Below are 72089 nucleotides of genomic sequence, written 5' to 3'. Positions count from 1 at the left end.
GACATTCTTCTGGGTTTTCCTTTGGCTTATCATTTTGACTTGCCTGGTTCAGATTCACTATTTGGCACATTTCAAGATCCTCCGATGTGTGCACATGCATATTTTAGCCAAGGTAGAGTCCACCAAAGAGGCCTGTGGGTAGAGTATCAGCACCACTCCCCTTTGACTTCCAAGGAGCCTTTCTGCACATGTGTAATTGGAGATCTCCTGACTTTGAATCTGAGAAATAGGTGGGCAGGGCCCAGCTTCCTCCTTCTATTGTTCCACTATTTTTGTCTTGGAGTGTCAGTCTACAGATAACAACCTCCAACTGTTAGCCCCTGAGGTCCCTCTATCTTCTGCCTCAACATCAGTACTGTTACAGATAATTGTTGTTGTTCAGTCACTCAGTCGTGTTTGACTCTATGTGACCCAATGCACTGCAGCACACCAGACCTCCCTGTCCTCCACTATCTCCCAGAGTTTGCTCAAACTCATGTCCATTGAGTCAGTGATGCCATCCAACCATCTCATCCTCTGTTGCCCCCTTCTTCTGCCCTCAGTCTTTCCTTGCATTAAGGTCTTTTTCAATGAGTTGGCTCTTCACATCATGTGGCCAAAGTATTGGAGCTTCAGCTTCAGCAACAGTCCATCCAATGAATATTCAGAGTTGATTTCCTTTAGGATTGACTAGTTTTTTTGATCTCCTTGCAGTCCAAGGGACTCTCAAGAGTCTTCTCCAGCATTAGAGTCCAAAAGCATCAGTTCTTCAGTGTTCACTGTATTAATGAAATGCAGTTTATTTTTGGAAAACCTGTAGTTCAATTTGAGCTATTTTGTTATCTCTTTTCACACTGCCTTAGTACTGCCATTTTTTATCACCAGAAGGGAAGTATCAAATGTGTGCGTGATTTTGAAGAAAGTAGAGAATTTAGTTCTGTTCTTTTGTTGGTAGTTTTAGCAAAAGTTATAGCTCGAAAAGATGAAGAAATAAACAACAAAAATAAATTGAGGAGATGTTAGGTGTATTCTTATGAAATTGGGTATTAACTATACCATCAAAAGAAGGGAGAGTGTTTGATAATTATAAACTATCATTTTTCGTCTGCTTTTTCTAAAAATAAAACTTCGCTGTAGTCAGTTATTCATCCATCTGCCTGGGAACACATTTGTGTAGAGATGAGATGTGTTAGAAGTCACTGAGAAAACAAATGCACAATAGGATTATGCATCAAGGCAGTAGCTTCATAAACCAGGCTATTGCCTTGAAAGAGGATTTTCCAAATGCCTTCTTCTCTTTGATTTAGCATATCAAAAGTTGAGTACTGAGCTCTTGGAAATTTTTTGTACAGAAAAGGTTCTCTTTAGGCTCCAGACAGCAAACCAGGAGGCTTACTGTTGCTGGGCAGAGGTCTACGGCTTAGGATAACTTGAAGAACTTGTGTACCTTGGAGGAAATGGGAAGCAGAGGGAGAAGGAAAAGAGAGTCAGATGGTCATGAATTTAGGGTTTTTTCACAGAGGAGAAAGACTAACTAAGGCAGGATCAACTCAATGGCAAGACATGTACCAAGAAGGCAATCTTGAAGAAATCCCAGCTTATTCAGTCTTATGGAAAGAAGATATTGCTGCCATTATTTTGTTTATGTCAATAGTATTGTACCATAGATTGTACAGGGATATGTTCATGGACTTTAGTACTTAATATAATACCAAGTATATGGTAGATACTGAAAAAGAAATGTTTGATGAACTAAGGGATAATTAGGGCTTCCCTGGTGACTCAGTGGTAAAGAATCTGCCTGCCAGTTCAGGAGACACAGGTTTGATCCCTGATCTGGGAAGATCCCACAAGCCTCGGATCAACTAAGCCTGTACACGACAACTATTAAGCCTGTGCTCTAGAACCTAGGAAGCACAACTATTGAGACCGTACGCTGCAGATAGTGAAGCCTTCATGCCCTAGAGCCGGTGCTCCGCAACAAGGGAGCTGCAGCAACGAGAAGCCTGTGGACTGCAACAGAGTAACCCCGCTCGCCGCATCCCCCACTGGCCTCAACTAGAGAAGAGTCCACACATCAACAGCGACCTAGCACAACCAATAAATAAATAGATAAAATTGTATATATAAAAAAGGAATGATTAGATAGTCTCACATCGGGACATGACTTTCCTTATATATTACCTTTCCTAAATTACCTAAGAGAAAAAATTAATATATCCTTCCATTATGTTGACCTGGTAGTATTCTTGGAACAAAAAAGTTTATACTATAAACAGTATTTACAGATCAGTTCTGAAAAATAAATGTGTTGAAAATACAAGTTTTAAAAATAAATATTCTGAAGGGAATTTTGAAAATTATTTTTTGGGGAAAGGAAGAATTCTTTTCAAAGACAGAAAGTATCTAAAGAGAAAGTCAATGTCAAACATTTTGTTACTGTTCTCAAGTGATGCCAGTTTCCAAGCTCAGGCATTCATATCATTGCCCAAGGTTGCGAGCATGGAGAATTCTGTGACCACAATGAGCCATGGTACAGCTGTCTCATGAGCCTTAATGACAACCAGCTTCCCAAAGTGCAGGAAGAGAACAGACCAGAGCAGAATTATAATGCAATTTAGGGGTGCCATGTACTATACTAATTTTTAAAAATCAAAGCAAAAATACCATCACAGAGGTTTCCAGGGGATTCACTTAACTATAATCTACGAGACAGTACTGACAGCAAGAGTACCTTTTGCCTACAAGTTTACTTTCTTTTCTTTCTTCTGTCCCCTCCCTCCTTTCATTCTTGTTCTGATGCAACAGGACACAGGCAGCAAGTGACACAGGGGACTGCACTGCAAAGTGAAGTCAGGCTAGAATGGAATGAAGTGTTAAAGGTTTCTCTTTAAAATTCATCAGACATTCACACCCAACTTTAGAAATCAATGATCAGTGCATGTAGTACTTCAATCATGGAAGCGAGGAAATGCATTAATGGGTGTCAGAAAACAGATTAAGAGGGCATCACCCCGGGGCCAGTGGTCCTGGGAAATGGAAGAATTCAACTGTGAAAGAGTGCTTGGAGAGTCAGGATGTCTGCTTCTAAACATTTTTCACTGCAAACTACCATATAAAATATTTGGCCTTTATTACTGATCCCTTGATGCCTGATATGTTATTATTATTGTTATTATTTTATCATTCCTTGTGACAGACCTAAATATCAGTTATAGAGATAAAGGAAAATTTGGAGTTTGATTGTTTTGAAGTTCAAGGCTTCACTAGTAATTGAAAGGAATAAATCATGTTGGAATAAATAGAATAGATTTAAGACAAGGTGTGTTAAATTTAAATCTGGTATAGGTTTTCATACAGAAGAAAGAGGAGTTGGGGGTGGGGAGAGCTATGGGAAAAATAAGGCACCAGGTAAAATCCAGAGGCCATACATGAATTGCGTGGTTTGATCCCGATCCACTTCTCAGTCTTTATCTCCTCCTCACAGGCCAGCTTCATGGGCTTGTGACACATAGGAACTTATGCTTGATTTAATGCTTTGTTGTTGCCATTCTGAAATTCTTATTTATTTACTTATTTTGGCCTTGTGGAGCCTTAGTTCCCTGACCAGGGACCAAACCTGAGGCCCCTGCAATGGAAGCATGGAGTCTTAACCACTGGACCAACAGGGAAGCCCACCATTCTGAAATTCTTCATTTTGAATTTGTGTTTTTTAAGTGAAATCTGATGAGATAACGGAGCATGCCCACAAACAGAAGGAATGAGTGTCATGTGTGGGCCCACTCTTCCTTGATGTCCAATTTTGTTATGCTCTGTCAGCACTAAATTCCACTGGACTCACGAACATGTCAAAGCAAATATAAGGTAAGTGCGCTGTGTCTACAACTGAGCAAAGGCTTGTGCTGACAGCCCCTAGAGGCTATCTTTTCCTTGTAAACCAGATCTTGAGTCCAGTCTAGAAAGAAGGCAATAGCATCATAAGAAACACAAAGGATCAAGGAATCCTGTTTTGTCCTTTCCTAATTTTCAAATTTTATTTATTTATGTGTTTTCATAGGCTAAGGAAATTCTAAAAAGATTTGAGTCTTTGAATCAAGTGTGTGTATGATAATGGCATAGTGTTGTAGTGTGTTTATTTGTTGTAGTCTATTTCAGTTATGAACCCAGTTAGGGATCTGATAAAAGCTGTAAGTTATTTCCTCCAGAAAAATGCATATGGTTATATGGATGCATATATATATATATGCATATGGTTATATATATATATATACATATATATGTACATATATATATGCATATCCAGTACTCTTGCCTGGAAAATCCCATGGATGGAGGAGCCTGGTGGGCTGCAGTCCATGCGGTCGCTAAGAGTCGGACACGACTGAGCAACTTCACTTTGACTTTTCACTTTCATGCATTGGAGAAGGAAATGGCAACCAACTCGAGTATTCTTGCCTAGAGAATCCCAGGGATGGGGGAGCTTGGTGGGCTGCCGTCTATGGGGTCGCACAGAGTCAGACACGACTGAAGCGACTTAGCAGCAGCAGCAGCATATATATAAATACATATATATGTACACATATATACACATATACATATATATTTATATATACACACACATATAAAAATGCATATGATTATAGACTTTCATGGGAGAAGGTTTATAAACTCTCTGAAGCCCATCCTTCCTGCTCTCACAGTTCCACATCTAACTGATCTTCAAATCTCCTAAATATACTCAGGTCTATGCCCCTGTTCCTGTTTCCATGGCCCCTTAGTTCAAGCCATCATTTGTCATTAGGATTATATGGTTGCTTCTTAACTTTAGTCTTCCTCCTTTAGTCTTTATCCCCTTTAATTCATTTTCAGATAGCCTCTAAACTAGAGCATTCTCCCTAAAATATGTTTCATTATGCCTCTCACCTATTTAATATCATTGCATTACCTATGAAAAATTCTTTATAATGGTATAGTAAATTTTGCCTACTTTGGTGATGTTAAAAATGGACTAAAGAAGAGAGTTGAGGTGATACAAACAAAATTTATTTAACTTCTTTTGGAAAACTGCAAAATGAGGTGAAAGGCAAAGAATAAAGGTCAAGGAAGAGGCAAATAGAAAAACACCTGATTGTCTGGGGGTACCTTGTCTACCTTATTTGGAAATAAGGTATAGACCCCAGAGTTGTCTTGACATTTGGGGATTGGCTAATTGGATATCCTGTGTTTCTAGTCAACTGAAATTTATACGGTTCTGAAAGTTATCTAAGTTTTGATTTACTGACCTGTACCTAGGACAAGAACAGCTCCATCTTGGTCCTAGTAAGCGCTTCCTCTTCCATGTTGTTAGTTCTGAATTATTTGCAGTTTCTCAGTTCTACTCAGTTGTTTATAACTCTAAATGGGATACTTACCATTCCCTAGGCCTAGAATGTACTCTCACCCCATCATCTGTGTAGAGAAGAAAAAGTTTCACTTGGCGTTCATAGGGTCTAGTCATGTCTGACTCTTTGCAACACTATGGACTATAGCCCACCAGACTCCTCTGTCCATGGGATTCTCCAGGCAAGAGCAGATAGCCACTGCCATCTCCAGGGTACCCTCCTGACCCAGGGATTCAACCTGCATCTCTGATATCTCCTGCATTGGTAGGTGGGTTCTTTACCACTAGCGCCACATGGGAAACCCTCATGGAATCCATGGCTGGGTCTGAAAATCAGACTGATAAAGACATATTCACAGAAGAAAGGCATAAATTTTACATTTTTGTTTGTTGTTTTAGTCACTAAGTCATTTCTGACTGTGACCCCATGGACCATAGCCCTCTAGGCTCCTCTGTTCATGGGATTTCCCAGGCAAGAATACTAGAGTGGCTAGCCATTTTCTTCTCCAGGGGATCTTCCTGACCCTGGGATCAAACTGATGTCTCCTGCATTGGCGGGTGGTTCTTTATTGCTGAGCCACCTTTGTGACATGGAAGATTTCATAAGGAACTAAAGACCTGGATAGTTAACACAGAGTATTGTCATGCTAGGTTTGATGATGAATGAGCAATCTTGTAGAAATTTTATAGGTTAAAGAGTATGAAGTGAAGATGGTAAATTCAATTCAGTCACTCAGTCGTGTCTGACTCTTTGTGACTCCATGGATTGCAGCAAGCGAGGCTTCCCTGTTCATCACCAACTCCCAGAGCTTGTTCAAACTCATGTCCATCAGGTCAGTGATGCCATCCAACTGTCTCATCCTCTGTTGTCCCCTTCTCCTCCTGTCTTTAATCTTTCCAAGCATCAGGGTCTTTTCCAATGAGTCAGGTATATTCAACCTCTCTCCTGATGCCTTTTAAGGTAAAAATGGTTGGCAGTGGTGACATCCCATCAAAACTTTATTATTCAACTTGAGATGGGTTTAATGAGTCATGTATTTTGACCAATATTAAACCCCAAGTTGACTATTATTAGATAAATATTTCCCATAGAAATTATGTTTGATTTATTGCAAACTTATGAATTGATTTTTCTTTGACAAATGTATCTATAGATCTTACAGTGACTTTCTTGAGAGTTCCATTTTCTCCTCATCTTTTAATTAAGAAAAAACATTATTAATAAATGGAAGGGATAAAGGAAACTTTGGGTCTATAAAGAATATGACCAAGTATTTCTCAGAAAAGATAAAAAAAAAAGCCAGTTTCTTCCACGAGACCTACCAGAAGGAATTCTCTTTCCATTGGAAATGAGCAAGAAGAGGGAGGATGTAGTCACTCTTGAGAAATCCCACCCCATCACCCACCTGTCTTTAAACTCTTTTTTTATTTAAGCAATTTGAAATGAGTTTTTATCAATGGAAGCTGAGTCCTGACTAATAGAGAGTCTGTGATATAAAGATAAGCTGTGATTTGTTGTCCTCAAGGAGTTTATAGTATAATAATGGAGAAAGATACTGGAATAGAGGACTTTTCTTTTTCACCATTACACAGCCAAATCTGTAGTCTAATGAATAGAGGTAACATTTGAGCCATACCTGCAATAAATGAGAAATAATGAGAGTTTATGGATAAAAAGCATCCTTGATGTGGAAATAGCATGAGCAAAGGGCCTGAAGTAGATCATGCCTGGCATGTTCCAATTACAGCAAGAAGATCAGTGTGAATGGAGTAAGCAAAAAGTAGAATATTAGTTGCTTGAAGTGAAGATAATTACAGGGGACCAAGAGAGAGAAGGCAATGGCACCCCACTCCAGTACTCTTGCCTGGAGAATCCCATGGACGGAGGAGCCTGGAAGGCTGCAGTCCATGGGGTCGCTGAGGGTCGGACACGACTGAGCGACTTCACTTTGACTTTTCGCTTTCATGCATTGGAGAAGGAAATGGCAACCCACTCCAGTGTTCTTGCCTGGAGAATCCCAGGGACGGGGGAGCCTGGTGGGCTGCCGTCTATGGGGTCGCACAGAGTTGGACACGACTGAAGCGACTTAGCAGCAAATGATCTCCTCACTTGTAATGCATTGTTAGTATTCCAGATTTTACTCTGAGGGACACCAAAAGGCACTGGGGGCTTTTGAGCAATGAGTAACATGATCTAATTTGTGTTTTGCAAAGTTATTCTGGAAGTAACTTGGAAAATGTTTGTAGAAGCAAGAATGGAAATAGTGAGACCAGTTCAGAAGCTAGGAGGTAAGAAAAACAGAGTTTTCCTTGAGTTGTAGAAAAATGGAGGTGCCATTTATGGAGATGGAAAGTCAGTAAACAGGTACTTTGGGGAGCCTGGAAATGAAGAACTTGAATTTGGATGTATTGCATTTGAGATGCCTATTACAAAACCCATCAGAGATGAAAGTAGGCAGTTGGGGAAAAGTCTGGAGTTGAAGAAAAGTCTGGGCTGCCGAAATACGTCTGGGATATGTGAGTTTATAGATGGGATTAAAAGACCTGAGGCATATGAGGTCACCAAGAGACAGAGTGTAGACAGAGAAGAAAAGAGTTCTGAGGATAGAGCACCCATGACATTCAGGGCTGGAAAGATGAGTGGGAATCAGAAAATGAAGCAGAAGGAGCAGCCAGATAGGGAGGAGAGCTAGGAAAGAGTGGTATTCAGCTAGCCAAGGACAGGAAGGGTTTCACAAAGTTACCTTAGCATTTGTGCCAAATACTGTCAAATAAGTTGAGGACTGAACATTGGCTGTTGGTTTTAGCATGTGGGGTCCTTGCAGTTGAGTGCAAGAGGAAACAAAAACTTAAAGTGGGTTCATGCCCCAGTGGGCAAGCTGGAGGGGGATGTGAGTTTTGGAGCCTTTCTAAATTTTGATCATCATTGTTTGGAATTATTTTTGATGACAACTAATAAGAAATTGTTACAATTATTAAACTTTTATTTTGCTAATAAAAAACAATATGCTTGGGAAAAATAAGAGACAACTAGAGAATGAGATCCTTCATTGGGGGAAGGGGTTGGTATTTAGTATAGATGAGGTAGAGTTAGCCTTGACCATGGGGAAAAAAAAAAAAAGTGCAAGTGTTAGTCATTCAGTCATGACTGACTCTTTGGGACTCCATGGACTGTAGCCCACCAGGCTCCTCTGTCCATGGAATTCTCCAGGCAGGAATACTAAAGTGGGTTGCCATTCCCTTCTCCAGGGAATATTCCCAACCCAGGGATCCAACCTATGTCTCCTGCATTGTGTGTGGATTCTTTACCATTTGCGTCACCAGGGAAGCCCCTTAGACCATGACGATTTTATTTATTATGACATATTTAGAATAGGAGAACATACAGAATATATGGGCGTAGCTATAGGTAGGTCTGTTAATTTGGTAATGGGAGTAGAATTCCCTGTGCAGCCAGAAAAGAAGCAAATCAAATAGGTGGTGGTGGTTTAGTCACTAAGTCAACACAGGATATGGTGTTAAAATGCAACAGAACTGAGAATTTGGTGAAAACAGCAACTTACAACAAAGAGAGAACATGAATTCCCCCAAGGATTCCATAGAAATCTTGAGGAAGCCTTTGGATTTCCTAAGCTGAAATCTGGATTGTCTTAAACACATGGACACATGAATTCATACACACACACACACACACACACACACACACACACACACACACACACACCCTACTTGTTATGTACAAATAAACATTTGATCTAAAGTCAGATGATTGGATACCAGTGTTGGTTGGTGGAAATTTGTGGAAAATTGAATCTTCTTTCTGAGTCTCCATTTCATCTGCAAACTAGAAGTAGTATTTCATTTATATATCACTTGTGAATACAGATCTACCTATCCAAATCCATTGTAGATATCACCATGTGATTTTTCATAGATATTTCAGATATCCAAAACCAAAATCATTCCTTCTCTAATATATTTATCATATCACCCCTTTTTAATGAATGGACACTATCATGGACCAAGTTACCCAATTCTCCCACCTCCAGTATTTAACCTAGACCTCTATTCTACTTTCCCACCATCTCAAGTTTAATTGATAAACAAGTCCTGAAAATTTTACACCCTAAATATGTCACCTTAATTTATGTTTCTAATAGCTAAATATATTAGAAATAGATCTATGTATGCTAAGTCACTTCAATCGTGTCTGACTCTGTGCGACCCCACAAACAGCAGCCCACCAGGCTCCACCGTCCCTGGGATTCTCCAGGCAAGAACACTGGAGTGGGTTGCCATTTCCTTCTCCAATGCATGAAAGTGAAAAGTCAAAGTGAAGTTGCTCAGTCATGTCCGACTCTTAGCGACCTCATGGACTGCAGCCTACCAGGCTATTCCATCCATGGGATTCTCTAGGCAAGAGTACTGGAGTGGGGTGCCATTGCCTTCTCCGAGATCTATGTATAGATATTTGTAAATAACATAGCATGAGTCTTCACACTTTTCTTTGGATTTCATTTAACTTAATTCTTATTGTTTCCTAAATTGTATTTGTGTTGTCATTGTTATGTTCTAATTTTTTTTTCCTTCCACGAGGTTTTGGTCTTATTTCCTTAGAGTTAAAAAATGAATTCCTTAACCACTTGAGCATTTTGGTTCATTTTTTTTGTCTAGAGTTTCAAACATTTTTCATGTAATGTTTATCTACTGAATATTTACTAATATATACTAAATGTATATTAAATAGCTGACATCTGAGATTTTATCTGAGTTGTCAAGTATTGACCTTCAACTTTAAAAGCATTTCTACATCTGGATTTCCTGCTTGCTCCTGCATTTGAATAATGAGTCAAATAGCCTTATGAGTAATTGGATCTTTTGTGCAATTAGAACTTTCCCCTGCATTATAATTTATAGTATGGTTGAATTGAGCAACATGTAATGAGTCATTTTACTGAGGCTTTTAAGGAAGTTATTTCTGAAGGTCTGCCTAAGAGGCTAAAATATGTCTGAATTAAAAAGAATGGCAGGCTGCAATCAAGACTATAAAATAAAGGTGCTCAGTAAGCAGCCCTATTACAATCAGAAAGTGAAGGAAACGGATCTCTGTCTTGTGTGCAGAGACAGAGGAAATGATGAATACCTTAGGTAACTCATTCTGTGCAAAATCAATCTTTCACTGTCAATTTTAAATGAACTAATTTGTTCACAAATCTGCTCAGTCAGTTTGGAAGCATACTCTGTTCCTTCATATTAGCAAATCCTTTAATCTTGACTAGTCCACTGAGTAAGAAATCTAGAAATGTGTTAATATGATTGGACATATGTAGTAGGATAAGAATTGATTCTTTTAATTAGTGTCTGCTCAAGTTAGAGTCCCTTTCTTGGCTGAACTATTGACCTACTAATATATCAAGAGATTATGTTATGACTAACATATATCTAAAGTTCAGTTTAACTCTTTCATTGTCAATTAATATTGCAGTAAACTTTTTAGTGACTAGATCCTTTTTATCTTTTTAAAGGAAAGTTTAGGTGTTATAATATGGAAAATATAAATACATGAATATCTGAACAATAATTCCTTGCACTGTAGCCTATATACAAATTGTACATTGTAACAGCTCTCACTATTTATGGAGTACAAATTCTTCATAAATTTAATTGTCACCTATTAAAATGAAAAGATGCCTATTATCATTTCCTGCATAAACTTCACTTTTAAATCAGTGGAATTACATGAAAATTTCCTCCATGGCATTGTAGAATAATGTGAGAAAGAAATCTAAGTACTTTGTGAATATAAGATTTTGTTGAGAGGTATGGAAATAAGATATTGTAAATATGTGATTCTCTGTTATTTTATATATATCAGTAGTTACTGAATAGGCACGTAAAATTTGACTTAGAAAGGAAACAATATGGAAATTTTGTGTAAGATAGATGCTATAAAACCTAAAGATACATTTCAAAACAATTTAGATTTTTGCTTAAATTCATTTAAAAATGTATTGTTAAATGAATTCCATCTGGCTTTGTTAAAAGAAAATCTATTGATATAAATGTTTAAAACCACTGTATGCATTTATATACACATCCTATTTTTGCTTCCCTCATAGCTCAGTTGGTAAAGAACCCGCATGCAATGCAGGAGGCTCAGGTTTGATTCCTCGGTCTGGAAAATCCCTGGAGAAGAAAATGAAAACCTACTCCAGTGTTCCTGCCTGGAAAATCCCATGGACAGAAGCCTGGCAGGCTACAATCCATGGGGTCACAAGAGTCAGACACGACTTAGCAACTAAACCACCATAGTTCATTTCAGTTCAGTCGCTCAGTCGTGTCTGACTCTTTGTGACCCCATGAATCGCAGCACGCCAGGCCTCCCTGTCCATCACCATCTCCTGGAGTTCACTCAAACTCATGTCCATCGAGTCAGTGATGCCATCCAGCCATCTCATCCTCTGTCATCCCCTTCTCCTCCTGCCCCCAATCCCTCCCAGCATCAGAGTCTTTTCCAATGAGTCAACTCTTCGCATGAAGTGCCCAAAGTACTGGAGTTTCAGCTTTAGCATCATTCCTTCCAAAGAACACCCGGGACTGATCTCCTTTAGAATGGACTGGTTGGATCTCCTTGCAGTCCAAGGGACTCTCAAGCGTCTTCTCCAACACCACAGTTCAAAAGCATCAGTTCTTCAGTGCTCAGCTTTCTTCACAGTCCAACTCTCACTTCCATACGTGACCACTGGGAAAACCATAGCCTTGACTAGACGGACCTTTGTTAACAAAGTAATGTCTCTGCTTTCCAATATGCTATCTAGGTTGGGCATAAATTTCCTTCCAAGGAGTAAGCGTCTTTTACTTTCATGGCTGCAATCGCCATCTGCAGTGATTTTGGAGCCCCAAAAAATAAAGTCTGACACTGTTTCCACTGTTTCCCCATCTATTTCCCATGAAGTGATGGGACCAGATGCCATGATCTTCGTTTTCTGAATGTTGAGCTTTAAGCCAACTTTTTCACTCTCCTCTTTCACTTTCATCAAGAGGCTTTTTAGCTCCTCTTCACTTTGTGTCATAAGGGTGGTGTCATCTGCATATCTGAGGTTATTGATATTTCTCCTGGCAATCTTGATTCCAGCTTGTGCTTCTTCCAGCCCAGCGTTTCTCATGATGTACTCTGCATAGAAGTTAAATAAGCAGGGTGACAATATATAGCCTTGACGTACTCCCTTTCCTATTTGGAACCAGTCTGTTGTTCCATGTCCAGTTCTAACTGTTGCTTCCTGACCTGCATATAGGTTTCTCAAGAGGCAGGTCAGGTGGTCTGGTATTCCCATCTCTTTTAGAATTTTCCACAGTTTATTGTGCTCCACACAGTCAAAGGCTTTGGCATAGTCAATAAAGCAGAAATAGATGTGTTTCTGGAACTCTCTTGCTTTTTCAGTGATGCAGCAGATGTTGCCAATTTGATTTCTGGTTCCTCTGCCTTTTCTAAAACCAGCTTGAACATCTGGAAGTTCATGGTTCACATATTGCTGAAGCCTGGCTTGGAGAATTTTGAGCATTACTTTACTAGCGTGTGAGATGAGTGCAATTGTGTGGAATTTGGAGCATTCTTTGGCATTGCCTTTCTTTGGGTCAAAGAGTTCAAAATGCAGTACTTAGATGCAATCTAAAAAATGACAGAATGATCTCTGTTCGTTTCCAAGGCAAACCATTCAATATCACAGTAATCCAAGTCTATGCCCCAACCAGTAACACTGAAGAAGCTAAACTTGAATGGTTCTATAAAGGCCTAGAAGACCTTTTAGAACTAACACCCAAAAAAGATGTTCATTTCTTTATAGGGGACTGGAATGCAGAAGTAGGGAGTCAAGAAACATCTGGAGTAACAGGCAAATTTGGCCTTGGAATATGGAATGAAGCAGGGCAAAGGCTAATAGAATTTTGCCAAGGGAACACACTGGTCATAGCAAACACTCTCTTTGAACAACACAAGAGAAGACTCTATACATGGACATCACCAGATGGTCAACACTGAAATCAGATTGATTATGTTCTTTGCAGCCAAAGATGGAGAAGCTCTATACAGTCAGTGAAAACAAGACCTGGAGCTGACTGTGGCTCAGATCATGAGCTCCTTATTGCCAGATTCAGACTCAAATTGAAGAAAATAGAGAAAACCACTAAACCATTCAGGTATGACCTAAACCACCATAGTATTCTTAAAAGTCCAATGTAAAGAGATTATAAGTATTATCAATTTGCCTATTTTGTTATTGTTGTACAGTCACTATGTTGTATCTGACTCTTTTGCAACCCCATGGACTATAAGCCCTCTGCTTCTGTCTATGGGATTTCCCAGGCAAGAATTGCCATTTCCTTCTCCAGGGGATCTTCCCAACACAGGGATCGACCCCACATCTCCTACATTGCAGGCAGATTCTTCTACCACTAAGCCACCAGGGAAGCTATTTTACTAGTTTCTAAAAAGATTTCTATCACTTAAAGTAGAGCATAAACACAATACTTAACAAAGAATTTGAGAGCGACTATGTTCATATATTTCACACACCATGGTGAGAAATTTGGTAATACTGGGTTCATTTAGTTCATTCAACAAATATTCATTTTACATCTTCTGTGTATAATGTCCTATACTAGGAATTTTGTAGGATTCCAAAAGCTTCATAGTCCTTGATTTAAAGGAAACTTTAACATGAACTTTAATCTCAAAGGCTATTCATTATTTCAACATGAAGGTCAGTTTCACACTTTGCCCAAAACTGATATCCTTGGCCCTCAAAACTGTTCTACCAGTGGGTAGCCTTTCCTATCTCATTTGTGGCAATTCCATTCTTCTAGTTGAACAAACAAAAACCTTTGGGATCATATTTAATTCTTCTCACTCTTTCTTGTTCCACACCTATATATGTGTGTGTTATTCACTCAGTCATGTTTGATTCTTTGCGACTCATGGACTGTAGCCCGCCAGGCCCCAGACTCCTTTGTCCATGGATTTCTCCATGCAAGAATACTGGAGTGAGTTGCCATTTCCTTCACGTTCCACACCAACTTGGGTAGAAAATATTGTTGCCTGTGTTTTAAACTATCCAAAATCAAAGTGTTTCACCTCCTCCATAGCTTCCTCCCTGGTACCAGCTACCACTGTCTCTCTCTTGGATATAATACAGCCTTTTCATAGTTCTCCTTGCTTCCATCTTTGCCCCTCTCCTTCCCTCCATTCTGTTAACACATTTCAGAGTGAGTTTTTAGACTTAACTCAGATGTTACTATCCCTCTATTCAAAACCTTTTAGTATCTCTCTTTTGTACTCACCACTGATGGTTAAGTAGTTACAGTGGTTTACAAAATCCTTAAATAACCTGCCTTCTCTTAGGTCTATAACCTCTTCTTCTCCTCCTTTCCTTAATCTGTAACAGTCACATTGGCTTTGTAGCTATTACTTAAGCTTACCAATCATATTGCACAGCAATGCACTCCCTCTGCCTGCAAGCTTCCTCACCCAGGCAGCCACGTGGATAATTTCCTTCAAGTCTGCTTAGATGTCTTACTCTCAATGAGGCCTACCATGACAACCATTTTTAAAATCTCAAACTTCAGCTCGGCAATGCAAACACCCCTTGCCTTACTCTGTCTTGTTCTTAGCACTTATCAGTATCTAGCATGCTACACAGTTGACTCCTTATGAAAATGAAATCAAAAAGTCGCTCAGTCGTGTCTGACTCTTTGCGACCCCATGGACTTAGTCCACGCAACGCTCCAGGCCAGAATACTGGAGTGGGTAGCCTTTGCCTTCTCCAGGGGAATCTTTCCAGCCTAAGGATTGAACCCAGGTCTCCCACCTTGCAGGCGAATTCTTTACCAGCTGAGCCACAAGGGAAGCTCAAGAATACTGGGGTGGGTAGCCTATCCCTTCTCCAAGGGATCTTCCCAACCAAGGAATCGAACCGGGGTCTCCTGCATCGCAGGCCAAGTCTTTACCAACTGAACTATGAGGAAACTTGACTCCTTATGACCAGGTTTATTGCCTGTCTCTCCAGTTGTAGCTGCAGGCCATAAGAAGCAAAGACTCACAGATGCTGGGGCAAAATGCACAGAAATAGAAAGAAGAGAAACAGTGAAGGGTCACAGGTTGTGTCTGCTGTGTTCAGCAATCCCACGTTTAACGGTATGTTCCAAAGATATTCTGGCAAAAATGCACAGTGATAATTGCACAAGGCTATTCATAATGGTAGTATTTTTAATAGCAAAGAATGGAATTAACCCAGATATCAATTAATAGGAGGCTATGGATACATCCACACACTGGAGAAACTTACAAAATGAAGGAAAATATAGAATTTAGATATTGAATGATATAAATTTTTATCCAAATGCTATTGTTAAATGAAAAAAGCAAGTATGGTAACTTTTATCTAAGAAGGTTGTGGAAACATGAATATTTATGTGTATTACCTGCTTATATTTTCAAAAATATATGATGGAAAAAACTCCAAAATTAATAACAATGGTTTCTCTTAAGGGGCACAAAGAAACAGAATGAATGGCACGGGTATAGAAGCAAGATTTCTGTGGTGTATCTTGTTATGGAGCTCTGCAACTGCTTACCACAGTTGAAACACCAATAAAATGTGAAAACTTCCCCTAAATTGAAAAACAGTTGAAACAAATGAACATTCTTTTTATCAATTTAGAGGAATGACCACTTAGAGAAGAGAATTATTTCAGGTGACTTTGAAATACAATACTTTAAGTGGATATCCTTGGTGTATCATATTCAAAGAATTAAAAAAAAATCTTAAACTTTATTCAGTATTCTTAATTTTAATAGTAATATTCATCTTTAAATTTGAAATTATTACAAGTATGTGCTCAGTTGCTTCAGTTGTGTCTGATTCTTTGTGACCCTATGGAGTGTCCTCCATGGAATTCTTCAGGCAAAAAGATTGGAGTAGGTTGTCATGCCCTCCTCCAGAGGATCTTCTTGACCCAGAGATCTAACCCGTATCTCCTTCGACTCTTGCATTGCAAGCAGATTCTTTATCACTGAACCACCAGGGAAACCCAGCAAAGCACTAAAACATGGTAATACTGTATAGGTATATTTAAGAATAAAAAAATTTATTGGAATCATTCATTTCTGAGGTAAAGAACAAAGATAAAATTGTAATATCCTAGAAGTTAAGTAAATGTATGTAATCTTAAATTTAAAATATCAGTATTAATCAAATTCATATATATTATTTATTTATTTCCTGACTTGGTCCACTGAAGAACAAACCATGAAAGCTATGTGGCAATGCACACCCCTAGCACACAGGTTTTGGTCTCTAAATATCATTATCCACTGAAAGAAACCAGAGTTCAGTGTTCCCTGAAGAATGACTTATTTTTACGTGAATATAAGAACTAAAACTATAAAACCTTTAGAATAAAATGCAGGAGTAATTATGCATGATCTCAGATTAGGTAATAATATCTGAGATTTAACACCAAAACAAGCAAACAAACAAGCATGAGTAATAAAAGGAACATCAATAAACTGGACTTCATCAAAATAAAAATTTTTGTGCTTCAAGTGATATCATTAAGTGAAAAGACAACCCACAGAGGAGAAAACACAGGACAATCATACATCTGATAAAGGACTTGTAACCAGAATATATGGGTTTCCCAGGTGGCTCAGTGGTAAAGAATCCACCTACCAATGCAGGAGACTTGGGTTCAATCTTTGAGTCAGGAAGATCCCTTGGAGAAGGAAATGACAACTTACTCCAGTATTCTTGCCTGGGGAATCCCATGCACAGAGTCTGATGGACTACAGTCCATTGGGTCATAAAATAGCTGGACATGACTTAGCAAGTAAACAACCACCAGAATATATAAAGAACTCTTACAACTCAATAAAAAATTATAACAGTGAGCCAAAGATTTTAATAGATGTTTCTGTAAAGAAGATATATGAATAATTAATAACCACAAAAAGTCCCTCAACATCATTAATCATTTGGGAAACGCAAAACATAATCACAGAGATATCACTCACAAGGAAAATGACTTTAATAATAATGGCAGACAATAGCCACTACAATCATCCCTTAGTATTTGTGGGAAATTGGTTCCGGAACTTTCCATGGAAGCAAAATCCATGAATGCTCAAGTCTCATAATTGGCCCTCTATATTCTTGGGTTCTGCATCTGCAGATTCAACCAACCATGAACTGTAAACGTTAACACATGATCTGCAGTTGATTGAGTCCCTGAATCCAGAATCTGTGGATACAGAGGGACAACTGTAGCTTTATTGAAAAAACTCCACTTACAAGTAGACCTGAGCAGTTCAAACCCATGTTGTTCAAGTTTCAACTGTATTGGCAAGGATGTGAAGAAACTGGAAAATTGGAGCCTAATTCATTGGTGTTGGAGAAGACTCTTGAGGGTCCCTTGGACTGCAAGGAGATCCAACCAGTCCATTCTGAAGGAGATCAACCCTGGGATTTCTTTGGAAGGAATGATGCTAAAGCTGAAGCTCCAGTACTTTGGCCACCTCATGCGAAGAGTTGACTCATTGGAAAAGACTCTGATGCTGGGAGGGATTAGGGGCAAGAGGAGAAGGGGACGACCGAGGATGAGATGGCTGGATGGCATCACGGACTCGATGGACGTGAGTCTGAGTGAACTCCAGGAGATGGTGATGGACAGGGAGGCCTGGCGTGCTGCGATTCATGGGGTCACAAAGAGTCAGACATGACTGAGCAATTGAACTAAACTGAATTCATTGCTAACTGGGGATGAAAAATGGGAAGCCACTTTAGCAAACAGTTTGGCATTTCCTCAAAATGTTGAACGTAGAGTTATCATATGACTCAGGAATTTCACAACTAGTTATGCAATCAAGATAAATGAAATGATAAATCAACACAGTAACTTATACATGGATTTCATAGCAGCATTATTCATAAGAGCTGAAAAGCAGAAATAATTCAAGCAACTATCAATACATAAATGAATAAACAAAATGTGGTATATCCATAAAATGGAACATTATTCAGAATAAAAAGGAATGAAACATACTTTGAAAATATATCTGTGAGCTCATAATGACACCTAAAACACATACGCAAACATGGATAACTAATTACCATTGGTGGTTGGTTAGGAATCATCTGTGCTCAGTCACTAAGTTGTGTCTAGCTCTTTGCCACCCCTTGACTGTAGCCCGCCAGGCTCTTCCATGGGATTCTCCAGGCAAGAATTTTGGAGTGAGTTGCCATCCCCTTCTTCAGGGGATCTTCCCGACCCAGGGATCAAACCCAGGTCTCCTGCATTGCAGGTAGATTCTCTAATGACTGAGCCGCCAGGGTAGCCCAAGCTATCATCATACTATTTTGAAAATTAATATAATAAAATGATAAAAATTTACTTTTTGCAAATTTTCAAAAATTTAGCCTAAGTAATATTTCTTATAATGCTGCTTCAATGAGATACAACTTCAAGATATTTTGTACCAAACCTAATATATTAAAAAGTTGTAGGTTGTATATTTAAGTGTTTCTCAGTGCATACAACTAAAGATCAAGTCAACAAAGTTTGCTTTATACATGATACAGATTCTAATATGGTAAATGATATTTACTTTTTTCCTTCATAAGTTTATTTTTTTCCTTCTCTGAACTTCTGCTTTGGTTTTATTGTTTTGTTCTCTGTGGATTTAACCACTTTTAGGGAATACTAGTCACACTGAAAAAAATTGAATGCTACCTAAAAACAAATTAATTCACACATGCATGAGTATCAACACTTGTGAGAGAAGGGACTTCTGTGTTCGTGCTCAGTCGCTTCAGTTGTGTCCCACTCTTTGTGACCCTATGGACTGTAGCCCACCAGGCTCCTCTGTCCATGGGATTTTCCAGGCAAGAATACTGTAGTGGGTTGTCATGCCCTTCTCCAGGGGATCTTCCTGACCCAGGGGTTGAACTTGCGTTTTGTGAGTTGCAGGCAGACTCTTTATAGCTGAGCGGGGTAGCCCCCCTTTCCCTTATAAATAGCATTAATTTGAAACTTGAAATTTTCAGCAAGATGCTTTCTAAAGGCCTTGAAATTCAGTCAGCATCAGAAAAATATTATTATGTCATTGGCAATGACATACATAGATGAAAGCAAAAATAATTTGAATTTCTATTAAAAGTAGAAAAAACTGATAAACCATTGATCTTAATGATTGCTTGATGTTGAATAAAAATGAACAAGAATTAGAACACTATGGACCCTCTCACCCTGAAATTTTGCTAACAGTTACAATAGCTTTAACAATGTAATAACCTTTCACAGAAATTATCTGTAAGGGACTTCCCTGATGATAGCCAGTAAAGAATCTACCTGCAGTGAAGGAGATGCAAGAGATGCGGGAGATGTGGGGTCTATCCCTGAGTCAGGAAGATTCCCTGGAGGAGGAAATGGTGACCCACTCCTGTATTCTTGCCCAGAGAATTCCACAGATAGAGGAACTTTGCAGGCTACAGTCCAAAGGATCACAAAGAACATACACAACTGAACATACACTGGACTGGATATGTAAACATAAATTTTGACAATGAGAGGCTGTATTTAAGGCCCTTGTTTGACTTCCAGGCTAGTCCTAAAATCTACAACTCGAGGCAGCAGGAACTCGACTTCCATTTTATTGTTATGTGGAAATGGCATCAGGGAAAGGCTAGCCAGCAGTGGGGCTGGTCAGTGCATCTGCCATCCCCAGGTGCTGTCTTGGTGAGGCTTGTCAGTCCTCTCTGCCTTGTGCACTGATGCTGAAGACTCCCTCCTGACCAGACCCTCGTCACTTGCCAGGCTTGCCCCGTCATGGGGAGTTCCACGGCAACTGATCCTCATGCTCACCCTGCTGTCAAAGCATTCCAATTTTTAATCACTACATGACTTGTCAGATTCAATAGGAACCACATGGCCACAATTAAAACCTTTCTAATAATGAGAGGGCCAAACAAGGGGAAAAAAAAAATACTCTGGGCATGTTTCCTGTCACTGGTTCACATTCTGAAGGTAAGTTTGAGAAAATCCTTCAACTGAAATTTGTGTTTACACGGTGAGCAACTAAATGGTTATTCCCTTCATCCTGACAACAAAACAAAGTGCTTGTGTCTGTACTTAGGGAATATTTCTGAGATTCTGGCTGGCTCACCTAAAGTATATTTCCACTCTGAAAAGAATCTCTTACCATCAGGGAAGAAAGCAGCCAAACTCCAGTTCCAGATCTGTGCACCACACCTGTCACTTCCTTACCTACTGGGAGACATTCTCTTCCTGGCTATATTTAGCTGGAAATGCTAAAGCATATTATAAAAACTCTTTATAAACTCAACAGAATGAACTTAATTTTCTTGACAATGTTACCTGTATCACAGTTTTAGTTATTTCTCCCCTAGATTTTGAATTTCGACAGGAGTGAGAATTATGAAAATGGAAGTGAAAACTTTTACTAACTAACAATTGAAATTAATTTAACTCTCTGCTGTATACAGATATTGATCCTATGATTTGGAACATATTTAGAAGAGGAAGAGATGCACCAAGTACTGTTCTTTACTGGATTCTGAAAAGGCTTTTATATGCAGACAAAAGTCACATTAGCTAAGAGACACATCAGGCTATTTGTGGAAAAGATCTAATGGCATGGGTGATAATTGCAGACAACCTGTTTTTACTCTACAGCATCTTCTCCTAGTGTTTACTAAGAGGGAATATTACCAAGAGGTAAACACTATGTGGAGTGAATACCTTTGCAACTTGTATTCTGGTGTTTCAAGACTTTTTTTCCAGAATATTCATTTGGGTGTCCTTTTAGGTCCTTATGTTTTGAACACCATCAAGCAGCAAAAAATTTGATGAGTTCATCTATTGTTCTTTTTATTTTCTTTCAGTTTTATTTTGGTAAGCACACAGTATGAGATCTCCCCTCTTAATAAATGTTTAAGTGCACAATACATGACTGTTGACTACAGGTACCATGCCAAACAGCAGATCTCTAGAGTTTATTCATTTTACTTAACTGAAACTTTATGCAACTGGTAAGTAATTACTCTTTAAGAACTTTATTATGGCAAGTATGAGCTAAATAATCAAATCCTAGAGAAAGCACCAAATGTATAAGACTCTTCATTACCAGATCTTCTACACTGTTGCCATATGTTACCATCCCTCAAGTTGGAAAACATTTGAATGATTTACAGTATCCAGATTTCCATGAATCTCTTTTGTCATTGTCAAACATGTCTTATCTACATATGAAAACTCAACTGTTTATCGTTTAATAAACTAAGTAGTAAATTCTATCTACTACTTTTCTTTCTACTTGCTGGATAGCTAGTCCTGGACCAGGGAATGTCTTGAAAGAGGAAATCTAAGCACATCTTTTTAAATACTCAAATTCACATGCAGCTTCAGATTTTATTGAGTAGAGGTATTTACAAAGGTTCTACCTCATTTACCAACAGAGGACTGTGGCTTCCCTACAATAGTCAGTGGGCTTCTGAAGGGCATCACCGTGTCTTACTAGTCTCTGTGCCCCCAGTAGGAAAACAGCACTTCCTCAGGCACACAGTAGTGTTAAATAAGAGATTAGTTAAGTTAAACTTACAAGGATATTAAATGAATTTTTCTTAAGTCAATGGAGAACCCCTGTCCCAACAAATTATTATTTGTTACAACTTTCAAGTGACATATATGTTGAGAGAATCATATTCTTAGAATTTTTCTTTATTCTTTACCTTTATTTTTCTTTATTTTTTGTTTTTCTCTTCTTTGTCTTTGTTATAGGCTGAAATTAAATATCATGTAACATTATGACCCTTAAATTTTTCTACCCATTCACAACAATTCCTATAAGTTGTACAAAGTTTCAGGGTCTGGTCAGCTTATCAAGAGAGAATGGAAATATCCCATGCCCAGCAAACTGAAAGCTTTAGAATATTCATCATTCTGGATACTGAAATCAGTTCTTTTAAATTCAACTCAAGCACATTCCTGTAAAAAGTAGAGCCTGATGAGACTGTGCTGGAATTCTCAGTTCTAGTATGACCACTAAAATCTTAGTCACATTTGAATTAATTGGCTATTTTTCTCCCCTTTGATAGTAAAACAAATGAACTGATATGGTGCCACCCTTTAATCCATGTCAATGATTATACTTCTACCTCAACCAGTTTTTACTGCAAAAACTAAAATACTAAAGTTTGGAGTTATATATGGAAGGAGTTAAATTACACTTGGTGTTTGTGTTTCCTCCTGTTCTGTCTCTTTGTGTGGTTTTGCCATTTACCTAGAAGAGCTTTTTGCTCTCTCCAGACCTTTTTTGCTCTCTCCAGACCTTTTTATATGCTTGGCAAACAGGGCTCTCCCCTGTGAGAGTGCTGACTTGGGCCATTGGTGCTAATTTGAGGTGTGCTGTGTGCTCAGCCGCTGAGTTGTGTCTGACTCTTTGTAACCCCCTGGACTGTAGCTCGCCAGGCTTCTCTGAGATCCTGTGCCTATTACCGCATGTCCCCCACAAACCTTAGTCTGCTTTACATCATGTCACACAACCCACTCCACTCATTGTTGAGCATGAGAAAGATTATTACAATAGGGTTTATACTTATTTGTATGTATTTTTGGAAAAAAACTTAAAAATTTAAATTATAATTCAGAGGCATACCCATGAAATATCCAAAGTACACTAGTCAGGAAAATAGAATCTTTATTTTCTTGTTCTTTTCTATTAAAGCACTTGAAAAGTTTTCAACACAATTTTACCTTTATTTACAGAAAATAATAGAGGTCCTTACTTCACTTGGCAGGATATTTTCTATTAAACATTTATAATCTATTGGTAGGGCCATCAGATTTAGTATTTAAAAAATATAGAACACCCAGGTACATTTGAGTTTCAGGTAAACAATGGAATTTTAAATCTTACTTGGGACATAGTTCCCTGAAAATTTTTTCATTGGTTACCTGAAATCTGAATTTAACTTGGTGTTCTGTATCTTATCTTACAATCCTATTTGTTGATCTTGATGAAAAACCCATGTTAAAAATTTCTAGTGAAAATAATTCTAGATAGAAGAAAGAGATCACAATAGGAACCCACTCTGACATGATGCCTGTTTACATAAAGTCAGATATACTGAAGCTTAGAGAATATCTGCCAAAATTAGATGCACAGAGTAAAATACAATTTGGGATTACTTAATCCCTACCCTATTTTCATAAAAATATTCATTAATTGAGGATCTATGGTATTTCAGGTACTAACTTTGTTAACTTCAAATGTAACCAGGGCAGCAAAAAGTCCCTTCCCTTCCTAGAGGAAGAGCAGTCTAAAAAGAGACTGAGAAAAGGCATTAAAGGGAGGAGGTGGGGAAGAAGCATTCCCCACTGAAATAGACCAGAGTCCCTTGGAAAGACGGCTGATTCCAAGACAGGGGAGGTAAGGGAAGGTTCAAGATGAGCTTAAAATATCTGTGGTACCAGAAATAGGTACTGACATGTCACAAGGACCCAGGAGCCAACACAAAAGGACTCTCATAGGCTCAAATGATATATTAGAACATTGTATTAGAACTCATTAAATAAAATTTGATTCCATGAGTCTTTGCTGATAATAATTGATAGAGAGATGATGATGATGATAGATGACAGACAGATGGATAAAGAAGGGAAACTTGTTCTTCATATAAGGTGCTGACTAATAAAAATAGAAAGAATGAGAGAATCGCCATTTTCCAACCATTATTGTAAATATTAAGGAAAGAATAAGTGGATGATAAATCTGGGGTGGAGAGATTAAATGAGGTTCAGAATAGTTACATGATATTAAATACCTTTCCAGAAATTACTTATTACATTGATCCTCACGAATACACAAATTTTGTATTTGAGAATTCACCTGTTTGCTAAAATTCATTTGTACCTTAAATTCTCAGTCATTTGTAAATACGAACAGAGGGATGAAAAACCTAAGGCACTTGATATGCATTCTCATTTCAGTTCATTCATGCTATCCGCAAGCATCTTTTACTTTAAGTAAAATATACCTTTTACTTAAAGGTGTATTTAGTGTCAGGTTTTGCATTTTTGTGCTTTTTGTTGGTTAATTGGACAGTTTGTTGGATTTTTGCTGTTTCAGATAGTTTCAAAACACAGCAATGATGTCCTTTCTGGTGTTTCAAAGCATGAAAACTGTGATGTGCTTTATGGAAAAAAAAAATCTATGTTAGATGAGCTTCTTCAGGCATGAATTACAGTAATGTTGGCTATAAGTTTAATTTAGTGAATTGACAATATAAAATTAGCTGTCTTTAAACAAACAAACAAAAAATACATAGAAGAAGATTAGGTATTGATTGATACACATGTTGTAACTAGAGGCACAAAGGAATTTAATCCAGGATTTCCTCTGGAAGCAATGATCAGAATTTCATAATTCAGTGTTTGCAGCAACTCAGTAGAACATAACTACTGTGAATATAACAGTTGACTATAGTTATTGTTGACCTGAAGCAGATAAACTGCTAAATATTTCTCTGGCAAAGATGGGTTTATTTGGGATCAGCAGGGAATGGCAATTCAGTATCTGCAAACACAGGAGACCATGTGCAAGTCTCTGCAGGGCAAGGGAAGGAAAACACTTTTATAGGGGGGAAAAGAAGGTCAGGAGGGCTCATGTAATGAAAGAGTCATGGTTGTTCATGACTTGAGTCCTTGCCAGGAAAGCAGGAGTCTTTCTTCTTCCCTTGGAGATACAGTTGTCACAGCGTGTAAGAGCTCCCCCTTCTGGGAGCCCAACTTGCATTGAGGTTTCTGTTTATTTTACGTGCTTAGTCGCTCAGTTGTGTCAGACTCTTTGCTACCTCATGGACTGTAGGCGGCCAAGCTTCTCTGTCCATGTTCTGTTTATTAATTTTTTGCATATCCCCATTTTGATCAAGATCTTTCTCTGAAAGCATCACTAATCAAGAGTCAGCTTTTCTAGTTTTAGCAGTATTTTTGTCTCTCAATGCCAAGAAGAACCTGAGTATATGTAGTGCCACATATTGAAGGAAAAGAGTACAGATTGTAAACTCATTTGACATTCAGGTCAGTTCAGTTCAGTTCAGTCGCTCAGTCATGTCCGACTCTGTGACCCCATGAATTGCTGCATGCCAGGCCTCCCTGTCCATTACCAACTCCCGGAGTTCACTCAGACTCATGTCCATCGAGTCAGTGATGCCATCCAGCCATCTCATCCTCGGTCGTCCCCTTCTCCTCCTGCCCCCAATCCCTCCCAGCATCAGAGTCTTTTCCAATAAGTCAACTCTTTGCATGAGGTGGCCAAAGTACTGGAGTTTCAGCTTTAGCATCATTCCTTCCAAAGAAATAAGAAGTAGAAGTATGAGGGAGAACTGTCAGCAACTTTTGGCCCAAACTGCATGTGTTATCAAGATCATAGTCGTGGGAGATCATGAAGCCCTATGTCATCATCAAAGGTTGGACAAGAAGTTCCAACAGACTAGCTCCAGTATCTTGAGAAAGCTGTGCCGTCAGATGTCATCCACCTCCATTCTGGGAAATCTTTCCTTTCAGGCCACTGGATGATGTGCAGGTTTGACGTTTTGCACTTTCTTTAGGTGTGTCATATGAATTCAAGACGCTATTCCTTATAGTTTGGTGGCACAGGGTTGGTTAGCAGTACCTGAAAGGCATCTATTCAGTGAATTTGGAAAGAGCCCTTCTGGAGGTGACTTCTCCCAGGACAAAATCTCCAGATGGCAAGGTGGGAGGCTTAAGGTCTTCATCTCCTGAGAACACATTGTGGAAAAATTGCTCTACCAACACATGTTTATTTTTAATAGAAGCAATTAGATTTTTGCTGCATTGGAGTATCCTTTTATCAGTTGTGGGTCAAAAGAAGCAGGAGACAAGTGCTTTGGTCACATTGTCAATAATATCTCAAAAGGTGATGGATTTTGAGTTTCATAAGAGGTACATTTAGAAGGACCAACAGCAATGCTTTGGGCCAAGATACTTGGATATCCTCTACAAATTTTTTCCAATTAAGTCTTATTAATGCTACTGATGTCTTCAACTAAGTCAGAGGATTGAGGGTGGTAAGTGCAGTGACAATGTTGTATAACTGGCCAATCAGCACAGACTTATGAGGGTACTTGGCCAGTAAAATGGGTCCCTGGATCACTATGAAGTTTTGTAGGAGTTCCCTAGGTAGGATCGGCTATTCCAAACGGACTTGGGCCACAGGAGAGGCAGTAGCCTATCTGCAAGGGAGGTCTTCAGTTCAGTGTTAAAATATACAGATCATGACTAGGAAGTATTTACACTCCTGAGATGGAGGAAATTGTATGAAGTCTATTTGCCTGATCTCAAATAGTCTGCTAAAGAGTTTGAAATGTCTGAAAGTAACGTGAATAGGCTCCTCCAGATTGTACTTCAGATAAGTGGGACTATGAAGTAGACACTTTTTCCAGCCTTTATCATGCTTCCCCACCAATTCTGATTCATGAAGAGTAGCATTCTGTCAGTAGGCCAATGGTTTAATGCATGTACAGTGGTGAGGAGTGGCAACTTTATTTATTTTAATTTGTGACAAATTTTATTTAGTAAATTTTTAAAAATTAATTTTTATTGAAGTATGGTTACTTTACAGGCTGGTGATTTTGGAGTCTCTGGTAGGACTGCATTATTATTAAGTCCAAGCCAGAGCTTTCTCTTTTTATCAAACCAACAGCTGTTGAATTTCCAATCTTGCCTTTTCTAAGGCCAACTGTTGGTCTTCTCTAGCCAGTTTTTCTAAGATATTTATGGAAATATCCTTTTGGAGCATGACAGAATTTTGGCTGCTATTGGTCCCTTTAAAGGCAGTATTACTTGTGGAAATGGCAGCAAGGTGATTTTAGCTTCCAAAGAATCAAGTTTAGAATGTCCTGGAATCTTAATCAGAGCTAAAATGGGCAGGTAAAAATATTGAATCCAATAATTCCTGGCCTAGGGGCCATTGAGGGGGGCTTAGATTTTATTTCCATTGGAAGTAAGGAAGCCATGCGGCTTCTACAACATTCCAAAATCAAGAGCTACTCAGTAGACATATTTACTATCAGAATAATTATTGGCAGTTTTGTCCTTGACTAAAGTCCAAGCCTGTGTAACAGCATAAAATTCAGCTGTTGGGCTGCAGTAGGCATAGATAAAGATGCTGCCTCAACATCAAAAAGATTAACAAAGCATATCCAGCACAATATTTGCAATTGTTACCTTTTAAATAAGAACCATCACTGAAACATGAGAAGTCAGCATTATTCAAAGGAGCTTCCTGTAGATCATTGTGAGGAGTCAGGAGGTGGTCCTTCTGCTTTCAGCAGATGCGAGGGACTTTATCAGTGACAGAGGGGAGAAGAGTGACTAGATTATTATTATTACAATGTAGGAGAGTTATGTGAGGAGCAGTTAACAAAAGAACTTACTAAGGGGTGAGACAGCTGAATGAGGTGTGAAAATAGTTAGAGGTCCTCAACAATTTTCTCAGTGGTCTTAACCAAAAAAGCAGTGGTTATAATGGCTGTAAGGCAAAGCAGGTATTCCTGTGCCACAGGACCAAGTTGTTGGCTGTAATAGCCTATGGGTTAATTTTGATCCCTGTGATTTGGGGTGCATATCTCAAGGGCATTCCCTTCCTCTTCATATTCAACAAGGAAAAAGGGAATGTGATTATTGGAATGCCCAGTGGCAGGTGGGTTCTTCAAACTCTCCCTTAAGGCCTTGAAGATTATGTCATCTGATTCTTCCCATAAAACTGGGTCTGGTTTGTAGAACATAGAGGGCTTCCCAGGTGGCACTAGTGGTAAAGAATCTACCTGCCAAATCAGGAGAGATAAGAGATGTGGGTTTGATCACTGGGTGAGAAAGATCTCCCGGAGAAGGGCATAGCAACCCACTCCAGTATTCTTGCCTGGATAATTCCATGGACAGAGGAGCCTGGTGGGGTGCAGTTCATAGTGTCACAAAGAGTTGGTCATGACTGAGCACCTGAACACAACAATAAAACATAAAGGTTTGAACATAGAGAAATTTGGAATTATATTTCAGTAATACCTATGAATACCAACTAGCGGGATCCCATGATGGAGAAGGCAATGGCACCCCACTCCAGTACTCTTGCCTGGAAAATCCCATGGATGGAGGAGCCTGGAAAGCTGCAGTCCATGGGGTCGCTGAGGGTCGGACACAACTGAGTGGCTTCACTTTGACTTTTCACTGTCATGCATTGGAGAAGGAAATGGCAACCCACTCCAGTGTTCTTGCCTGGAGAATCCCAGGGACAGGGGAGCCTGGTGGGTTGCCGTCTATGGGGTCAGTCGGACACGACTTAAGTGACTTAGCAGCAGCAGGACCCCGTGAAGTCTCTCTGGATTTCAGTGTAACCCTCATTTTGACATTTGATGCCCTAAGTATCAAACCTGGGCTTGGGCAAACTACAAGTATTTTTGGCAACCTTATATCCCTTTAAGACTAAAAGCTTTAGCAAGTGGATGCTGTTTTTCTGTAAAGAAGCTTGAAAAGGAGAGCAAGGAAGCAAACCACCCACATATTACAACATAGTAGAACCTCTAAGGTGGAGAAGGCAATGGCACCCCACTCCAGTACTCTTGCCTAGAAAATCCCATGGATGGAGGAGCCTGGTGGGCTACAGTCCATGGGGTCGCTGGGAGTTGGACACAACTGAGTGACTTCACTTTCACTTTTCAGTTTCATGCATTGGAGAAGGAAATGGCAACCTGCTCCAGTGTTCTTGCCGAGAGAATCCCAGGGATGGGGAAGTCTGGTGGGCTGCCATCTGTGGGGTTGCACAGAGTCAGACACGACTGAAGCAACTTAGCAGTAGCAGCAGCAGCAGAACCTCTAAGGAACTTTGTACCATCCTGATCAGCCTTCAGGATCTGATAGAAATAGGAAGGGCTCTCAGTAAAACCCTGAGACATTACAGTGCAGAGGAATCACTTTTCCTTTCCAAGAGGAGACAAAAAGGGATTGGCTAGTTTCACCAACAAATATACTAAAAATGTGCTGCATAAATCAATTTCAGTAAAGAATTTACATCCAGTGGGAATGGATATTAGTAACATATGTATGAAAGTTAGGAACAAGGGAGTGTCAAGTTATAACAATGTTGTTTATTGTTTGGAAGTCCTGGACCCCAAGGGCTCCCTTCTGGGCCCTCAGGTTTTCCCACTGGTAAAATTGAAGTATTACAAGGGCTGATGTAATGAATAAGGAAATTGGAGCCTTATTATCTTTTATTATGGGCTTGATGCCTTGAAGGAGTTCTTTACTTATATGGCATTGATCAATTCTGGGAAGAGGCATTGAGGCATCTATCAGAATCTTGATGGGAGGTATGCTGTAAATTTTGTAAGCACCAGTTGAGATTTTGTCCATCAGGAGGATGGTAGTTGGTTCAATGGCAATAAACCACAGCGTTTCCAGAATTAGCTCTAGTTCCATCAGAGATGTAACAAATAAAACATGTCAAAGGATCATTTAATTTTCCTGACTTGTGTTTCTTTTACTACTGTCAAAATTCTAGAATTATTTCCCTCTTTTGGGAGAAAGAAATTCTGGCATAGGAGTCTTCTAAGATGTCTCAACCTAACAAATGGGTAGGGGCAGAGGAACTACAGAGAGAATGGTGTATATCTCTCAAAGGGTTTCAACACATGGGAATAGGCTCTGAGACAGGAGCTCTTCAGATTTATTACAGGACTCTCTATTTCAAGGGCTTTAGTACTCAGAGGCAAGTGCTGCTGTTTAGTAGTGGAATTGAGCACCAGATTGTAGCTCAAGTGTCAGTTAGAACTGGAAGATATTAATCTGGAAAAATATTTCTCCAAGTCAATTAAAAAAATTTTTTTTAATGTATTTGGTTGCACTGGGTTTTAGCTGAGGTATACGGAATTTTTAGTTTTGGAATGTGAACTGTTAGTTGCAGCATATGGGATCTAGTTACCTGACTAGGGATTGAACCCGGGTCCCTGGCATTGGGAACGTGGAGTCTTAGCCACTGGATCACCAGGGAAATCCCTCTCCAAGCCAATTAAGAGGAAAGATTGGGAAGAGCATCTGTAGTTCCTTAGAGCCCTGCCATTGAGAACTGGGAGAACTTTGGAAAGAATGGTTAGAGGGCTGAAAATACCTAAAGCCCTCACATTTGTAACAATCTCTTTTCTAAGAACCCAGCTTTTTGCAATAATAGCAGAAATTAGGGGAGTTTTGATTTTGTTTAGGAGCCTTTATTTTGGAGTTGAAGATTAAAAATTTTGGTTATCTTCCTTTGAGGTGATTTGTCTGGAGTGTGAGAGAGTTGGTTAATAAGACTAACTAAATCTGAAGTGGACATAGTTTCCCATTCCATACTCATCCTTTTTACTAGAAGGCAAAGATCCTAGTTTAGTTCATTAATAAACATAGAGTCAAAAGCTACCTGAGTGGAATCAACATATGAAGGAAAGCCAGAGTTTTGGTTTGAAGTGATCTGAAGTCAGTTGTAATGTTCATGAATAGATTCTCAGATTTTTGTGTGCAAGCCTAAATTTTGTTTCAATCAACAGGCTTTGGAAAGGCTCTAGGAATTGCTCAATCAAATCTCTTAGCAATTATTTCAGCCAGATCACATAATAAATTAGCAGGCTGGTATCACACATGTAATTCTAGAAAGTCTTCGTAATTTTCCCATTTAGTAATCTTCATTACTTTGCCAACTAAGGTCCGTCTAGTCAAGGCTATGGTTTTTCCAGTAGTCATGTATGGATGTGAGAGTTGGACTGTGAAGAAGGCTGAGCACAGAAGAATTGATACTTTTGAACTGTGGTGTTGGAGAAGACTCTTGAGAGTCCCTTGGACTGCAAGGAGATCCAACCAGTCCATTCTGAAGGAGATCAACCCTGAGATTTCTTTGGAAGGAATGATGCTAAAGCTGATGCTCCAGTACTTTGGCCACCTCATACGAAGAGTTGAGTCTTTGGAAAAGACTCTGATGCTGGGAGGGATTGGGGGCAGGAGGAGAAGGGGACGACCCAGGATGAGATGGCTGGATGGCATCAGGACTCGATGGACGTGAGTCTGAGAGAACTCTGGGAGAAGGTGATGGACAGGGAGGCCTGGTGTGCTGCGATTCATGGGGTCGCAAAGAGTTGGACACGACTGAGCGACTGAACTAAACTGAACTAAATCTTCATTCCAATATTGGGCCTGACCTTCACTGACAAACACATGAAGTCAGAGAAACTAGGTTGATAAGTTTGAAAGACTATGTTAAAGTCTTTAACAAATCTGTGAGTATCGTTAGTTACTTTGAGAAAATCTTTGTGGCTTATAGTTTCAGTTTTAGTCCAGTAAACTGAAGAAGTTAAGGTTTTTAGCCTTGGATCTTCAGAAGGCTGAATTTTAAAGGGACAGGTTCTAGCAAGTTCGGAGGAAAAGGAAGTGGAGAGTTTCAGACAGAGGGGGACATTGGCAAGAGAATTAGTATGGTGGAGTTGAGAGTATAGAGGATGTTGTTGTTTAGCTGCTAAGTCATGTCTGACTCTTACAACCCCATGGGCTGTAGCCTGCTAGGTGTCTCTGGCTGTAATATTTCCCAGGCAAGAATACTGGAGTGGGTTGCCATTTCCTTCTCCAGGAAATCTTCCTGAACCATGGATCAAACCTGAGTCTCCTGCATTGGAAGGTGGATTCTTTACCTTCGAGCCTCGAGAGAAGCCCATGGAGGATGCTAGGTGGTATCGAAGGGAAGGAGAGAGATGGCACTGGAGGTGGAGCCTGAAACTTTGGGAGTCCTTTTCTCTTTCTTTAATCACTTAATCTTAAAATCTTATTTAACAAAGAGGTAATTTTAGACTCTTGATAACCTTGGAAAGTCTCAAAATAACAATCAAAATAAATGTTTCATTCAGTTCTGGAAGTTTTCAAGAAACTGTAGTCCAATTCAGTTTTAAGGAAAATAAGTTCATGGGTTTCACAAGTTTCCCTTTGGTCAGGTAAGTCTATTTAGTTGGAAATAAACATGAGGAATGAGTAAGGTTTTTAAAAGTAAATTCAGTTGGAGTCCTTATTGGGGAACACCCTCAAAATATTTATATAACTGAGATCTCATTTGTCATAAGTTTTTCTTTAGAGTGAAAGAACAATTTTCGAAAGAACAATTTTTGAACAGCTCTGGCAGCTTATAGTTTCACACAGCTTAATTCAGTCAGCTTCCAAGCTTAAACACTAGCTAATTCTAAGGAAACAACTTGGTCCTGGAGAAGCCATGTCAAGGCTTTTTCAGCCAATTTCTAGAGACTAGTTCCTTCCAAAGGAATAGGTTGAAGGCTAATGATATGGCACAGTTTCAGTGAAGCAGCCCCTGTTCCTGAAGGAACAGGGTGAAGGAGTCTTATCTATATTAAAGTCTTTAGCAAATCTGTGAGGATCTTAGTTACTTTGGGAAAAACCTTTGCAAGATTTTGATCTTTGAAAGAGTCTGATCTCAAAATCAGACCAAAATGCCAAATGTCTTAAGTAGACATTGAATACAGAATACAGAACAATGGCTTCAGCAGGAAGACAAATCCTTAAAATGAATTTCAAATAAAATGAGGAGAGCTTTAAATACAAATGTGTGTGATCTTGGATCAAGGAGAGATGTGCCTTCAAACTCCAGGGTCAGTGAGAAAACAGTGAGTAACAATGAACTCAATAGTGGATACCACTCATTTGCTCATCAGTCCTAGAACCTTTGGCAGGGGAAGGGGGTGTAAGGGCCCCTTTCTGATCCAGTAAAGGCCATCAAAATGTTGAACTTGAATAGGTCAACAAATAAACGGCTATATCTTTTTTTTTTTTTAAGCATAAATTAGTTTATTTGGTATCAGTAGAAAATTGCAATTCAGGGTCTGCAATCATGGTGAGCCATATACATGCTACCACAGGGCAAGGGAAGGAAAACTCTTTTATTTTTATTTTTGGTTTTTAAAATAACATTTATTTCTTAAAAGTTACCATATACATAATAGGAAACCAAAATTCACAAGAAGCAAAAAACGAAGAGGAAAACTCTTTTATAGAGGGGAAAAGGAACTTGGATGAGCTATCATAAATAAAGAGTCCATGGCTCTTCATTGGCTGAGTCTTTGCCAGGAAGGAAAAGGAGTCTTTTTTCTTCCTGTTGGGTCAGTGACCATTTCAGGGCATGAGTGATCCCCCTTCTGAGCTTCCAACTCTTTTAATTGAAGTTCTGTTTATTTATTTTTTATATTACCAAGGGAGAAATAATAAACATATGGTAGAGATATTGGACAAAGTTTTAACCAAATAATCCATATTAATATCACTAATAAAGAGTAAATGAACATCATGATCCACCAGATTTGATACTCTGAAAGGCATAGAACATTCCTTATACAGTATTCCAGCCCAAAATATTTAAAAATTGAATTTAATATTGAAGGAAAAACACCAGAGAAGTATATAAATGCATTGTGCAGTTTTTAAAAAAAATTATGTGCTATAAAAGTTGTGAAAAAATTAGACAAATGAAATGTATTAGATAACATTTTTATAATCAATATTAAATTTCCTAAATTTGATGACTACCATAGCTATGTAAGAGAATATTCTTGTTTTTAAGAAATATTTATAAAAGTGACATGAGGTAAAGAGAAGTAACATATGTAATTTATGCTGAAAAGACTCAGGAAAATACTTAGCATATGTCCTTACCTATTTATCTATCTATAATCTATGGGGGAGGAGATACCCCGTAACCAAGGCCAGGGGCGGCGCCCAAGAGGAGCAACCCCATGCCTGAGGCCAGGGCGGCGACCGGGAGGAGCAACCCTACACCCAAGGCTAGGGGCGGCGGCCTGGAGGAGCAACCCCATGTCCAAGGAGTGGTGGCTGTGTGGGCGCAGGAGGGCCTAGAGGAGCCATCCCACGTTGAAAGTCAGGAAGGGCGGTGGGAGGAGATACCCCTCATCCAAGGTAAGGAGCAGCAGCTGTGCCTTGCTGGAGTAGCCGTGAAGAGATACCCCACACCCAAGGTAAGAGAAACCCAAGTAAGATGGTAGGTGTTGCAAGAGGGCATCAGAGGGCAGACACACTGAAACCATACTCACGGAAAACTAGTCAATCTAATCACACTAGGACCACAGCCTTGTCTAACTCAATGAAACTAAGCCATGCCCACGGGGCAACCCAAGACGGGCTGGTCGTAGTGCAGAGGTCTGACAGAATGTGGTACACTGGAGAAGGGAATGGCAAACCGCTTCAGTATTCTTGCCTTGAGAACTCCATGAACAGTAGGAAAAGGCAAAATGATAGGATATTGAAAGAGGAACTCTGCAGGTCAGTAGGTGCCTTTGATGCTGGGAGGGATTGGGGGCAGGAGGAGAAGGGGATGACAGAGGATGAGATGGCTGGATGGCATCACTGACTCGATGGACGTGAGTCTGAGTGAACTCTGGGAGTTGGTGATGGACAGGGAGGTCTGGCGTGCTGTGATTCATGGGGTCGCAAAGAATCGGACACTGAACTGAACTGAACTGAACTGAACTGCAACTTTGGAGTGAGTTTAAAATATGAAATTTGAAAGAGGGGAGAGGAAAGAGCTGAGGAGTGTATTATCAGAGGAGTCCAGAGAAGAGGAAATGTTTGGCAGTGTTAAATGCTGCAGAGGTAAGATTTGGGATTTAGGTTAGATTTAGCAGCAGCAGTTCATGGTGATTCGTTTCTATGGCTTAGTAGAGACAGAAGCCTGCTTGTCATGGGCGCAAATAAAGTGGTATATGGAAATACAGACACCAATTCTAGCATTTGAGCTCTAAAGGAAGGAAGAGAAATACAGTATAAGCTGGAGGGAAAAAAAATTGTGTAATACTTTTTGTCATTGTTCAATATTTTTAAAATTATTTTTTTTTAGTGCTTCACATTTTTATTGGAATATAATTGCTTTACAATGTTGTGTTAGTTTACACTGTACAACAGTGTGAATCAACTATATGTATACATATATCCCCTCCCTCTTCAGCCTCCCTCCACCCCCAATCTCCCACCCATCACACCCCTCTAGTTCATCACAGAGCATTGAGGGGAGCTCCCTGCGCTATACAGCAGCTTTCCACTAGCTATATAGTTGACGCATGGATAAGGTGATGGCACCCCACTCCAGTACTCTTTTTTTTTTTTTTTTTTTCACTCCAGTACTCTTGCCTGGAAAATCCCATGGGTGGAGGAGCCTGGTAGGCTACAGTCCATGGGGTCACTAAGAGTCGGACATGACTGAGCGACTTCCCTTTCACTTTTCACTTTCATACATTGGAGAAGGAAATGGCAACCCACTCCAGTGTTCTTGCCTGGAGAATCCCAGGGACAGGGGAGCCTGGTGGGTTGTCGTCTATGAGGTCGCACAGAGTCGGACATGACTGAAGTCACTTAGCAGCAGCAGCAGCAATGTATATATGTCAGAGGTGCAAGCATTTTTAAATGGTTGTGTGGACCCATCTTTGGCCAGTGAGAGGAAGGAGACTTGAAAATAAGTGGAAAAGAAGTAATATTTGAGAGGAGGGCTCTAATGAACTGTAGGAAATTGGATAAAAAACAAAGATAAGATAGAAAGCAATTTTTAATTCAACTTATTTAACTGGATAATGGGTGTGTTTAAAAAACTGAAGTGATATTGTTGACATCTTTTAGGTTTTCTTAAGAAAAGTCTTTGAATTTATGAATGTTTTTAGATTATAATAGGGGAAGTAGCATATTAATTTTGAGAATATGTTTAAAGGTAAAGGTACTATAGGATCTGGAAAGAAAGATTTATTTTTAACATTATGGTACCTTAAAAAATAAAGGGATATTAGTTATAATCATATGTCTTAGCATCTTTTTTTTTCCTCTATAAAATCTCCATGTCTGTTCTAATTTGTCTCTAGTACTGATTTGATAGAGAAGGTTTGTTTTCCATTACTAAGTAATTGCACAAAGCATTCTTTCATTCTTCCAGGAGGCTGGGGCAAGGAGTCCTGCATCCTAAAGAGAAGAATAGTATCACATTTAAATAATTCTTTAGCTGAAAACCTAATTGAGGAAGCAGTGATTCTGCATTTTTGGAGTAGCCAAAACAACAACAACAACACACTATTATAAAGTCTTTCTCAGAGTCTCATTAAATGCTAAAGTAAGAATTAAAATTTCAACCATATAATTAAAATATCCAACTTACATTCTTGTGTTTGATTAAAATTGAACAAATGCAGCGATTTTAACTAGTTTTGACACTAGATTTCCTCACACCAGCTCCATAATACAGCTCCATAATAGCCCCAATGAACTTTTTTTTTTTTAAAGTTTAGGCAAATTACATGCTGCAAATACTAACCAGTAAATAGCTCTAACTGAAAATGAGAAAATTGAGTTCAATATTTTTGTTTGTGTGGGAAAGGGAGGAAGAAGTAAAGGAAGATAAAAAAGAGAGAGGAGTATGGGAATAAGTATTTCTGTATGAAAAAAATAGAAAATTTGGATTTTTTCTTCCTGTTATGACATACCAAAATGTTAGTTGACTATTAACTCTCTGCTTATTCTTCTGTGAATTGTTGGAACCAAAACCATGTGACGTTTACTCCACAGCTTCTTTGTATGCTACATTTTTTATTTTCTTTGGACAAAAGCCCGTGGCAACTTACTTGATTGGGGCATAAATATACAAGCTTTTAAGAATCTTGAAATCTATCAAATGCAAAGAGACCAGATTATTTTAGCATTAAATTAGAATAAGCTGCTGTGTTTTCAGAAAAAAAAGTCTATTTAATTTTTTTGACTAGAGAATCATAATTGAATAGGCAGTTCTATGAAAAATTCTTATAATTTTTTTTTGTTATTTCTCCAAGGTTGTAAAAACATATATGGATAATATTAGTCTTGCTCCTAAAGAGCTATCATAATTCTTTCTATCTTTTCATGATCTAGGATTACTAACATTTGTGAAATCACTTCACAGAGTGATTAGGACATTAATACAGGAGCAAAACCAGCTTCTTTTAGAAGCTAGTTTTAGATATCTGAGTAGATCCATCCAAAAAATCCTGTGCATAAAATAATGGTGCTTTGTAATAAGTTCATTTGACTGTGGAAATTTGAAAAATGTGTTACTGTGTGGGTCATTTTAAAAACCATGATTTGAAAAAATATGGTGTGAGTTGTAATTCTAATTAAAAACCAGGCAAGCCCTTAGGTGGGAGTCACAGTGAGCCGCCCTGAGTTTTTCCCAAGCCTAACAAAAGAGAGAAGAACTGGCCACTGCTTGTGCCTGCCAAGGGTGCATTGTTCCAGGAATCAAAATAAAGAGGCAGTGGGGTCAAGGGTTAGGAGCTCATATTTCCACTCTACATGACCCCGTCTCGGGCTGGGGGTGTTCTTGTCATCTGTTTCTGAAGGTCTCTCAACACAAGACTCTCCTCCACCCCTTTTGGGAAACTCCCATGTAGATGATGCTGGTGATTAATGCAAAGGGCTCACAGGAGACCTTCTTAAAATTCTTTGGACAAAAGAGTCCTCAGCACGAAGGCTTCAGAAGAATACCTGCAGACATTACTGTCTTGAGAATATAGTGGAAATATCTGTGTTTTCCACCATTTCTACCTTTTTAGAACATATCAAATAACTTGATGAATGGTATGCCACTTTCTATTCTTGTTACAGGCTGTCACCAGAATACTTAAACCTTCACACTTCATGTAGCTGCCAAATATGAGGTTGATTTTTATTTTTATGTTATTATCATCATTTAAGTGACTGTTGTGTTGAATCCTGAAATTCTACTTAGTCCACAAATAGTGGGAAAACTGATAATTGTGTTTGAGCAGATAAAATTGAGATGTATGGGACAATCTGAATCAAAATCTGACAAAGTAGAACATAAATTATGAATAGTTTCCTTGTGACATTATAGATAACTGAATAAAAAAAAAACACAAAAACATACTTCATTCAAATCCAAACTGTGTAATTATCACATTCTCATTGGCTGCTTTGTTAGAAATTTCCCAAAGGATGATAAAACATACTAATGAAAATCCAACAGTGGTTTTAAAAGATGTTTTTTTTTCTTCAGATACTTTTATGACAGTGCAATTAAACATGCTGTGGCTATTATTTCTTCTAGTGGTTTAGGACAGTGAAATAAGACATAGGCTCCCAGTTCTAAGAGCTATCTGGGGTCCAATTTCTGGAAACCCTAATGTCTAATGCCTAACCTACAGCTGTACTGATTAGGACAGTGTTTCACCAGTTCCACACTGTTTGTGCTAATGAGCCTACAGAAAACTAGGAATTACCAGTTAAAGTTGCCATTAAGCTGCTCCCCTCACAGTATATCAGTTGCACGACATTTCTTACTATCCTACAATTCGATACGACATTTCTTGAAATGGCCGCCTTCTAGTTAACATAGAAATGTGTTGTGGAGGGAGGAAGGGAAAGAGGAGAGGCCACTTTGCCTATAACGATGGGTATAACATGCTTCTAACCCAAAGCTGTACTTTTATAGATTGATTTCTATCAAATGCCATCCCTTCAGTCTGTTTACATGGGATTTTGTGAAATGGTCTTTGCCAAATGCCTCTCCCCACCCCTCAATCCCCACATTTTCTGTGCTCACTAGCTTTCCAAAGCAAAGGGATTTCAAACTGCCTAACCTGTGCAAATCACAGCTATTAAGACTGGGATGCAATTTTGACCAAACTGAAGAAAAGCAAGAAAAAAAGAGGAAAATATTTCTTCATTCATTAACGAGGAAATTTCATTAAATTTAAATTTAGAAAAATAAGAGCAAGACAGGTCCCCTTTTTATGAAAGTGTCTACTCTCCAAAATAACCATTGTGATGGAGAAGTAATATCTATATTTGGGAAGCATAGTAATATCTTCTGGATAAATTGAATTATAATTAAGCCTGTGTTTTTGATAAATATACTGCAAATTTTCAAGCTGCTGAAAAAGCAAAGGGTTAACAAAACATATTCAAGAAGAGAAAAATAAGTGAAAACAAAGTTCTTTTCCAAATTATTTGGAAGTTTTCTTCTAATTTCCAGGGCCTGTGAGTCAAATTTGAAGTTTTAACTCATGTCCCCCTTTTCCTCTTAAAGGTGATTTGACCACATTCAGTCAAATGCCTTTTCTGCCTTCTCTGCCACCACCTTCCCAACATTCTTCCAGCTTCTCTCACCAGCGCCTGCAATTCTTTCTCTCCTATTTTTCTGTTATAGGTTAAGTAAGTGGCAGTGGGATACAAGGTGTTAGAACCTGAATGCAGGAGCCATCCTTCCTGCCTCTTTCATTTGCTAGCTGTATAAATGCAGACAAATCACTTAACCTCTATGTACTTCATTTTTTCATATATAAAATGGAGTCCATAATAATACCTACACATTATGTTTGATAAGTAGGTTAAATTAATTTATGTGAAGTATGAACTGTAGTAAGCACTATATTTGGAGAAGGCAATGACACCCCACTTCAGTACTCTTGCCTGGAAAATCCCATGGATGGAGGAGCCTGGTGGGCTGCAGTCCATGGGGTTGCGAAGAGTCAGACACAACTGAGCTACTTCACTTTCACTTTTGACTTGCATGCATTGGAGAAGGAAATAGCAACCCACTCCAGTGTTCTTGCCTGGAGAATCCCAGGGACAGCAGAGCCTAGTGGGCTGCCGTCTATGGGGTTGCACAGAGTCGGACACCACTCAAGCGACTTAGCAGCAGCAGCAAGCACTATATTATGATTAGCGCCGTTTGCATGCAGGTGTTTCCACAGAAGGCAGGGGCAGGTTTTCTTTTCCTGTTTAGAAACAAAATTCCCTGAATTACTTTGTTCAGAGTCCAGCAGTAAGAACTCTTAAATGAATACAGAATCAAGGTGGGGGGGGGGAGTGCATAATCGTTCCTGTGGTTAGACAACATTTTTGTTTTTGTTTTGTTAGACATCTTTTTGTCTAACAATGTTTTGTAAGACAACATTTTGTTCTGTTGCTAGACAGTGTTCAATTCTGTCTGATTGATTGCTCTGCTCTCTCTTTTTTGCTTCTGTTTCTGTGTGACTTCTGCTTGGGACACATAAGCAACCTGTATGTAGCCTGAACTCTAAGCCAGAGCACAACTTCTGAAGGTGATAGAAGCTTTTGCAACAAGGAAAGAGACAAAGGATGCCAAGTGGGAATTTATACCAGCAATATATGCGCCCTAGTACTTTTCTATATAAACTTCAATATGAAAACCTACAATATATTTAAGGTCTTGGAACTGATTCTCCGTAAAGTTTATATAAGTAAAAAGACATTTCCTTTAAATAAAAACTTTAAATTTGGAAACCAAATCTGTTTCTTACAGAGAAGGAGCTCAAGTTTTGGAAAGAGAGAGGGCCAACCACTTTACACATTTTGAAACGATCCCTAATTCTGCCGGGGAAGTAATTAAATGAATATGTTTAAATTTGAATACAGACATAATATCAGTCCCTGATATTCTTTATGTCGGGTGCCTTTGTTGGCAGTCATTCACGTCACCTTTATCAGTGAACCTTGTCATTTTTATGTGTTATGATCACTTCCTTGACAAATTTAGACCAGCACCTGTAAAGATTTTAAAAAGACATTTGCTCTCTTTATCTGCAAACTGCCAGCACCTTTACTTGTAAGCTCTCTTGCTTTGCACAAGATAGGTTATTAGTTTAAAGATTTGAATTATGGAGAAGGCAATGGCCACCCACTCCAGTATTCTTGCCTGGAGTGTTCCATGGACACAGGAGCCTGGTGGGTTACAGTCCGTGGCGTTGCAAAGAGTGCACACAACTGAGTGTACTCACTTCACTTCACGGAATCTAGAAGAAAATGGTATTAATAAACCCATTTGCAGGGCAAGAATAGAGACACAGATATAGAGAACAGACTGGGCACAGTGAGAGAAGGAGAGGATGGAACAAACTGAGAGCATAGCATTGACATGTATACACCGCCACATGTGAGAGAGAGAGCTAATGGGAAGCTGCTGAATAACACAGCTCAACTCGGTGCTCTGTGACAACCGAGAGGGGTGGGACGGGGTGGGGGAAGGGGTTCAGGAGGGAGGGGGTCATGTGTGCTTGTGGCTGGTTGCAGTTGTATGGCAGAAGCCAATGCAATATTATGAAGCAATTATCCTCCAATTAAAAATAAAATTTAAAAAATAAAAATAAAAAGATTTGAATTAACAGGATGTTAAAAATGTGGAGATGGATAGCTAAATGTGTGCATGTGTCCTTATTCACTGAGTCTATCTGACTCTTTGCAACCCCCTGGGCTATAGCCCACCAGGCTCCTCTGTCCATGGGATTTCCCAGACAAGAATACTGGAATGGGGTGCAATTTCTTTCTCTAGGGAATCTTCCTAACCCAAGGATCAAACCCACGTCTTCTGTGTCTCCTGCATTGGCAGGTGGATTCTTTACCAGTGAGCCTTCCAGGAAGCCCCTAGCTAAATGCTGGTAACTAAATTGAAGAAATGCACCATTTTCAATGCACACAAGCTGGACTGGCAGCCACTGGCCACAGCAGTTCACAAATAAACACGGTAGCAAACATTGGCTTCCATTTTAAAATGCAGTTCTCAGCCAAGTGTCTAGTTTCATGTATTAATGGCAATTGATTCTACAACTAAGGAAGACAGTGATAATTATTTGACCAGCTACCCGGCTTATTTGAGATGTCAACAAAATATCTTTTATAAACTCCAAATTGACTTTCTGCTTTGCAAACATTAGCCCCAGTTTACTTGTTAGTGGTGATGACACAAACATTGCTGTCTCAAACTGTAAAAAGCAACTCCTTGCTCAAGAAACCCAAGGTAATATCATCTAGCATCTTGGCATTCTCCCGAAGAATTAGTGCCTAGGGGAGGCAAAACAGGACATTAGTGAGGATTAATAGAATCTTTGAGTAAGCCTTCTTTTTCCCTCCCTTCTTTTCCCCAGCTTTTATGTGTTAACCTCCACATTATTTTAGTGTGTTTTTTTGGTGTGTGCTGAATTATTAAAAGTGGTACATTTTTCTGTATCTAGCTAGCATATTGTTTATGTGATGTCATGTTTTTTCCAACAGCCACACCATATTTAAATTTCTCTACTTTAATATTGCTATGGTTTAAATTCCAAGCAGATAAGAGATGATATATCTTCTTAAAAAATGTATGTTTTCCAAGTACATTGATTTAGTAGTTTTGTTGTCTGTGTCAGAGGGCTCTTAAACCATTGTCAAATATTTCTGGGAGTTGATAGGAGATAGAGGAAGAAACTCTAATGAAGAAGTTTTCTGTCACCTCACAAATTGTGGGATGTTTTGCAAGTAGCTTGTCTGAGTCTGACTCTAATAAAATAATGGACTTGAACCTGATGACTTTGTGAGCTCCTTCCACATTGGAGTCATATCAGACAATTTAGCCAACAGGAAACTGAGGCCGTGCATCTTGCGGTTTGACTGGAGCTGAGCAACAGAAATTAGAAGGAAGGATGGGCATTTTAAGTGACATAAAGTGCACAAGATATAAAATAAAACCTATAAAACACACAGTTCCAATGAGGCTACCATCCCCAACAATGTATTTTTAAAACCTCAATCTGTAGACTCCAGCACTTCAAGACCTCATGCAAAGTGGCCATAAAATCAATTGAATAGACACACTTCTGGAATCATTTTTAAGAATTAAGTGAGGTGAAATCATTGTCATGTCCTGTGCTTTTATTAAAATTATCATTATGTCTTATTTGTTAATATGGTCATATCCTGAAGGTATTTTTTTGTTTGCAAATTGCTTAGAAAATCAGTGATGTTCCAAAATATTTAAAATTTTCTCTCTGAATATATCAACTACTGCCTTTAGTTAACAGTTCTGTCAGCTACCTTGTTATTCTTTCTTACACTAATGAGACTGGTGGAATCTTTTCCCTAATTTAATTCAACCAAGTCACACCAATGCAATTGTCTGATTCCCAAGCCTTTCAGTTAGCCATGGAACTGAGTTCTTGGTTAAGTTAGAACTATTATACACATAAATTTCCACAAATAGCAATTCATTGAAAAGAATGTGGGTCATAAACATAAAGAATATAATATAAAAGACAGTTTCAAACATATGTTGCTTCATTTCTGTTCAAATAGTCTGGATAGCCTGTTAAGATGCTCCAACTTCCTGTAATAGAGAGTGAAATGAACATTTTTCTACAAAATGTGTCCCTCTTGGTTATTTAATGTAGCAGAACAATAGCAAAATAAAATACCAGCAGAATATCTGATAATTTTTTATTGCAGAAACAGGGAAGTTAGGATGAAATGTAGGACTCTTCAAGTTAACAGGAAAATACACTTATAGCTTTCAGGCCCACCTCAAGATACTCAACCATTTATCAAAAAATCTCTTCAATTTTCAAAAGCCCTCTTTGGACCTCCTGGGACTATAAACAAAGCCCATATTGTATCCTTGGCTGAAGCTTGTTAAGTGGTTCATGAATAATACTAAGTGCATCCTCCCCATAAATCTCCTCAATGTAGGACTACTGTTATCCAGCCACAAACTTCACTGACATCCATCATAAACTCAGAGATGGGAGATTTGCAACTTGCTCCAAATAACTGCTTCCAACATCCCATCAATGGGATCCTCTTGAACACTTAAAGTCAGAGAACAGAGAAATATTGGCACTTTTTTCTTTGTCTTTAGTTCAGTGAGTTGAAAACACTTCTAATATTCTTTGGCCTGTCTTTCAGAACAATAATTTAAGGTGATGAATCGTTGGTACTCATATTTATAATAGCATTTCGTTCAGAGTAACTGGAAAGAATAGAGTGTTGTGAAGACTGTTTCAGAGATCCTTGGCTTTTTATTCTTTAAGTTTAAAAATGAGAAAACCACATGTTGTCTTTAGATGTTTATATAGTTTGGTAAGAACTTGGAGATGTTCCTTCTAATGAACAACTTATTTTGGCAATCTATTTGTGGCAACAAAGAAAAGAAAAGGCAAGTAGGACCTACATTCTTTTTTCATTCAAGTGTATTTATCATGTAAAACTGTATCATTTCAGCAGGGAAAGGATTTATTTAATACCTCACAGTGGACATTTGATTTTTCAGGGTAAACATAAGCTACATCAGACACTTTCAATAGGTCCAAGAAGTGAAAGACCATGTAAAATATGTTTCATTTACTGTCCTGTGAATTAGATCTACAAAGGAAATATTTTAATATTTACAGTAATAATTCTGTTATGTCATTCTTTCCAGGAATGATGGGTAAAGTCAAAACTGTCCTTGAGTTTGTTAATGCTTGCATAGAGAATGTGACTTTCTGAATACATCAGTCTTAGTATCTCTTCACAGCAAATGTATTGATATATCAAGCCTTGGCTATTTATTTAGACAGGTACATATCAGCTTCCCCTTGTAGATGCATATGAATTTTGTTTAATTCTTCTAGAAGTCAAACACTGTAACTTGCTGCTTATTGATATACTATAGGCTAACTATAATATTTTAGAGTAAAACAAAGAAGCCTTGAAAATTTAGCATGTTCTTTTCATAACAACATAAAATGATAAGGTATTTGTTAATATAAACCAAGATCATTAGGTTAACCAACTGAAAGGAATTTTATTGGTGGCAAGTATTTCCTAACCTGTGGTTTGGGAGGCTTAGGTGGAATAATTTAAGAGCATATTTGAAACATGGAAACATTATTATTATTATTACTATTCTTATTTATTGCTCACTAAAAGAATTTGTGAATGCTAAAAACTAATACAATGCTCATTTGGATAAGTGGCTGCATAGAGGAAAATTGTTAGCTCAATAGATAATAATTCTCAAGCATTTTCCTTACATTAAGCATACTGGTTAGTATTTAATTTAAACCTATAGCATTTACATAATTCTATATAAGAAAAATATGTTTTAGAAGATTGAATATTGTTGCTTAATAAAATCCTTTATAGAATCATAAATTAGCTAAACTAAATACATTATAGAGCCTAGGTTAAAGAATTATAATTATACCCTCCAGTCCCCTTTCTCCCAAAGAAAAACTTGTTCAGGAGAAGTCTTCCAAATTTATGCTCATGGGTAATGGAGGTCATATTTTGCATCGTTGGCCAAGTATGTCATAGTTGACATGCAATGTCAGCTGCATTCCAAAAGAAAAGAATATTCTGTTGATACAGCTGTAGAAGAGTATGCTTTTCTTCCTATATATGCAATTGTTTCTTTATTGAAAATCCTAATAACAAAACAGTGGGAGATGATGTCCCCAACCCAATAACCTTGAAGCATATCTAGTACATATTAGAAAAACAGAAATGAATTGTTTGCTTGGGGCACTTGTCTTAATATTTTGTCTGTCAGAATGTACGTGCATAAGTATCTGTGTGTCTATTTGCATTGTAACCTTTGGTCAGTTTTTTGCCTGGAAATCACGATGACATCAGTAACAGGTCTATAACTGAACAGTGTTTAAAACCCTATTTTTCATTCAGTTCAGTTCAGTTCAGTCTCTCAGTTGTGTCCGACTCTTTGCGACCCCATGAATCACAGCACGTCAGGCCTCCCTGTCCATCACCAACTCCTGGAGTTCACTTAAACTCATGTCCATCGAGTTGGTGATGCCATCCAGCCATCTCATCCTCTGTTGTCCCCTTCTCCTGCCCCCAATCCCTCCCAGAATCAGTCTTTTCCAATAAGTCAGCTCTTCACATGAGGTGGCCAAAGTATTGGAGTTTCAGCTTTAGCATCAGTCCTTCCAATGAACACCCAGGACTGATCCAATGGACTGGTTGGATCTCCTCACAGTCCAAGGGACTCTCAAGAGTCTTCTCCAACACCACAGTTCAAAAGCATCAATTCTTCAGTTCTCAACTTTCTTCACAGTCCAACTCTCACTTCCATACGTGACCACAGGAAAAACCATAGCCTTGACTAGACAGACCTTTGTTGACAATGTCCCTGCTTTTGAATATGCTGTCTAGGTTGGTCATAACTTTCCTTCCAAGGAGCAAGCGTCTTTTAATTTCATGGCTGCAATCACCATCTGCAGTGATTTTAGAGCCCCAAAAAATAAAGTCTGACACAGTTTCCACTGTTTCCCCATCTATTTCCCATGAAGTGATGGGACCATATGCCAGGATCTTCGTTTTCTGAATGTCGAGAACTTTTTCACTCTCCTCTTTCACTTTCATCAAGAGGCTTTTTAGTTCCTCTTCACTTTCTGCCAGAAGGGTGGTGTCATCTGCATATCTGAGGTTATTAATATTTCTCCCGGCAATCTTGATTCCAGCTTGTGCTTCTTCCAACCCAGCGTTTCTCATGATGTACTCTGCATAGAAGTTAAATAAGCAGGGTGACAGTATACAGCCTTGACGTACTCCTTTTCCTATTTGGAACCAGTCTGTTGTTCCATGTCCAGTTCTAACTGTTGCTTCCTGACCTGCATACAGGTTTCTCAAGAGGCAGGTCAGGTGGTCTGGTATTCCCATCTCTTTCAGAATTCTCCACAGTTTATTGTGATCCATACAGTCCAAGGCTTTGGCATAATCAATAAAGCAGAAATAGGTGTTTTTTTGGAACTCTCACATTTTTTATGATCCAGCAGATGTTGGCAATTTGATTTCTGGTTCCTCTGCCTTTCCTAAAACCAGCTTGAACATCAGGGAGTTCACAGTTCATGTATTGCTGAAGCCTGGCTTGAAGAATTTTGAGCATTACTTTGCTAGCTTGTGAGATGAGTGCGATTGTGCGGTAGCTCGAGCATTCTTTGGCATTTCCTTTCTTTGGGATTGGAATGCAAACTGACCTTTTCCAGTCCTGTGGCCACTGCTGAGTTTTCCAAATTTGCTGCCATATTGAGTGCAGCACTTTCATAGCATCATCTTTTAGGATTTGAAATAGCTCAACTGGAATGCCATCACCTCCACTAGCTTTGTTCATAGTGATGCTTTCTAAGGCCCACTTGACTTCACATTCCAGGATGTCTGGCTCTAGGTGTGTGATCACACCATTGTTATTATCTTGATCTTGAAGATCTTTTTTGTTCAGTTCTTCTGTGTATTGCCACCTCTTCTTAATATCTTCTGCTTCTGTTAGGTCCATATCATTTCTGTCCTGTATTTATTTTCCATTAATAATTGCTAAAAATTGACACTTAGAAAATTTTCACTGTTTTGAAGCAGAGGATGGCAATGTTTCTTACAAGAGTCCAGATGGTATATAATGTAGATTCTAAGGGCCATTGCAACTATGACTGTATTGTTATAGTACAAATGTTCTCCAAGACCATATATACGCGAAGCTGTAAGGCTCTGCTCCAGTGAAACACTACTGATAGGAAAATTTAAATTTCATACAATTTCTTATGTCACAGAATCTTATTCTTTCAATTTTGTTTCAACCATTTGAAAATGTAAAAACCATTTATAGCCGGTGAGATATACAAAACAAAAAACAGACACTGGGTTGCATTTGACCAGAGGGTTGAAGTTTGCCAAACTTGTGTAAAATTGAAGTAAAAGCTTATTTTCTTAAAATACTCTTAAAATATGATGAATATGTTAAGAAACATGTGTTTAATAATTACAGATAATCGTCATGAGCATTAATACATTAACTGTGGAAGGAAATCTTGATAACTTATTGTTTTAGCTAACTGTTCTTAGAGATTCACATTCATTGACTGAATATTTCACCATATTAAGAAAATCATTATATTTTAAAAGGTATGGTAGTATTTTGTGGTAAAGTTAATGGAAAATAGATTATGTTTTAGAGATGCATAATAAAACATAGATGGAGTAATAGGATTTCTGGGTGCTTTTCAGTAATTCCAGATGGGGAGATGAGTTGATTGAAACCATAAGTTGATACTTGTTGAAGTTGAGTGTTGGGCCCCTAGGGTTTCATTCCTTTTATTTTGATCTAAGTTTTGGTTTTGGTATTTATTAATTTGACTGGATTGGATCTTAGTTGCAGCATGCAAGATCTAATTTCCAGGAATCAAACCTAGCTCCCCTGCATTGGGAATGCAGAATCTTAGCCTCTGGACCACCAGGGAAATTCCTATTTTGGCCTAAATTTGAAATGTGTGTGTGTGTGTATACAGGGATTCCCAAGTGACTCAGTAGTAAAGAATCTGCCTGCCAAATCAGGAGACACGGGAGACATGAGTTCAATCCCTGGGTTGGGAAGATTGCCTAGAGAAAGGAATGGCAACCCACTCCAGTATTCTTGCCTGGAAAATTCCATGGACAGACAACCTTGTGGGCTACAGTCCATGAGGTCAAAAAGAATTGGACACAACTTAGCGACTGAACACGTGTGCATGTATATATGTGTGTGTCAGTCGCTCAGTCGTGCCTGACTCTTTGCGACCCTTTGGACTGTAGCCCACCAGACTACTCTATCCATAGAATTCTACAGGCAAGAATGCTGGAGTGGGTTGCCATTTCCTTCTCCAAGGGATCTTCCCAATCCAGAGATTGAACCACTGTCTCCTGCATTGCAGGCGGGTTCTTACCATCTGAGTCACCAGGGAAGCCTATATAGAAAAAAAATTTCCCTATGAAACATGGATTCTACAAAATCTATTATTTTTCTTTCCTAGCCCAGTTAAATCTTTCCAAGACCCCAAATGCATGGATGGATCCTTCAATGCATTCTATTTTTCAATAACTGTATATTAATATATATAAATTGAATATATATTAATAGCTACAGGAATGATGCTGAAGCTGAAACTCCAGTTCGTTGGCCAACTTATGCGAAGAGTTGACTCATTGGAAAAGATTCTGATGCTGGGAGGGATTGGGGGCAGGAGGAGAGGGGATGACCGAGGATGAGATGGCTGGATGGCATCACTGACTCGATGGACATGAGTCTGAGCAAACTCCGGGACTTGGTGATGGACAGGGAGGCCTGGCATGCTGCAGTTCATGGGGTCGCAAAGAGTTGGACACAACTGAGTGACTGAACTGAACTGAATAGGGGATATAAATGTTAAAAAATAAGGCATTACATACATGGAACCAATTAGTAAATGTGTAGTTTTATGATTATTGTATTTATTGTCTTCAGTGGAGTTTGTCAAAGCAGTTAAGAGTATAGACTTGGAAGTTAGACATATGTATCTGCTGTCAGTTCTGTGACCTCAGGTAAGTTACTCAACTTTGTTAGGCCTCATTTTTTTGAAATGGAAAATAGGTATAATTTTATCTATGTCATAAGGTTTTTAAATTACATGAAAGTCATCAGGGACGGGAGCCTCATGGGCTGCTATCTATGGGGTTGCACAGAGTCGGACACGACTGAAGTGACTTAGCAGCAGCAGCAGCAGCAGCAACAATGCAGTTAAAATGTTTAGTAGTAACATGGAAATAATAAACAATAAATGTTAATAATTACTATAAATATAACTGTTTTTATTTTTAGCATTATATTTGAAAATAATTCATGGGATAAAAAGTACTGTGTACAGTGTTATAAAATTTACTTACCCTTCTTCACATCAGAAGTCTTAGTCTCCAGAGGAACTCACTTATAACAATGGTAACTGTTTTAAAGTGATTAGTGTTATTCTGTAATTAATATGATATTCAGTTCAGTTCAGTTCAGTCGCTCAGTCATGTCAGACTCTTTGCAACCCCATGAATCACAGCACGCCAGGCCTCCCTGTCCATCACCAAGTCCCAGAGTTCACTCAGAGTCATGTCCATTGAGTTGGTGATGCCATCCAGCCATCTCATCCTCTGTCATCCCCTTCACCTCCTACCCCCAATCCCTCCCAGCATCAGAGTCTTTTCCAATGAGTCAACCCTTCGCATGAGGTGCCCAAAGTATTGCAGTTTCAGCTTTAGCATCAGTCCTTCCAATGAACACCCAGGACTGATCTCCTTTAGGATGGACTGGTTGGACCTCCTTGCAGTCCAAGGGGCTCTCAAGAGTCTTCTCCAACACCACAGTTCAAAAGCATCAATTCTTTGGCGCTCAGCTTTCCTCACAGTCCAACTCTCATATCCATACATCACCACTGGAAAAACCATAGCCTTGGCTAGATGGACCTTTGTTGGCAAGGTAATATCTCTGCTTTTCAATATACTATCTAGGTTGGTCATAACTTTCCTTCCAAGGAGTAAGCGTCTTTTAATTTCATGGCTGCAATTGCCATCTACAGTAATTTTGGAGCCCCCCAAAATAAAGTCTGACACTGTTTCCACTTTTTCCCCATCTATTTCCCATGAAGTGATGGGACCAGATGCCATGATCTTCATTTTCTGAATGTTGAGCTTTAAGCCAACTTTTTCACTCTCCTCTTTCACTTTCATCAAGAGGCTTTTTAGTTCCTCTTCACTTTCTGCCATAAGTGTGGTGTCATCTGCATATCTGAGGTTATTGACATTTCTCCCAGCAATCTTGATTCCAGCTTGTGCTTCTTCCAGCCCAGTGTTTCTCATGATGTACTCTGCATAGAAGTTAAATAAGCAGGGTGACAATATACAGCCTTGAAGTACTCCTTTTCCTATTTGAAACCAGTGTGTTGTTCCATATCCAGTTCTAACTGTTGCTTCCTGACCTGCATATAGGTTTCTCAAGAGGCAGGTCAGGTGGTCTGGTATTCCCATCTCTCTCAGAATTTTCCACAGTTTATTGTGCTCCACACAGTCAAAGCCTTTGGCATAGTCAATAAAGCAGAAATAGATGTTTTTTCTGGAACTCTCTTGCTGATTCAATAATCCTGCAGATGTTGGCAATTTGATTTCTGGTTCCTCTGCCTTTTGTAAAACCAGCTTGAACTTGAATAATATGATATTACTATTTATTAATTTTATACAGTGTCTCTCAGTCTCATATTAAAATAGATAATTTAAAACCACACTTATCTACTCTCTTCCTGATTTTTAAACTTCAGCTTCTTTCTCTCTCTTCTTCCTCCCCTCCATCTTCCTTCCACCTTCCCTCTGTCCCTCCCTTCCTCTCTTTTTTCCTTCTTTTCTGTCTTTCCTCCCCTCCTCTCCTCCCTCTGCTGCTTTTATTTTTTTAAGAAACTATCTAGATATGTATTCTTATCTATAAAAACTTTACATTGAAGAATTTTTAACCTAGGGATGTTTATCAGAATCACATCTGAGGAATTTTTAAAATACAGTTATGAAGGTACCATCTCAGTCCCAACTGATCAGAATCTTCAGAGACTGAACTCAAGCATATGTACTTTTATAAAACCACATTTGATCATAAATCATTCATTTAAAACTTACTGATAGCTTTTAATCCATAGGATAAAGTATTTCTTTCACTTGGGAATGTTTTCTTTTATAATATCATGAATTATTTTGTCTGTGTCCATTCTTTTCTTCACTCTGGAATATGTGTAATTTTCAGCTTGATCTCCGATTCTCTCTTCTCCAAATCCATGATTTTTTTTTCTGATTTCTGTACTTTTCCTTCATTTTGCCAGTAAGAATGCACTAAACTCTATTTATTCTTTTTAACTTAAGATGATGACACCAATAGAATTGTTCTCTTTTTGTGAAGGACAAATCCCCTTTTTGTGTAATTCCCAATGTATAACCAATATTAAATTATACCTGAGAATTTTTTTGGCATTGTAGTTGCCATATAATAATCCCACATTTGATTGAAACTCTTTAAGTGAAATCTGTAGAATGTAAAACCTTTTTATATATTGTGGGTGGGGAGATGGTGTGAATTAATGGGTACAGAAGTAACTTATAATGATTAATGAGACTTGAAGGCGGAACTGTTAGGGAGTTAAATTTTTCAGGGATTTGTGAAGTCCCTTTAGAAGGAACTCATCTTGTGGAAAGATAGTGACTACGCATACAATGGATTTGTCATGGAAGGCAGTGAAAAATTAAGGTATTTAGTTTATACTGTATTCCTTTACTGACTACCCCAATTAGTTTCCTTATTTATTTATTTTGTCCCCAATACCTTTGACCCCTAAAGCATGTTAGCCAGGGCTGTAGTGAATAGAGGCTGTAACAATAAACTTCTTTTAATTTTTAATTTTGAAAGCACAAAACTCAAAGCATTTAATGCACTGAAATGCAAAAGGAAGGGGAACCGTGCTTGATGTTACTTTGGCATGAAACCTGTCATTGTTTCAGAACAAGAAAAGTTGTAGATTACATAATGTGGCCTTGGCGTAAGATTGACTTGTTAGTAGTTTCTGTGGCCTTGAGCTTCCCAGGTGGCACTAGTGGTAAAGAACCTGCTTGCCAGTGCAGGAGGACATGAGACCTGGGTTCGATCCCTGGCTTGGAAGATCCCCTGGAGGAGGGCACGGCAACCCACTCCAGTATTCTTGCCTGGAGAATCCCATGGACAGAGGAGCCTGGCGGGCTACAGTCCATAGTGTCCCACAGAGTTGGACACAACTGAAGTGACTTACTGCACATGCACATATGGCCTTGAGACTTAGCGTCCAAGGCTTTTTTAGTGATGTGACTCTTTGTTCAAACCATAGTTATTTTAGCTCTGTAGAAGCAGTACTCTCTGCAATAGATATTGGCAGCTTCAGTGTATACCTTGGCGTGCACCACCAACTCCTGAAGCAGCGTTGTCACATTCAGCATCCTTGGCAACAGATCGTGACTAAGTGTTTGAATTTAAGCAAGAACAGATCATAATGCCAGCTGAGACACAGGAGACAGCCCTTGGGGGAACTCCATGAATATATGGATGGGGATTTTGAAGAGTGATACTTTCTTTAAAAATAGGTAGGATGCATAGTTGGATAAATGTAGTTTTTCATTAATATGCCCTACCTATCTCTGTGTGCCTGGCATGCTGCGTGCGGTCCATGGGGTCTCAAAGAACCGGACATGACTGGGTGGCTGAACAACAGTCACTGCAACCCCTAACTAGTAGAGCCTCAAGAAGCACAACAACACTTTGAAAAGATTCTATTTCTTTGTATTTAAAATTGGGTCTCACTGGCATGCCTGGAAGATGTCCATTTGGAACAAGGACGTTAAAAAGGGCACAAGCATGTGAAATTCATGAGGCTCTCTGTTTAGGAGAATAATAATCAATAAGTCAATTTTCCAGATATAAACACAGTGTTTACCATAGCTTACAGAAACAACTGAGATTTTCCACAGTTCAGACTTCAGAGCCTAACTTTGCTGATACCAGAGGCAGACAGGGGAGTCTTCCAGGAAGCCTGGGGACTGGTAGCTCATAAAGGTTTGGCTGGTTTTGATGAAAATTAGTGTGATACGATGCACAGATGAAAGAGCAAATGGGTTTTCTTTACTTGATGAAAGCAGTGGATTCTGAAATTATGCACAGCAGGTACAGATGGAAGATACTGCACAGATTTCAAAAGATATCTCATATAGTTTTTATGCTGAAACACTTGTTTTATCCTTTTACCTCACAGCCGTTTTGTGGGGAGAGAAGAGGAAAAATTGAGCATATTAATCTTAAAAAGAAGACCTTGTTTTATAGGGAAAAGTAATGATGAAAAGGCAATCATAAGTCATGCTGCTTACTCTTCATTCATGTGTTTATTAAGCAAATATTCATTGAGTCCCCACTCTGTGCTGGGCACTTTGCTATAACAGATTTCTAACCTTCTTCAGTTGGCTAAAATAGTGTCATTTCTAGACAATTTTATGAAGCAAACAATAGGACAATAAAGTCATCTATAAGCAATAGAATCGTTTCCAAGAAATTTTGTGAAGCAAACTAATTTTCTTGAGATCTTGCTCTTCCCTTTCCTGAGACTGTGCTTCTTTCATTCGCAGAGTTATTCATTGATTCCACGTTTGCTAGCACTTTACTCTCTTCCATCAATTATAATTTCTTCTAAGCATCAGCTTATAAAGTCCTACATCTTGAAATCCAGTGAAAACATAAAGCATTAATATAATGTGTATGTTTGTGTCAGTCCACAGAGGTGTGTGTGAAAAAAAGTATTTTGTAGTGAGAGTTCTTGCTTGGAGGTCTGCCTAATCACGCAGTGTTACCACCACAGTCCTTATGTTCAAAATCAAACTCATGCACCCATCTTTGAAATGCTTGGAGTCAGAAACCATTTATATTTGTTTGGTCTCTCCATAGAATATATTCAATAAATCTCTTCTAGATAAATTTAATTAATTCATTCAACATTTGAGTACTTACTCTGTGTTTTAGGGGTTTGGGATAGAGGACTAAACAAATTAGACAATAGAAAAATCATTATCCCCATCTCAATTAAAGGGCACAGGCAGAAAATCATTACTACTTTGTAGGCAATTTAATGCATCCTGTGTTTGAGGGCAGTGGAGTCCCCATCTTAAGGAAAGGCATGAGCAGGGAAGAGTAAATCAGATAGTAACCAATTATTATACTTTACTCCCTTAGTGTCGTCACCTTAGAAACACCAGTGGATCCATAACAGTAACAATAATAATAACATACTAATAGTTCAGTTCAGTTCAGTTGCTCAGTTGTGTCCGACCCTTTGCGACCCCATGAATTGCAGCACGCCAGGCCTCCCTGTCCATCACCATCTCCTGGAGTTCACCCAGACTCACATCCGTCAAGTCAGTGATGCCATCCAGCCATCTCATCCTCTGTCGTCCCCTTCTCCTCCTGCCCCCAATCCCTCCCAGCATCAGAATCTTTTCCAATGAGTCAACTCTTCGCATGAGGTGGCCAAAGTACTGGAGTTTCAGCTTCAGCATCATTCTCTCCAAAGAAATCCCAGGGCTGATCTCCTTCAGAATGGACTGGTTGGATCTCCTTGCAGTCCAAGGGACTATCAAGAGTCATCTCCCATACCACAGTTCAAAAGCATCAATTCTTTGGCACTCAGCTTTCTTCACAGTCCAACTCTCACATCCATACATGACCACAGGAAAAACCATAGCCTTGACTAGACGGACCTTTGTTGGCAAAGTAATGTCTCTGCTTTTGAATATGCTGTCTAGGTTGGTCATAACTTTCCTTCCAAGGAGTAAGCGTCTTTCAATTTCATGGCTGCAATCACCATCTGCAGTGATTCTGGGCCTGAAACCAAAAAATTAAATTAGAGTCTCAGCTATTGAGGCTTAACCACTAGTTCATTGTAGAACTCTTCCACTAAGACTTTCCTGGTTATTCAGTTGTTAAGAATCCACCTTGCAATGCAGGGCACATAGGTTCAATCTCTGGTCAGGGAACTAGATCCCACACGCTACAACTAAGAGTTCTCATGCTACAACTAAAGATCCCACATACTGCAGAGCAACTAAGCCTGCACACTGCAACTAAGACCCTGATGAAACCAAATAAATAAACTAATTTTTTTAAAGACCCCCCCCCCCCCGCCTTAAGTAATTCTCATGCACCGTCAAATATATTACTCACTGGGCTACATTTGAAACTCTAGAAAACCATCTTTCACATATGACTTTGAAGATTACTCCAGCCATCTCCATTTCTTTTCAACCAAATGTAAGGAAAAAGGAATGTATATCCTTTTAATCAGAAGTTTCACCTCACATTTAACTGGTGAACAGTGAATCTTTTGTCCACACCTAGTTACAGATCAATCAGCTTAGTTGCTCCATCGTGTCTAACTCTTTGTTACCCTATGTACTAGAGCATGCCAGGCTTCCTTGTCCATAACCAACTCCTGGAGCTTGCTCAAATTCATGTCCATTGAGTCAGTGATGCCGTCCAACCATCTAATCCTCTGTTGTTCCCTTCTCCTGCCTTCAATCTTTCTGAGTATCAGGGTCTTTTTAAAAGAGTCAATTCTTCATATCAGGTGGCCAAACTATTGGAGCTTCAGTATCAGTCCTTCCAGTGATTATTCAGGACTGATTTCCTTTAGGATTGACTGGTTTGATCTCCTTGCAGTCTAAGATAATCTCAATAGTCTTCTCCAACGCCACAGATCAAAAGCATCAGTTCTTTGGTGCTCAGCTTTCTTTATGGTCCAACACTCATATCCATACATGACTACTGGAAAAACCATAGCTTTGACTAGACAGACCTTTGTCAGCAAAGTAATGTCTCTCTGCTTTTTAATGTGCTGTCTAAGTTGGTCATAGCTTTTATTCCAAGGAGTAAGCGTCTTCTAATTTAATGGCTACAGTCACCATCTGCAGTGATTTTGGAGCCCAAGAAAATAAAGTCTGTCATTGTTTCCATTGTTTCCCCATCTATTTGCCATGGACTGATGGGACCAGATGCCATGATCTTAGTTTTCTGAATTTCAGCTTTAAGTCAACTTTTTCACTCTCCTCTTTCACTTTCATCAAAAAGCCCTATAGTTACTCTTCTGTTTTCTGCCATAAGGGTGGTGTCATCTGCATATCTGAGGTTATTGACATTTCTCCTGGCAATCTTGATTCCAGCTTGTGCTTCATTCAGCCTGGCATTTCACATGATGTACTCTGCATATAAGTTAAGTAATCAGGGTGACAATATACAGCCTTCACATACTCCTTTCCAATTTGGAACCAGTCTGTTTTTCCATATCCCGTTGTAACTCTTGCTTCTTGACCTGCATACAGATTTCTTAGGAGGCAGGTAAGGTGGTCTGGTACAGTCACAAGGGAGGCTGAGAAATACCATCTAGTTGGGCATCCATATGGAAACAATGTGTGTTGCAAGGAGGGGCCAGGGACAAATGAAAGGGTTTGTCTTATTATTGCCATAGCCCATGGGGGGACGATAAGTTTGAGAATGACTTGATATGGGTCATTTCTTTTTTTGACAGCTATAATTAAGCCAGTTTCAGATGGAAATGGTCTGAAAAAGCTGAGAAGCAGAAATACTTGAATTATGAAAGGTTTTCCTTTTTCATCCATTCTGTGTCCAAACAACATTTGAAAGAAATTGAGTTGACTATGAACAAAAGAACAACAGCACAAGAATTTCTCCCATTGATTGTTTCCATAGTTTCTATATGGAAACTGATAATGAGAAATTTGGGGTATGGGAAGGAATCTATTGTTTCAATTGTCTATTACAAGCAATGGTTGTTGGGCAAAAAGGCTAGAGATTTCATGCCCAATCAGTGGGTGCCCTGGCAGTCAGGGGTAGTAAGAGAATTGGATGCTGGCAGAGCAAATGCCACATGGGACTTTTGACACATAATGACACTCCCTGCATTTGCCCCACTCAAAGCAAGTAAAGGAAGAGAAGAAAGAGAAAAATGAATTTTCATTTCAAAATGATTATTCTGATAAAAGCCAGACCATATCAGCTCAGCGTGATTAAATAATTAAGAGCAAACATGTCTCATAATCCACTACAACAGCTGCTTCTTTCAAACCTATGATTGTAACAATTGTTCTCTTAAGCAGAGAGATCAGTTACCTTTCCCAAGGTCACACAGATTCATATCCAAGGCTGGCAGCTTCATCATACTTTGTCTTTTAATCTGGCTTGATGGATTTTATTTTATTATCTAACTTTCCCTGGGTCTATAAGGTCTCTTTCCAAGTAAACATTAAGTTCTGTGAACCTCAAGGACCCTATTACCTTTCACAATTCTTTTCCTATAATTTTCTCAAAGAATGGTTATTAAATAAAAGCATGAAAATGAAATAATATATAAAATAGTTCCACTCATCTTCATACCAACCAGACTGTATCCTTTTATAATTCACCCTGTTCTTCCAGAATAGCATATCAAATGGTGGGAACTTTTAGAAAATATTTCCCCCAGGAGTAGTCAGGTTATCTCTGATGGGTTCATTGCTTCAGCAAATATTTTCCCATTGATTCAGAACCCTTTAAAAGTAAATTCTCTTATCTTCAGCTGGGTGAAAAATGGCTTGATTAGAAGTAAATGTGTGCAATTCTAGTATAACTGTGTATAACATCTGCTGTCATTTATTTTTCTTATTAAATTGTAACCTGTGAGACAGGCTGGAAGCTTAGTGGTAGTATTACTGCAAAGACTCGAGCCAATTCCCAGTCTAAATGCCAAACTACATAGGGTGTAGAAAAGCTAAGTTAAGCTTTAGGATCTCAAATGGATTTTATGGTAGTCTCTGACACCAGTCATCTTAAGTAATAGTGAAACATAGCTGTGGTGTTTGAATATTTTCTGGCATTTAAGTATAGATTTTTATGGGGAGATGTTCTCATCTCAAATGGATTGAACTAGGGGTGGGGGAGAGGGTCTTTGTCTTTTTTTTTTTTTTTCCCTCACTGATATACCCCTAGTACACAGAATAGTGCCAGAAACACAGTAGGTTCTTGATAAATATCTGTTGACTCAACACTCAATCACATGAGGGTCATTTCTGTCTCCAAAGAAGGGTCTTGGAAGGTGGGGGTGGGTAGGGGCAGCAAGGTTATTAGTTTCACACCTAAAATTTAAACATGTTGAGGGCATACCATCTATTAGAAATCAATAGCTGTCTTTTGACACCCACCCTCTGCTAACCCCATGGGCACCATCCTTCTTGGTTCAGTTGAAATTCTACCTTTCAACTGACACCATTCCAACTTCTTCACTGGAATGTAATTTTGTGTCTTTTTTTTTTTTTTAGTTCCACTTAATAACTTTTATCTTGGATTCATTTTAAAAAATCTTTTAGCATCATCTTCCTGGTTTGACACAATATCTGTACTCACTCACTTATCTACCAACACATTAAGCAGGAGATTTTTAGGTTTATAAGCTCTTATTTTGATTATTGCTCATTGTAATAGTAATTTGTTACTCACTTTATTACTCAATGTAATTGCATTTTTTTTTTTTGGAGTGGGGGCACACAGAAGTGAAAACACAGAATCCTAACCACTGGACCATTAAGAAATTCCCCAAAAATATATTTTAAAAATTTATTTCTTCATTTGGGGGCAGGATAATATGTTTAATATAATGATGGAAATGTCAGGGCTTTTAACAATTTAAGACTGTTTCTCTAAACAAAACACATCAGCATATCTATCATTTAAAAGAAATTTCTCAGAGAAAAGAGACTATAATTTAAAGAAGAAACAGTTGGAAGATAAAAGGTTATCTTGTATCCTGTATCCTATGTTCTGAATGGGAAAGCTAGTAAATGAAGGAGAAAGTGAAAGAGGGATAGAGGCAGGAAAGAGGAGCAGGAAGAAGAAAGAGAAAGAAGGAACGGGAGGAAGAGCACTGGATAAAGCTATTGTGGTATTCTGGGAATAAGGAGGTTTCTTTGATAATATAAGAATTCTTACAATTTTATCACTGGAAGTGTTAGAATAAAGAGGCTTGTGAATTTCATTTAAGGTAGTTGATTTTTTTTTTTTTTAAGAGAAACAAACAGTGCCATTCCTACAACAGCAAAGCATTTCAGTAATTGCTTCTAGTCTCTTAGAAGGTGCAAAAGAACTCACCTTTTACTCACAAACCTAGCTGGATAGCATGTTAATTTAAAGATATTTCTTAGCATTCTATCACTGTCAAGCTGGAGTAACACTATATGAAATCCTGCAGGTACAAAGATAAAATATTAAGTAGTATTTACCAAATCCCATGTTTCTGAATTAACAAAACTCTTTTTCATTGACACAATTGCTCTACACTCACCATCTTACGTAGATACATACTGGAGGGGCAGAAGGTAGTCAATCAGAAATTTAGTAATCATATTTAGAAGCATTTGACTTTTAAATTATTAATTAACAACTTTATATGTAAAACCAACTTCCCACATCAAAATGTTATTCTAATTTCATCAACCAAGCACTTTAGGAAATGAAATATTGTATCAGACAAAAGCAAGTATATCTGAAAAGTGTGGGTCTTGTCCATTAGAATAGTTTCTAGGTGATGTCATATTGAATTTCTGGCAAAAATATTAATATTTGATGCCAATAATTTTTCCATTGTACATTGCATATTAATATGAAAATTATCTTGTATTTGGTCATTAAAGTATAAAATAAATATGTCATTAAGCTTGTATGGACTACTGATCTAAATGTTTTCATTTGTACATCCTTTTCATTACAGGTATTTAAGTGCATACTCTTAACATAGCTATTTTAAAAAGACTAAAATACATGTATTTTTATATGTACTGTACTTTATAAAGTATAAACAAAACGAAAATGGTGAAGTATAATAGAACCTCTATTTATATGTATTTTTAGCCTGAAAGAGTTGACTTGTCTGTACATGTGCACTTTTGGAAACCACTGATCTAAAGACTGTCATATTCATAACAGTAAAAGTACATAAGGAACAAAAGATACAGATCAATAACTGTGGTGAAAAGGGAACTTTTAGTAATATCAATAAAGAAAACACTAAATAGCTTAAGTGGAATGGTGGCAGGAGTTGCTCTGGAATAATGGATACTAACAGTGGTGTAATAATTAATGAAATATGAGCCTAAGAAATACTATGAATATTGGTAATCCTGCCTCATCAAAATGATCACCTTATTCTATGTGTGTGTGTTTGCATACCTGTAGAATGTACAAAGGCTATTATGTAATGAATTTTTAAAAGTCTCCTAATATAAAAGTTTGGTTCAAAAAGAGTGGCCAACTTCTTACCATCAAGACTGTTTCTCCTCTAACGACACCATGAGAAAACACAATGAATTCCAGGTTCATTTTGTCTTTTGTGCCTTTCAAGTGCTTCATGATATATCATAAAAACCATAATTTAAGTACAGCCTTAGCTGAGAATTTCCTCATTTATTTTTCAAAAGTAATGCTGTAAAGAACATTTCCAGGAACATTATAAATTACATCTTACTATACTGAGATACTTAACTAAATCAAGAGGCATTTTTGCTTTTCAAGTAAATATGAATTCTGTCTTGTTTAAATGTTTACCCAGAATTAGTCCTATAAATTATTTTGCCTTTTGTCACTAAATACACATGCATTTCAACATGAATATTATTTTAGAAATTGACTGTAACTAAATACTTAGGCACTTTCAGAAGTTTTTTTTAAATGAATGGATCATCTGAATTTCTTTCAAGCCATTAAGTCCACACCATGAATATAGCACTAAGTGAAAAGCCATATTCTCTACACACATTGGAAAGATGAAATAAATGTTTTTTAAATAAAATTGCATACTTTTAGTTCTCTAATGTTAATAACGAGTGAGTTCTCCATTACTGACAAATAGCCATCCAAATCTCTGTTTAGAAATGGAGGCCCAATGGCAGATGTAAGTGACTATTTGGTCACCTCACATTTAATTATCTTCAGGGGTAGCACATTATCTCTCCCGAGAAGAGAGTTCTGAAACAGGTCAATCCCCAGCAGGCACCTGGGCATGATGGGGGTACCGGACTGTCACTCCATCACTGAAAAATGTCCTACGAATATCTGAACACCAGCGGAGAGAGATTTTTTTTTTTAATGTGACTTTAAAAAAAATTCCTCTTCTTAAGCTTCCTGATCCTCCTATATCATCATCCCAGTGACATGACCAATTGTCATTTTACTTTCTGTCTACGTAACCTCGTGCACAGCTAGGAAATAATGATTTAGGACTTGAAATTCAAAACATAATGGTGTTTCTGTTTTTTTCATTCCTCATTTTACTCAACACCCCTGCAGAGTTGATGCAAGTACTGAGCTCCCTTTGAAGTCAGCTTGCATCATCTTTGATGGAGTATAAAGCAATAGGAGATACTGACTGCAGTTTTGAGCATCTCAGTTCCCATCTCAGATGATGCCCATACATTTGTCACTAAATGCATGGCCAGAGTAAATCCTTGGAAGAATTGCCAAGCAGTTAAAATTGGCAGGTGTAGGCTACACATTTCTACAATAAAAGAATAGAAAAGAAGAATGTTAAACTGTTTTAAAAGCATTTTATCTCTTATTCCACTTATTCTTACAGTGAGTGATTGTTGTAATGTATTCTTTTTACTTGGTTCACTTTTTCTAATACTTTTCTTGCTTTGTGAAGTTATGTTAAGCAGATATATATGTATAGAGATGCCCCAAATATTTTAGACCTTGAGGGATGATGTTCTTCTTTGTTTTGTTATTTTTTAGTTGCTAAGTCATGTCCAAGTCGTTTTGCTACCCATTCGACTGTAGCCCATCCAGCTCCTCTGTCCATGGGATTCTCCAGGCAAGAATATTGAAGTGGGTTGCCATTTCCTTCTCTAGAGGATCTTCCTGACTCAGGAATTTAACTCATATCTCCTGCATTGGCAGGTGGATTCTTTACCACTGAGCCATCAGGGAAGCCCCTTCTTTGTTTACATAATGGTAAAATAAAATGGTATCTGTGGACAAACACTAGGAGAGTTGGCTTTTTAATACACTTTGCTCTCAGCTATAATTATATACCATAGAGTGAAGAGGAGAGTAATTTGGAGAGAAAAGAAGAAAAGCATTTGATTGTGAGCTTTTTCTGTGTTTGTGGTAGACACTAGTACTGATCACTAATCTCTGGTTTTCATTTTTTATGGGGCACAGAGGAGAGTTGTACTTCTCTTCTCCCTTGATGGTGGGTTTTAGTCATGTGACATGATTTGGCCAATAAAATATGATCGGGGGCTAGGTGAAAGCTTTGATTACTTGTACTCTCTTCTTGCTCTTCTGTAGAGATGATCATGGAAATTACGTTTGCCATGAGATCAAAGTATACATTATAACACCAAGTAAACCTGTGGAATACAGGTGTTACAGAAAGTGACCCAGGAGGCTGCAGTGGGCTGCCTGATTAAAAATTTAATATGTGTTTTGTTAAACCATTGCACTTTTAGTGTTGCTTTTTACCACAGTACAGTCTAGCTTATCCTAGCTGAGATATCTATCTATTTACTTTTTATATACAGGTGACCCTTGAATAACATGGGACACTTAAACTGTGTGGGTCCATTTATACTTGATTTTTTTTTCATTATATATACTACGACTGTGCATGCTGTGTCGTGTCCAACTCTTTGTGACCCAATGGACTATAGCCCACCAGGCTCTTCTGTCCATAGAATTCTCCAGGCAAGAATACTGTAGGGGGTTGCCATGCCCTCCTCCAGGGGATCTTTCCGACCCAGGGATGGAACCTGAGTCTCCTATGTTTCCTTCATTGCAGACGAACTCTTTACCAGTGAGCCACCGGGCCAGCCCCATGTACTACAGTACTACACAATTCATGGTTGACTGAATCCTTAGATGAGGAACCATGGATATGGAGGTCCCACAGTAGAACTTTATGGGGATTTTTGACTGTGTGGAGGGTCTAAATCCCTAACCTCCATATTGTTCAAGGTTTCAACTGTATATATAAATATTTTTGTGCATACATACACACACACATGCACATGATTTTACAGAAAATAAATTTAGTAATTATAACAACTCAAAAGATACCAAACATCTGTTTGTGAAATCACACAATACTTTGTGATTCCCATTGGCCTCTGTGTAATATATTATTTATAGCTCTACAGTACATGTCTCCATGCCTTCTTTCTCTAAGCACTTAATATTCTACTCTTCTTCAGATAATCATACTCATTTCTCTTACCTTATACCTTTCTGAAATTTCAGTTGTCAAAATCATTTTACTTTTAATAATAATTTGGAATACACTTCAATTGTTGGGAAAAAAATGAATTTCAAAGGAGTTTAGCAGATAACAACTTTATAGGAGTTAAAAGAGTGGAGTATATTGTGGGGAATGCCTAGTTGGTCTGGGTGGTTGGATCATAAGTTAGAAGGCAGCCAGGAGTGGAGATGAGGGTCATGGCAGAAAATATGTGTGGATAATTCTTTCCTGTGCTCCCTTACATCTATATATCACAACAAGATATTACATTCCATTAAGTTCTACAACATTTCCATTATAAACACAATCTGAATCCTAAGAGGAAAATACTGACTACCAGAAACATAAGATTCTCAGAGGGCTTTAGCACACTGTATGCTAGATTGCAGACAGACATGTTAGTTCCCTTTGAATCAGTAATTTAACTCTTTTCCCTTATTTTTCCATCGAATTTTCAGTAGGTCACTCTCAAGTCAAAATTTAATCTTATGTGGTTGAAGTGATAGAGCCAAAATGAAATTGCATGCTGTAGAGGGAAAAAATTTAACCTACTTTTAATAGCCCCTTTGAAAGATACTTTGAAGACATGACTTACTCTCATAGTATGTTGACTATTTGAAGAATGAATTACTATATCCTTGTCAAATTTTAAATAGCATGCTGTTAAAAATATTAGTCACACAGGGGCCTGTTTGACAGTAATGTCACAGAAAAACTCTGGTCTGTATGCACAGGCAGGGTCTGCAACTTAATATTATAGTTGCATGGAGCTCTGCCTTTCACGGGCATCCACAAAGAAGTGGGGGTGGGAAACCACTTCAGCTTGCCTTGGAACGTTGGTGGGTCTCTGCCAACCGATGCTGAGTGGGTTTGTGTTTCCTCTCTGCCTGTCCTTTCTCAGCAGAGCTTAGTGGAGAGCCTAAAAGAAATGAAAAAGCTATCATTGCAACTGGGAAGAGTTTCTTTCTTTAAAAAAAAAATACATCCAAGAAATAGGAGTTGAGATCTAGACTAGAGGTTGTAAAGAAAATGATCCAAGAATTTCTTTTAAAAGGCAAGTTTTTTTTTTTTTCCTTAAGCCTAAAAAATAAGATTAGAAACTGTCTTGGATGAGTCCAACTGTGATTAAAAAAATAAACCTTTTATAGTTGAGTCAAGAATTGTTCCCCTTTTTGTTCTTTGACTTTTCCTTGCAGGGAAAGGGGCAATCTTTACCTAATCAGAGCAAAGCCAGAAGAATCACTGAGGCAGCGGAAGCGTCACACAGGTGAAGGTCAGGCCAATTTTCCCCCAGTAATGCTGTTTTATCACTCATCCAACAAAGATTGGGGCCTTTCTTTCCTTGATCCTTTTGTGCTTTCCCCTATTACTTTAACAGATCTGAACAAGCCAGAGAATTCTTCATCCAAAAGTTCCATTTAGCTCCATTTATTTCAAATCCTCCAAAATCACATCTCGATGTTATAGCAACTTGCGGGTAATATAAAATCCATGTATCAGGCAGGAAGGCAAAGGTATCTAAAAACAGAATTGACACAGGACACTGATTGTTTTCACTGGTCCTTTGCCCCTCGGCGCTGGCCTTCACGTCAGCCCCGTGCACCCGGCCGCCTTCTAGTTTCAACAGCTTCTGTCTTCTGTGTGTCTACTACACATGAGTGCTGTTGATGAAACATTAAGTTACAGACCAGATGATGTGCTTGGATAAGGGTCGTGTTGAGAAGCCAAGACTGTCAAAGACTTTCCCTAGGGATCTGTGGGGTCGTAAACAAATGTATTCTGCAGTGGCCTCTGAGTAACTGTGACAACTATAATACTTCAGGTCACAATGGTACTCTAGTAACCCATTTACTCTTAGGAGTAGGTTTGGTATTGTTGCAATAGGATATCAACAGGAAGAAATGGGGAAAGTTACGTTTTGCAAAGATAAAGTTAAAAATTCGTTTAATAATTTTAAAATAAACACTATTTTTAAAGTATAGCAGTAAGCTTTTTGAAATTTATTTTTTAATTGGAGGATAATTCCTTTACAATGCTGTGTTGGTTTCTGCTGTACAATGCAACTCAGTCGTATCTATATATCTATATATATATATATATAGATATCCCCTGCCTCTTGAGCCTCCCTCCCCCAACCCATCCCACCCCTCTAGGTTGTCACAGGGAAAAGTATAACATTTTGATATATAACTAAGGCACTGCTGCCAAGTCCTGGCAGCTTTGACTCAGTCTTCCTGTATTTGAGGAACTCTAAATTATCCTGGCTTGCTTACCCTGCCCTCTCTCCACCTTTCTCCTTTCACTGATCTTTTTTTCTCACATCTTACTTGCCAATTATTTCTCTCTCCTTTTTCCCTTTCTTCCTTCCCCAGAGCCCAGGTGAGGGGATGGCTGCTTTCAGATGGAGGGATCCCTTCTCAAAGTGGTTTAAAGTAGATTTTTAAAGCTAAAAAAATTTTATAGTTTCATGGACATACTGAAAATGTTATTTCAAGAAGACTGTAATGAATGTCTAAATGCTAGCCATTTGAGTGCTTTAGAGATGAGTAGATAAGGGTCTCCAAGAGGATCAATATTCATATTTAATCATAAATACTTTGCATTTATTATACAAGATCCAGAATTATTTGCAGGCTCTTTATCAGTTCATATTAATCTCTATTTTGAAAGAGAAAGAATTTAAAATATCACTAGTCCTTCCTTTATTTTGGAATATACTTTCTACCACCCATTTTGTATCTTCAAACTTCAATAATACCTATATTTGCTTCCCATTGTCCAGAGTTCTGTTTATCTTCAAATGGAACAATTTTTCAAACCACAATTTTCAAATTAAGAATTCAGTGACTTTCAGTTCTATTACAAATATGGATAAAATCAAAACGCTTACTTGGTAGCTTTTTATTTGGTTCACAAAGCAGTTTTCAGAAAACAGTAATGTACAGTTCCCTGTCTGGCACAGTAAACAACAGAACATCTTTTATCTCTCAGTTGATGTTAGTGTGCTCACTTAACCAGCCATTGTATCTTGTTTCTTCTAAGAGCTGTAGATATTTAAATACAGTGAATGCTCTATGACATTGCTTCTGTTGTGAAGTTAATTCTTTTCCTGGAGGAGAAGATCAATTCACAATTACTTCAGGGCAGTCAATATAGGCCATCTTAGTTGGCCACTAATTAAGCAAGAAGATATGATAAGCAATGTATTTCTGGGCAATTTAACGTATCTATGGAGAGATTTTTTTTAAAGCAAGAGGCTAAAGGTCAAGTGACTTTAACCACTTAATAAGTTCACTGCCAGAAATTTTCTATTACTACAAGGATACTTAAATGTAAATTATTGAAACTAATACAAACACAGGATGTTTTTAGTGGATACTTAGGAAATCAAGCCAAAACATTTTTTTTTTTTAAGTTATCTAATGGAAGTGATATACATTGTACTACAGTTTACTATACAGCATCTCATTTAATTTTCCAGTGATCTGGTGAGGTGCCTCTTATCCTTATTATACAGTTGAGGCACATGAAGCCCTGGCTAAAGTGCTTTGGACTATGATTTAGGATTCTGAAATTAAATATTGTTGGATTCCAACATGTACACACTGCTATATTTAAAATAGGTGACCAACAATGTCCTACTGTTTAGCACAGGGAACTCTGCTCAATGTTATATAGCAGCCTGGATGGGAGGGGAGTTTGGGGAAGAATGGATACATGTATATGAATGAATGAGTCCCTTTGCTGTTCACCTAAAATTATCACAACATTATTAATTGGCTATACTCCAATATAAAATAAAAAGTTAAAAAGTATTCTTAGATTCCAAGCTCTTGATTTAGCTGACTTAAAGCATTCTTCTCCCCTACCCAAAATGTAACTCCTTTTCTTTTTTGAGATCAATGTTCTTTTTTAAAAACGGGGCTAACTCGTAGGTTACTAGAAAACCAATTCTCCAAACTTCATGACTCCTTTTTTAGTGAGTTTTGCAAAAATTAATAAGAGTTATTAAGCAAATCATTCAGTAATCCCTGAAGAGCAAATATAATAGTAGACGTGCTAGACCAGACATCTGGAAAAACCTTTTGGGCTTTACTGGACTATATTAAGATTTTTCTGGAGAATGCCCCACCATACTGAGATTCTTTCTTGATTTCGTTGTGTTCAGTTGTTAAGTTGTGTCTGACTCTTTGCAACCACATGGACTGAAACACTCCTGGCTTCTCTGCCCTCTATGATCTCCCAAAGTTCGCTCAAATTCATATCCATTGAGTCAGTGTTGGATGTGAGAGTTGGACTATAAAGAAAGCTGAGCACCGAAGAATTGATGCTTTTGAACTGTGGTGTTGGAGAAGACTGTTGAGAGTCCCTTGGACTGCAGGCAGATCCAATCAGTCCTTCCTAAAGGAGATCAGTCCTGAGTGTTCATTGGAAGGACTGATGTTGAAGCTGAAACTCCAACACTTTGGCCACCTGATGTGAAGAGCTGACTCATTGGAAAAGACCCTGATGCTGGGAAAGATTGAGGGCAGGATGAGAAGGGGACGACAGAGGATGAGATGGTTGGATGGCATCACTGACTCAATGGACATGAGTTTAGGTAAACTTCAGTAGTTGGTGATGGACAGGGAGGCCTGGCGTGCTGCAGTCCATGGCGTTGCAAAGAGTCAGACATGACTGAGCGACTGAACTAAGCTGAACTGAAGTGATGCTTTCTAACCATTTCATCCTCTGCCACCCTTTTCTTCTTTTGCCTTCATTCTTTAACAGCATCAGAGTCTTTTCCAATGAGTCAGCTCTTCTCATCAGGCAAGATGCATCTTCATAACATTGTCCTACTTATGCACCTATTCTGTCTCCCTCGGTCTAGGCACTCATCGTCCACACCTGCCTCCTAGGTGCTGTGCTCAACTCTACTCTTTCTGTATGTATGGACATACTCTATTAGTTACTTATTATGAGAGAAACGTGGTCATCTCTCTCTTAGAATTAATGGGTTAATTTTTCCTAAGTTACTCCTGACCCCTCACTCAGTATGCTTTAGACTTAACCTCTCAATTCCACCCATCTGTTTTGTTTTCCTCCTCTACTGATTCCCATGTTTCCTGCCTATTGTTTTCAGTAGAGATACCCTGATAAGAAGCACCTAATTTCATTTTATATTCCAAGTGCTTATCATAGTATCTAACATATATTCTATGTGCCTAGTTGCTCAGTTGTATCTGACTTTTGTGACCCCAGGGAGAATGCCATGGGGATTCTCCATGCAAGAATACTGGAGTGGGTTGCCATGCCCTCCTCCAGGGGATCTTTCCAACCCAGGGATCAAACCCAGATCTCCTGCTTTGCAGGCAAATTCTTTACCACCTGGGCCACCAGGGAAGCCCAACTCCAGTTATATTCTATACTCAATAACTAATTGTTTTATTTACTACATTGATTTATGAATAATTTCATGGATCCAGAATTCCAAACATTAACTAAATAGTAACCAGCACAGAATATTCTTTAATATCTAGCTTAATTTTTTATCATGGCTCTTTTAGCTTTCTGAACTCACTTTTACTTTTAATATGGCGAGACTATTGCTCAGTCACTTCAGTTGTGTCTGATTCTTTGTGACCCCCATAGACCGTAGCCCACCAGGCTCCTCTGTCCATGGGATTTTACTGGCAAGAATACTGGAGTGGGTTGCTGTTGCCTCCTCCAGGGCATCTTCCTGATCCAGAGACTGAACCCAGGTCTCCTGCGTCTCCTGCATTGCAGGCGAATTCTTTTACTGCTGAGCCATTGAGGAAGCCCTAGATTTTCTTTCTTTGTCTTCAATAAAGCAGTTTCTTCTGTCAGTTTCTGTGACACACCACTCACCTTGCTTTTATTGTGTCTAATGACTTTACTCATTCATTTATTCAGTATCTACTGAGGATTGACTATGCTTCTGTCTTTTTTTTCATGTTATCAAGATTATAGTTTTTGCAGAACTCAATAGCTTTATACTGATTTAAAATCATTTGCAGATTCTCACTATGCATCATTTCTCTGTCTTAATTTTCCAAATTGTAGTCTTATTGTATCTGTCTGTGTACATGTGCACACATGTATATTCCTGGATATATTCCAGGTCAGAATTTGTTGAGTCAGTTATTATGCAGGTGACATTTTTAAACTAAAAGAATCCCCCTTGGTTCCTCTTTTGGTCACAATCAGAGGAAATGCACAAGTATGGTCTTCTGTTTCATTTAAACCTAGGTGAGTTCATCAAAAAGTAATTGAGGCTCTCTTAAGTTTTGGGGAGGGGATTTTGATTTGAAATGTTGAAGGGTATAACTATTTTCATAGGCGTGAATCTGTGAAGTTGTATGCAATTCTACAGAATCTGGCTGGAGGGGTGCCTGTCTAAAGGAGGAACCAACCTAAAGAGAAGAAGACCCAAGAGGTGAAGGGAGCTGACTTCTGATGTCATTCTTTGAATTTCTGAATCCAGTTTTATTCCCAGTTCTCATTATTAATCATGGAAACAAACAATAACTTCATCTGCCTCTTTTCTTTATACCAATTGGAACTTTTAAATTTTATTTCAGCTTTTGTCACTTGAAACTAATAAGATATTCTTAAAATTTGGGTTATAATAGGGATGAATTGTAAGATCCAAATAAATTACTTTCTCCAAAATTTATTACCTGAAATATTCACCCAGGATTCAGATTTATTCTGTACGAAATAAATATCACTTTTGAAAGGACTGTTTATATGTATATATATGAGTCACCCACATTTTGGAATCTCTGCCCATATTTACAATCTGAAATAAATATCACTTTTGAAAGGACTGTTTATATGTATATATATGAGTCACCCACATTTTGGAATCTCTGCCCGTATTTACAGTCCTTTAGATTCCAATAAGCCCTATGTCTAATGAAACTGGGGAAGGAAAAGGTATTTTCAAAATTCATTATTATTCTCTCCTTTGTCATGTTCCCAGGGCGAGGAACAGATAAATTACCACAGATAGGTCAAGCCTAGATCAAGTCTAGCTTGCCAAATATAAATTTATGGTCAAAAATAGGCTTTTAATAGTTTCCTCAGAGTTATTTTATAATATGGATTAGATAGAGTGTTTACCACTTTCTCTTCATGATTTCACTGTTAAGGAAGACTTGCAGCCATCAAATTATGGTGTCACATAAAAATTTACTCAACAAAGTCTTGTCAAAATCTCAGGCAAAGTAGTGTCTTTATGGTGAACTGTTTGAGTGCTACTTCCTGTTTAAGTGAAATTCCATGGCACCATGCATTTTGAGGTCCAACATTGAGACGAAACTTCAAGGTGTACTTTGTTCATCTTTTCTAGGCCTCTGAGGTCTGCACAGATATTAAGCTTTTATCCTTAGAATGCTTTTTCAGACCATTGCTAGGAAGACCTAGTCTGCTATATTGCTGCAGATGGCTGTCTCTAATAGACCAATAGTTATTAGAGGCTCAAATCACGGGTTCTTACATTCCCCCCTGCCTACCCCCCACCCCGCACCTAATTTTTCCTTTTTTTCCCCCATTTGTAAAAGGCTTCTGTAAGAATTACTGTACATGCACAAAAAAGACCCCATTTAGAAAATAGTTTGTGCATCCCCATTCTGTACAGTAATGGCCCATATAACTGTATTAAGTCAGTTCCTTTAATAGGCAGAGTGCCTTTTTAGTTTGTGAGAAATATGCCCCTGCTGAGGTTTGAACCAGGTACCCTTGGATCTAAAAGCACTTGCTTTACTCTTTAGAGAAAGTGAAATCTTCTTAAAAGGGGGTTGAGGGGAGGGGGGAGTTCTCTGACTTTGGAACCATATTTTCAGCAACTTTATTTTTCTTTCTGAGTTGCTTTCTTGGTCTTTTCCCTCCATCCTTTGTTTTATCTGTTCTACTTCATTATTTGGCTCATGTGGGCTTTAATAAATATGAATATGAGCCTTTGCATCTAAGATCAGCATTTAATATCTAATAATGGTAACATTGTTGAGCTAAATAATCTGTAAATTCCAGGTCTCAAACTTGGACTACAGAAGCTCTAATATATTCCCACCTCGAAGACTTCATGAGTCTAAGTTATTTGT

The sequence above is a fragment of the Capra hircus genome, chromosome 1 (assembly GCF_001704415.2).
Source record: "Capra hircus breed San Clemente chromosome 1, ASM170441v1, whole genome shotgun sequence".
In the NCBI taxonomy this organism is placed as follows: domain Eukaryota; kingdom Metazoa; phylum Chordata; class Mammalia; order Artiodactyla; family Bovidae; genus Capra; species Capra hircus.
This window is presented reverse-complemented; position numbering follows the sequence as displayed.